General features: G+C 45.9%; 3 protein-coding genes across 6 annotated transcripts; all 3 read left to right on the forward strand.

Annotated features, from left to right (window-relative positions):
- Positions 1-14,240: 14,240 nt before the first annotated feature.
- Positions 14,241-24,577, forward strand: LOC308426695 (asialoglycoprotein receptor 2; the record flags this gene model as incomplete). The annotated part of the gene is made up of 8 exons (XM_080924585.1): positions 14,241-14,364; positions 18,355-18,471; positions 18,728-18,823; positions 19,351-19,422; positions 19,554-19,640; positions 19,728-19,873; positions 24,065-24,171; positions 24,421-24,577. The coding sequence occupies 8 exons, from the start codon at positions 14,241-14,243 to the stop codon at positions 24,575-24,577; spliced, it is 906 nt and encodes a 301-aa protein (XP_080780711.1).
- Positions 24,578-33,200: 8,623 nt separating this feature from the next.
- On the forward strand, positions 33,201-39,057 carry LOC308426694 (C-type lectin domain family 10 member A-like). 3 transcript variants are annotated; one of them, XM_080924582.1, is made up of 11 exons: positions 33,201-33,264; positions 33,847-33,899; positions 35,912-36,056; positions 36,890-37,006; positions 37,422-37,517; positions 37,606-37,677; positions 37,757-37,828; positions 38,027-38,113; positions 38,211-38,362; positions 38,440-38,546; positions 38,690-39,057. In XM_080924582.1, the coding sequence occupies exons 3-11, from the start codon at positions 35,948-35,950 to the stop codon at positions 38,844-38,846; spliced, it is 969 nt and encodes a 322-aa protein (XP_080780708.1). In that variant the 5' UTR covers positions 33,201-33,264; positions 33,847-33,899; positions 35,912-35,947; the 3' UTR covers positions 38,847-39,057. The 3 variants fall into 3 exon arrangements, with proteins under 3 accessions (XP_080780708.1, XP_080780709.1, XP_080780710.1); XM_080924583.1 differs by having other exon boundaries at positions 36,893-37,006; XM_080924584.1 differs by lacking the exon at positions 36,890-37,006.
- Positions 39,058-63,856: 24,799 nt separating this feature from the next.
- On the forward strand, positions 63,857-66,604 carry LOC308425373 (C-type lectin domain family 10 member A-like; the record flags this gene model as incomplete). 2 transcript variants are annotated; one of them, XM_080922645.1, is made up of 9 exons in its annotated part: positions 63,857-63,923; positions 64,478-64,594; positions 65,010-65,105; positions 65,194-65,265; positions 65,345-65,416; positions 65,615-65,701; positions 65,799-65,950; positions 66,025-66,131; positions 66,283-66,604. In XM_080922645.1, the coding sequence occupies 9 exons, from the start codon at positions 63,857-63,859 to the stop codon at positions 66,437-66,439; spliced, it is 927 nt and encodes a 308-aa protein (XP_080778771.1). In that variant the 3' UTR covers positions 66,440-66,604. The 2 variants fall into 2 exon arrangements, with proteins under 2 accessions (XP_080778771.1, XP_080778772.1); XM_080922646.1 differs by having other exon boundaries at positions 64,481-64,594.
- Positions 66,605-70,932: the final 4,328 nt, after the last annotated feature.

The raw sequence follows: 70,932 nt of genomic DNA on the forward strand, positions 1-70,932 counted from the left end.
AGAGAGAGAATTAGTCTCTCTTAGGGAGGAGCCTCTTACTGTTTGTCCAGTTCAGAGTGATCAACCTTGATCCATATATACACCACCATCACAAATGAATTCAGCAGGTTGTATCCATATACATTTGTGAATACACATTTATAACACTAATAAAGAAAAGCAGGTTATCAACTTCAGAGTTGGGGAGGCACATGGAACGGTTAGAGGAAGGTGTTGGAGGCAGGAACGAAAGTAATATGATTTTATTTCAATTAAAAAAATATATTTAGCTCTGTTTGGTGGCGTGTGCCTTTAATCTCAGCACTCAGGAGGCAGAGGCAGGTGGATCTCTAGGCTTGGGGCCAACCTGGTCTACAGAGTGAGTTTCAGGACAGCCAAGGTTTCACACAGAATCCCTGTATTGGAAAAAATATATTTAAAACATGGTTATAAACTATGGCTGGAGAGATGGCTCAGTGGTTAAGAGCTCTTCCAGAGGACCCATCAACCACATGGTGGCTCACATTCATCTGTAACTTTATTTCTAGGGATCCAAAACCCTCTTCTAGCTGCCTTGGGTTCTAGGCACACATGTAGTACACAGCTGTACTTGTAAGCAAAACATTGTGCACATAAAATAGGCATGCATATACACAGTAGGCAAGGGCTTTACCATGGAGCTCTATTCCCATCCCTAGAAGATGATTTCTTTGTATAGAGATGTGTACTCCGAGCCCAGAGAGAGAGAGTTCAACAGTAAAGACTGCATACTGCTCTTGCAGAGGACCTGAGTTTTGTTCTGAGCGCCCATACTGGGGAGCTCACAGCTGTAACCCCAGCTCCAAGGGCGTCAATAGTGCCTCTAAGTGCCTGACCTCTAAGTGCACGTGAATTTTACATGCATATACCCACAAACATTCACATAACTAAAAATGAAATAAATCTTTTTAAAAAACCAACAAAAAAAAAAAAAATAAGTGCACCAAAACATTTTCATGTCACCCTGTAAGCTTAGAGGTAGGTTGTTTTCAAACAAGGTCCGGTGGTTAACACCGACTGTTGACGTAGAATCTGAGTCAAACCTTGAGGTGTGTCTGTAAAGGACTTCTTAGACTCAGTTAACTGAGGGGAAGAAACTGCCTTCGGTATGGGTGCCACCACTCCATGGGCTGTTTGCTTCTTGACTGGATGCAGCCAGTTGCTCTAGAGCCTGGCTACTAGCTTCCTTCCATGGACCCCCCCTCAGAAATCAGAACCACCCCCCAAGCTTGTCCCTTTGGGACATGGAGTTGGTAGGACTCTCTACTGTGGCCTTGTAGACTTTCTCCTTCCAATAGCAGCGCAAGTTTGCCAGCCCCATGCCCCGTCCCACATAGACCAGGCTAGACTGAAGCACACCAAGTGGAACTTCTTAGCAGCCCCTGCAAACCCATAAAGGTGGGAGAGTTCCTGTTTCGTGGGAGCTGGAGACCCATCTCTCCTTTTGAGACTTTCCTCATGCTATACTTGGCAGCTCTCAGGATTTAAAGAAAAGGCTCTCTGTCTTTCTCTTCTCTCTCTGTGTCTCTTGTCTCTATTTCTCTGTCTCTTTGTCTCTGTCTCTTGTCTGTCTTTCTTTGTCTCTCCAAGGTCTCATCAAGTTGGCTATGCTGTGTCTCTCCTGATATCTTTCTCCACTTTAAGGCCTGGTCATGTCCTCACCTCTAGTGATCAGGAAGCTTTGTGTGACTTTTTCCACCGAATCTGCCATTCTGATGTGCATTTTATTTATAACAACTCCCCATCACAGTGGACTCTGCTTTCAAACTATGAGCCAAAAAACCCCTCCCTCCTTAAGTTCTTCTGTCATTTTTTCCCCTTTGAGACAGGGTTTCTCTGTGTAGTCCTGGTTGTCCTAGAACTTGCTCTGTAAACCAGGCTAGCTTCAAACTTAGAGATCTACCTCCCTCTGCTGGGATTAAAGCTGTCTATCACCATAACCTGGCATTTTGGTTTCTAGATATAGTTTTAACTCCGTAACTTAAGATGGCTTGAAACTCAGGCTGACCTTGAACTTGAAACAATTTTCTGTCTCAAGCCCACAAGTGCTGTCATCAAGTTCCACCATTACCAGTTGGAAATATTTCTGAATAAAGCAGTTGACATGAGTCAAAGAACAAGTCTAGCCTCTTCCTCCCAGTCATAGACTAGATTGGGGAGAAAAAATCTTCTCTGACTCCTCTGACTCCAAACTAGTGACACACATGAACACAAATACACACACACACACACACACACACACACACACACACTTCCGTGTATGAGCGATAACACATTTGAGTCTATCAGGTCCTTATTTTGGGCACCAGAGGGCCAATGAACAAGTGACATTGTTAAGAAATGTACCTGCCTTGGGCTTAAGTTGCCTTTGAAAGTTCTTCCAATTGTCCTTGAAAATCAAGCTATGGGTTTACAGATCCTCATGATGTGGCTGTCGAGTGCTTATTTCTTAATACCGCTGACATGCGTCTGAAGGAGGGCTACTCTGTCTTTGAGCTGTTGTAGTCACTTGTTTTATTTTTATGAGAGTTGCAGGACTTTTGAACAGTTTATTCTGATGTTCATTGGATGATGGTGGGACTAGTGGATAAATAACAGGCCACTTTGCTGGACAATCAAGCACTGTTTTGCAAACTGCCTTAGTCCTAAAATAAAACATTCTGTTCCCAGTAACAGACCCTGTGTCTGATTGGGAACGCCACTACTTAGAAATTCTTGCTGCTGCCTCTCATAGCCAACTGCTTTGCCAGATCAACTTCTGACAGCTCAGGATTGAGCTGTTCACTGAGCAGCCACAGGCAAGGATGCTGCTGCTGAAGTAGCCTTGCTAGGGTAATGCCCAATAAAGCAACAGATGTCCTTACCCTCTTGCCTAGCAACTCTGCACAAAAGGCCGAGATTATTGCTCTCTCTAGGGGCTTATAGCCCTAAGGCAGACAAGCAAACATCGATACTGGCTTCAAATATGTCTTTACGACAGTGCATGAATGTTTTGTGACTTTTCCTAGTGCTATACATGGAACTGTTTGGAAAGAAAGAAGGTCACTAACTGTAGGAAATTAACCTATCTAAACTGCATTGGAAAAGGAGACCCTGGCTATTGCTTTACCTGTTGAACAGCTAGCTATTATACACTGATGGGGAATGGGAGACTGGCTTTCACAGGGCTGAAGGAAATCATAATGGACAGACCTGCCAAATAAGGTGCTGGCAGAAGCAGCCTGCGGGGGGACTTAGATATTTATGATGATTTGGATGGGAAATGTCCCCATAGACACTTGATTCTCAGCCACTGATGCTGTTTTGAAAGGTAGAGGAACGTTTGGGATCTGGGGACTATTTGGAAGAAGTAGGTCTTCGTTGGGGATGAGTCTTAGGGTAAGTTACAGCGCAGTTTCTTTTCTGATCTAGTTGCTCTCTCAGCTTCCTGGAATGTGCCTTGTGACAATCAGCTGCCTCATATATGATCTGGTATGAAAGTGAAATGTCGCCAGGTGGTGGCATTATCTTGAGAGGTTGTGAGACTTTATGAACATGCAGTCTACGTGGCCAACATAGGACCATCCTCTTCTGGCTTCTGCGTTTGTGTGACCATGGGTGTGTGCATATATACCATCTCATTCTCTGCAACCCACCAAGGCTATGGAGGTCAGGGACTATAGCTCAGTGGGTGAGCGTTAACTAGCATGCACAAGGCCTACCTCGGTCAGTGGTTCTCAATCTTCCTAATGCTGTGACCCTTTAATACAGTTCCTCATGTTTGGATACCTCCAGCCACAAAATTATTTTCATTGCTTAGCTATAACTGTAATTTTGCTACTGTTGTGAATCACGGTGTAAAATGTCTGTGTTTTCTGACCTCCACAGAAGGGTCATTCAAACCCCAAAGGGGTCGAGACCCACAGGTTGAGAACAACCGCCACTCAATCTTTCATACAGGAGAAACAAAATAACAAAGCCTCTGGATAAACTTTGTCAAGAGCTCTTTGAAGTGAGATACAGTGTTACTTTCGATGCCTTTCTCAATTCCAGTGGCAAGCTGGAATAGTTTGTTACTTTGAAATGACCGTTGGGAGACTGTATGTAGCCTCCACAGTAAGTGTCCCTCACAACCTTGACCTTTGACTTGATGGTGGTCAAAGTCACCATGGTGGGGGATCGCTGGGCGTGTCAGAGATTATCTAAATTAAGTTAACTGAGGTAGGAAGACCTATGTGAAATGTGGGTGGAACCATCTCACCGGTCTCTGGTGAGTTCATGAATTCATTCACTGTTCTGTGCTTTCTGGTTTGGGTGTCATGTGAACAGCTGGCTTCACGTTCACACTGCTGACTTTCCCATTGCAACGGGCGGTAATCTCAAGCTCTGACCCCTCAGCTGCTTTGGTTGGATATTTCATCACGGTACCAAGGATACCGGCTGATGCAGTGCCCCTCCTATTGCCGTTGAAAGCTGAGCCAGAGCTTGGCAGCACAGACAGCAACTCAGCCCCACACTAACCGCTTTGCTCTCTCCAGGTCTGCTCTACATCTCTCATCCTGGAGACACGGTGTTGATAAAAACCGGGAAAACTCAATGGTCGGACAAACAGCTGGCTGAACATCGGAAAGGCCCACACCGTTAGAAGATCTTAGCCATCTCTTCTGAATACAAGGGTCATAATTTTCTATTGCCGTGATAAGATACCAAGGCAATATTAGCTGAGAGTTGACATCTTGAGACAACAACCATGGCTGATCCCAGGTCCTCTGAAAGAGCAGCAAGTGAGCTTTACAGATGGCTGAGCCATCTCTCCAGCCCGGTAGTTCACATTTTATTGGCTGGGATTTGTCAAGCCTTGTTCAGGGCACGGCTGTGGTAATAGGCTAATGTGCCTCTGTCCAGTCTGATTTTCACTCTCAGGTTGTTGCAGGCACACTCCTGATGAGAAACAGAAAGTTAAGTATTGTTCTGGGATCATCTAGTCCTCCTCTGAGGTGTTATCTATGACGTTTCAGTTATGAACTGTGATTAGAGCCAACTTCAAAGAAGTTTAGATTTAGTGCCAGCACCCCTGATGATGATGATGCTGATGATGACGATGAAGATAATGAAGACGATGACAGCAATGTTTAATTGTATTAAACAGTATGCATGAAATATTCAAGCAGGTCTTCACAATCAATAACCACACACCTATGATGGCCCTCCCTTCAGAAGGGCACAGAGAAGCCACATTTCATCATGTCAAAACCTTTCATTCCCTCTCCCCGCCTCTGTCCTCCCATAGCATAAAATGGCATGAGACCAATTTGCCTGCATCCCATGGACCCAAGATGGACAGTGGGGCTGTAATAGAGGAGAAGAATCCTTACACACACACACACACACACACACACACATGCACATGCACAAGCATACAAACATGCACACACATGCACATACACCCCTTGCACACACACAGACACACACACAGAGACACACACACCTTGCTCAAGAGTACCTGAGTATGTAGGTAAGCCTGTGTGCCTCTGTGGAGGCTAAAGCAGGGTGTTTGGCCAGGCTTGCCATAAAGCTCTTGGCAACCACCTGCTGGGGTTGCAGCTACCTGTCTTCTTACTTGGGTAATAGGGATTTGAACTCTGGTCATTAGGCTTGCAGGGTAAGCAACATGTTAATCTAAATCCACGAGAGGCTTCCTCCATGCCTCCTCCTCAGCCCAGTTCATATGCACTGATGCTCAAAAAGCCATGTTTTTCTTTTCCTTTCTGCCTTTTCTTCTTCTTGAATTATGTTCCTGTTATGTGGTCCACTCTGGCCTGAACTGAACTCTTGGTTCTTCTGCTTGGGTTTACTGGTGGGTGGGAATGACAGATGTATGCCACCAAATCCTGGCACGATGAAATGTTTGTCTGAAAACAAAACGCAGTTGCTGGCCTCAGAAGGTCAAGGACCTAGGTGTGGGTTTGAGAGAGAGAGAGAGACAGACAGACAGACAGACAGAGACAGAGACAGACAGAGAGACAGAGACAGAGACCAACCACAACCTTTTTTTGAGGTGTGGTCCTGCTCCTGAATCACTTCAGCACTGTCCACGTTTCTTCTGGGTCTCTCCCTGGCCTGGAACTTGGCAACTAGGCAAGGTTAAGTAGCCTAGTGTTACACAGAGAAACCCTGTCTCAAAAAGCCAAAAGGAAGAGGAGGAGGAGGGAACAAAGGTAGCAGAGAGAACTTGAAAATCCCCTCATGATTTGAGGTCTCTTTGTCTTTAGTGCCCCAGCCCTTGCCCTTGTTGGAACTGGCCTAGGAACTGTTGCATTAGGTTGGAAGTAGGCAGGGACTAGCTATGGTCGATGGAGGTACTGGTGCAGTGGTTCTGGGACGGCCCCAATGGCTTCCCGCTTGCTCATCCTTTCCTGCTGGCTTTTCTGAGTTCCTCATTCCTAGGACTTAGAAGTGGGTGTGGCACTATCTCGAAGAGACCAGAATCCTTTCTAGCCCACATCTCCTTTCACTTCCTGCTCTTGAGGTTCCTCAAATTCCTCCAAATCCCCCAAGAGAAGCTTACATTTCTGCTCTCATCTCCCAGGATGCGCTGCTGGAGGCTCAGCCCTGCCTCGGGGCCTCTTAGGCCTGGTGTGGAGTGGTTCTGATTCCTGCCATTTCCAGAGCAGTAATGTGGATCAAGCAGCTGGGGTGGGGTGGGGTGGGGCTTTCCTCTGCAGCAGCTGGGGAAGGTGGGGAGATAGATGAACGGGTTTTACTGAGTGCATACTACGACCTGGACTTTGAGTTAGACTCAGCCTTAGACTCTTTCCTTACATCAACCCATATTAATTCCCATGAGACAGAAAGAGGCAGGTCTTCGTGAAACAAAGCATTCAGGCATTTGAGTAACTTTTCCCAGGTCCAAAGTTTACTTTTAGTTGTTTAACTCCAAGGCCTCATGGTTTCCAAAGGAGAGTCATTTTTAAAATATAGTTTGCCCCTACTTTCCGTTTAAAAGATACTATCATTATTTATTTTATATGTGTGGATATTTTTACTACATGAATGTCTATGCACCACGTGCATGCCTGGTCCTGTGAAGTCCAGAAGAGGAAGTTGGCTCCCCTGGAACTGGAGTTACAGATGGTTGTGAGCCAGGATATGAATGCTGGGAGTTGCATACATATTCTCCTGAAGAGCTTAACCAGGAGCCATCTCTCTAGCCTCCCTCTTTTTTTCTCTTTTTTTACCTCTTTCTTTCTCCCACCTTTCCTTTTGAGTATGGTTCTGGGCATGGAGATGGAGTAGTGACTCAAGTTCTTCATGAAGCACAAGATCACACAATTTACATCGGCAGAAAAACATAAAGACAATGCAAACAATGGCTTTGTTCTTTCAGGCATCATACTTCACAGGGGTGTGGGCTGGAGAGATGGCTCAGAGGTTAAGAGCACTGACTGTTCTTCCAGAGGACCTGAGTTCAAATCCCAGCAACCACATGGCCGCTCACAACCATCTGTCATGGGATCCGGTGCCCTCTTCTGGAGTGTCTGAAGATTGTGTTAGTGGATTAGGATGTAATCTCTCAGTGGCTGCTCCAGCACCATGCTTGCTGACCTGCTGCCATACTTCCTGTTGCTATGCCCGTGACACAACGGTGATGAACCCTCATTTCTCTGAAACTATTAGCCTCAAATAAACCCTTCCTCTTATACATTGCCTTGGTCATGGTGCTTTGTCACAATAGTAGACATGTATCTAAGACAAACCTCTTGCCTTGGTGTGGGATAGAAAATCTTTTCTCATTTAGCTTTTCAGTCTTTGAAGGATCTAAGGTTACTAGACATGTATTCTGTGTCTGATTGACTTGTTACTCTGGTAATCTGATGGGGGAATGCTACTGTTTGGATGTGGAGTGTTCATATATTTGAACACTTGGTACCCAGCTGGAGGTCTTGTTTAGGAAGGTCATGGAATCTTTTGGACACAGAGGACAAAGGCCTTCAGGGATGGGGCTCATGGGTTTTAATTTTTTCTAGTTCTGACTCAGTTCCTGCTTCCTCTATAGCTGCTGAGATGTGAGAATCTCACACTGTCCATCGTCCACTGCCCCCTGCCCCCTGCCCCCTGCCCCATGTCTACTGCCCACTGCCCACTGTCCCCTGTCTACTGCCCACTGCCCACTGCCCCCTGTCTACTGCCCACTGCCATGCCTTTTCAGCCATGATGTATGCCTGCAGACAGCATAAATCCTTCCCCCCTTAAGTTACTTTTAAAAATATGGTTATAGATAGATAAATAGATAGATAGATAGATAGATAGATAGACAGATAGACAGACAGATAGACAGACAGATAGACAGACAGACAGTACATCTTAAAAGTACATCTTAAAATTATGTATATGTGTGTCAGTATGTGCACAAGTGCTGGTGCTCAGGTAGGCCAACAGTGTCAGACCCTTGTCCACAATGACACACCTCCTTCAACAAGGCCACACCTCCTTCAACAAGGCCACACCTCCTCCAACAAGGCCACACCTCCTTCAACAAGGCCACACCTCCTCCAACAAGACCACACCTCCTAATAGTCCCATTCCATGGACTAAGCATATTCAAACCACAATGGTAGCCTTTTGGGGCTCAGCAGTGGAAAGCATGAGTTCTGAAAGTCCTGGCTGAAAACTTCCCATTGCTATCTGCTTGTAAAATAAAGCTTGCAGATTGTCCACAGCTTGAAAATCCTAGACAGGTTAATGGTTGGCTCCTGCTGTTTTCTGAAAGGCAGAGAGGACTTCGCAGAAGAATGGCCCTTGGCCACTCAGAGGCTAAAAAGGCTCAGTAGATGTGGCTTTAAAAAGAAAAAATTTCTTTGTGTGTGTGTGTGTGTGTGTGTGTGTGTGTGTGTGAGTGTGTGTGTGTGTGTGTGAGTGTGTGTGTGTGTGTTCTTCTGAGCCCCACTATTGTTTCCTGCATGTACCTGGACTGACCACTTACACTCAGGCAACCAACCAAGGGCCTTCTGTCTGAGAACAACTCTCCTTCTCTCCACACCATTGACTGTATGTCCTCATCTAGGGGAGGACCTGTTTTATGCAACTTGATTGATGCATAACTAATTTCATTATTTTTTTAATGTGGACATCTGGTTTTACCAGCATGAAGAGAAACAAAATTTAAGATTGTTATTAACCAATTTCTTTCCCTTATATTCCTTTTATATTACCATAATGATTATTATTATTTATTTAAAAATTTGGAAAGGTCTTACTATTTTACTACGTGGTCCTGACTGACTTGGAACTCTCACTGTGTAGACTAGGGTGGCTTTGAACCCACGGGCAATTGTCATTCTCCTGCCTCTTCCTTCCTAGTGTGTGCCCCCAGGCCAGGATTTGATTTTATATGTGAGGATACTTTAATTAATTATCACATGAATAATCTAGCAGAAATTTAATATAAATTTAAATTTATATTAAACAAATATAAATTTAAATAAATTTGCCAGTTTAAATAAATCTGGCAAGCTTTTTGAGTAAGCATGTGATGGAAATTTTAAGGGTAAGAAATAAGGGCTGGAGAGGGGGCTCAGCAGTTGAGAGCACACACTGCTCTTACAGAGGACATGAGTTCACTTCCTAGCACTGGTGCAGCTCACAACCACCATAACTCCAGCTCCAGGAGGATCAGATGCACTGTTCTGGCCTCCAAAGGTACCCATACTCCTGTACATAAGTTCGCATGCAGATACTCATCTATAAAACTAAAACCTCAAAACAAAACAAAAACAAACCTTTTCGATGTTTTACCAGAGTGGCAGGTAATAAATAGTGTGTCTTAGAATTGATGGCATCTTAAGTTTGACAAAATGTAGCAGTTCACATTTCTTTTCTTTTTAAAGATATATGTGTTTATGTGCTTTATGTATGTGAGTGCATGTACTCCTGCAGGCCAGAAGAGGGCATCAGATCCCACCACAGATGGTTGTGAGCCACCATGTGGTTGCTGAAAATTGAACTCCAGACCTCTAGAAGAGCAGACAGTGCTCTTAACCACTGAGCCATCTCTCCAGCCCCAGCAGTTCACATTACTTTTTTTTTCTTTCTTTATCACCACCTTTTATTGTGATAAAATACACATAACATTAATGCTGACAGTAGTGTGCACACCTTTAACCGCAGCACTGGAGGCAGAGGCCACCTGGTCTATGTAGTAAGTTCTAGGCCAGCCAAGGCTGTGTAGAGAACATTTCTATCAAATTTTGTCTATCTATCTATCTGTCTATCTATCTATCTATTTATCTATCTATAATCATATTTATATATAAATAAAACATTAAATTTGCCACTACCTTTGTTTTCAAGACAGGGTTTTGCTATGTAGCTCTGGTTACATTAGCTCTCACAGTGACCCTACTGTGTCAGTCTCCTGATGTTGGGTTCAGTGGTGTGGGATGCTTGGATCTGCGTCATTTTTAAAGTGTGCTGAGCTTATTGATATCAGCCACCAACCATCAATCCGTAGAATGTTTTCATGCAACAAAAGTGAAGCTCTAAACCCACTAAGCAACTTTCTATTCTTGCTCTCTAAGCCCAGATAATTGCTGGTCTACACTTGATCTTAGCCAAAGGGCCGAGAAGGGATAATAATTCTGTTCTGTCTGTTGGGCTGCTTTAAGCCCCTCATACACATGAAGTCAGCTCAGCATGCTCATCCAGACAAAGGAAGCTCTGTCCTTATACAGTGCGGGGACCGAGGTGGATTTTGTCAGAGAAAGTGGCTGACTCTTTAAACTGTAGATCTAACTGGGAGAAGAAAGCAAAAGTTTGCATTTTCCTTTTTTTGCCTTTAGAAACCCTGTCTTGAAAAATAAAAATAAAAAAATAAAATATTGAGGGTGGGGGAGAAGATCACTAATTTGTAGGTTCCACATTATAGCAAGATATGATCAGCCCCCATAGCCCATGAGGGTCTCTGAGTGCAGCTATCTAGTGGGTTACAATTCCTTCAGTAAAAGCCACCTGCTGCTGCTCTCCCAGCTTTCTGTCTCAAGGACATGAGCTGTAAAACGTAGTCTGCAGTGGCTTTTTGGTACAGAATCCAGGTCATCTGGTGTCCCCACGGAGCAGCAGGATGTACACCAACTGTCACCAAACACATAGCTGACTTCTGTTCATTCACCAAAAGAAGAAGTATAAGTTTCATTTAATTTGCAAAAACTAGCATTTTTTTTATAATTTAAAAAATTTCTTGTATATGAGTTCACTGTAGTTGTCTTCAGACACACTAGAAGAGGGCACCAGATCTCATTATAGATGGTTGTGAGCCACCATGTGGTTGCTGGGAATTGAACTCAGGACCTCTGGAAGCACATTCAGTTTTCTTAACTGCTAAGCCATCTCTCCAGCCCCTACAGTGTGGTTTTTAAAGACGGTTTATGTGTAGGTGTTTGCCTGCGTGTATGTCTGTGCACCATGTATGTGCAGTCCCCTGGGAGGCCAGAAAAGCTTGTCAGAGGCCCTGGACTTTGGAGCTACAGACAGTTGTGAATCACCATGTGACTGCTGGGGAACTGAACCCGGGTTCTCTAGGAAGACAAGCTAGTCCTGGGGAACCACTGAGCCATTTATCTAGCCTTCTAAGGCATTAGAGGAGCAGGTCTAGGAGATGAAAGATGATTGTTATCATAAAGATATTCTGGCAGAAGAAATAGGAAAACATCCCCCATAGTGATTAGGATGCTCTGGGATCTGGATGTGTGACTCAGAGTGTATTCTGCCTATTGCGTAAATCTTTCCTGTCCGTAAAAGCCACGTGATGGAGCTGCATTCTCTAAGATGGCTTTTATAGGCCATTGTCTTCCCATCGTCCTGGATACCAGCCTTTGACTAAAATGACTTGCTTCCTCCAACTCTCAAGTCCAGGGTACCAGCTTTCGGATTGAAGTCAGAACTGGGTCCGGTATCACAGTATTTGATGAAAATCAACTGGCTTATTTTGGTTCTGGTTTTAGAGGTTTGATCGATGATAAATTTGCTCTACTGATTTGGACCCATGGTGAGGCAGTACATCCCGACAGAGGATGTGCATCTGGCAAGGCTACTTAGCTCCTGACTGAAGTGAGAGGGGAAAGAGCTGGAATTTCACAGTCTGCTGGTGAAGGCATTCCTTCCCAAAGTGAAACATGCTCTCCCATGCCCCAGCAGGCCCCGTTCTTATGATTTTCTCTTATTCTTATAGTGGTGTAATCTGGAGACCAAGCCTTTGACACGTAACTTTTGGGGGAACATTTCGAATCCAAACTATATATTAAGGTGACTGTACCAAGTCACCTTAATCTCTTTTCTTCCAGAGGCAAATGTACTGAGCTCTTAGGGTGCTGTGTTGGGAGGACTAAATGAGAAAACCTCATTCGTTTTTAAAATATTTATTTATTTATTATATATAAATGCACTGTAGCTGTCTTCAGACACACCAGAAGAGGGCATCAGATCTCATTACAGATGGTTGTGAGCCACCATGTGGTTGCTGGGATTTGAACTTAGGACCTCTGGAAGAGCAGTCAGTACTTTTGATCACTGAGCCATAACTCTAGCTCGAGAAAACTTTATTAATATAGATTGTGTGTGTGCATGCATGCCTGTGTGTGAACGCATGGACACATGTGTGTGTGGGGTATACGCACCTGTGCCAGTACGTGTGGAGGCAGGAGGTTGATTTTTAGTATTTTTCTCTATTACTCTTTACCTTACTTTATTTTATTTTATTTTATTTTATTTTATTTTATTTTATTTTATTTGAGGCAGAGTCTCTCTGAACCCAGGGTGTGTTGTTTGGCTACACTGGTCCCACGGATCTGCCCTTCTCTGTCCCTTCCCTGGCATGCTGGCAACATAAATGTGTGCTGCTGTGCCTGGCTTCTTATACGGGAGCTGGGGTTATGAACTCACGCCCTCATGCTTGTGAGCGAGCCCTTTACGCACCGAGTCACCTGCCCAGCCTTTGTAGATCCCGTGTAGCACTCGAAGGCATGAGGAGAGACGTTTGTGTCCCTGGACTTAGTGTGGTCTGGGGTCACGACTTCCATGTTTTGAAAACTTCCCCACCGTAGAGTGGGAGTAGAGACCGGAAGCTGAGAAATGTGGAGATAGGGACAGGTTTGGAGCGCTTGGTCCTAAGCGGGATCTCTCCTTCCTTCCTTTGTTGGTTTTGAGAGAGAACATACAGCTGTGAGGGGGGTGAGGAGAATCTGGGGGCGGTATAAAGGTGTGTGATTGAGTCAGGCTGGAGCTGGGGAACGCGGTGCTGAGCGCATTCAGAGCTGTGGCTGTGTGCCAGGGTCACAGGCTCAGATTGGGCAAGAACAGGGAACTGAACTGTAGGTCACTCCTCTCCTGGTCAGAGATATTTGGAGAAATCAACAGTTCTGGAAAATAAAGAGGCAGGAAGTGAAACAGGGCAGGGATAGAGAAGAAACAGCAGACTGTATCCTGGCCCCTCCCCACCTGCATCCCGGCTCCCCTTCTGACATTGTGGGCAAGATGATGATGAAGATGATGATGGTGTGTGTGTGTGTGTGTGTGTGTGTGTGTGTGTACATACAAGGAGACCTTACGTACAAAGAGACTTCCTGCCTCCCTTCTCTGGTAGTGAGAACAGAAACATGTCCCCCACCCCCACTCCTCACTGCCCGAATTCCAACTGTGTTTCTATTTCTATTTACTGTCCAAAGTCCCGGAGGCAGGAAGGGACAGGTTAGATGGACTTAGATATTCCGACACAGGGACCCGGCTCTTGCCTAGATCAGCCCCTCCCTGTCACCTAGCACCACTGGCCCCGTTCTCCCAGGTTTAACCCTTCTTTCTCCTTGGGCTCAGGCTGCCTCCGGAAGCCAGGGTCAGCTCTTCCTATACCTCAAACAGGTAACTGAGGCAGTGGGAGGCAGATGGGACTGGGGATGCCTAGAGCTAAAAGCGAACATGGTTTAGGGGCTCTGACTGAGGGAATGAGAGCATGTCTGGTCCGTGAGAGTATGGGAGGAAGGCTGTGGCTTCAGCAACAGAAAAGCTCCCTCCTGGGAAGGAAGGAACCGGAAGCATTTCTTGTCTTTTCCCAAACTACTCTCCGGCTTCTCAGGTTTGAGCTACCCAGGTCCTCTCAGTACCACAGGAATTCGAGTCTTAGCACAAACCCAAGTTCCCGCTCTAAGAAAATCTCATTTCAGTCCCAGATCTGTCTCCAGCCCTTAAGGCCCATCATGGAGAAGGACTTCCAAGACATCCAGCAGCTGGACTCTGAGGAAAATGACCATCAGCTCAGTGGCAACGAGGAACAGGGCCCTCATGTGCAGAATCTTAGGACAGAAAATCTACATTGGAAAGGCAAGTGTTTCTGGGGCCTCTCTGGGATCCTTGTCTCAGCCAACTCCTTTCTCTCTCTGTGTGAGGTCTCTCTCACCCTCACTCAGTGAGCAGGGTGCTCCTGAGTCTGTCCTACTTGGGGTTATTACTGCTGTGATAAAGCACCATGACCAAAGTGGCGTGGAGAGGAAAGGGCTCGTTTGGCTAATACTTCATCCTCGCAGTTCATCATTGAAGGAAGCCAGGACAGGAACCCACACAGGGCAGGAAGCTGGAGGCAGGGGCTGATACAGGCAGAGGCCATGGAGAAGAACTGCTTACTGGCTTGCTCCTCATGGCTGGCTCAGCCTGCTTTATTATAGAACCCAGAACCACTAGCCCAGAGATGGCCCCACCCACAGTGGGCGGGGCCCTTTCCCATCAATCATCTAGTAAGAAAATGCCCGACAAGTTTGTGTTCAGCCACATGTTATGAAGGCATTTTCTCAGTTGAGGCTTCCTCCTCTGATGACTCTAGCTTGTGTCAAGTTGACATAACACTTGTCAATGCAGCAACCTTGTACACGGGAGCTGCTGGTACCTCTGAGGGAAGGGTCTCAAGAAAAGGGTATGCTTAGAAGTGAGGGAACACATGAGAGCTAGGGATGAGTCTCCCCCAGACTGCATGTGTGTATGTGCATGTGTGTATGTGTGTGTGTGCATGTGTGTATGTGCATGTGTGTATGTGTGTGTGTGCATGTGTGTATGTGCATATGTGTATGTGCATGTGTGTATGTGTGTGTGCTTGTGTATGTGCATGTGTATAAGTGCATGTGTTTATGTGCATGTGTGTATGTGTGTGTGCATGTGTGTATGTGCATGTGTGTATGTGTGTGTATGTGCATTTACATGTGTGCTTGTGCATCTATGTGCCTAGGAGGAATGCAGAACCCAGGTCTGGGATACGGTGTGCACAGAGAGACCCTGGGTGATTCCCATTTTTTTCCTGCCTCAATCTTCTTCTTGCACATTTTGAACACAGTCCCCAGATGATTGTGAAAAGGTTTTAGGGTAAGAGAGATCTTGCCCTGGAGCTTGTTAGCCAGTGTTCCAGACACTGTAGTTTCATCTCAGAAGAAGCTTGGGACTGCTTTTGTTGTTATTTTAAGACAAGGCCCCTCTCACTTTGTAGCCCAGGCATCTTGAAACTTACCGTATAGCCTGAGCTAGCCCTGAATTCTCAAGAAACCTTCCTATTTTAGCCTCAGGAGTGCTGTGGGCGCAGGTTGCTCTACCCTGCCCAGGCAACTTGAGACTTCCACCTCTGTGTCACACCTCTTGTGTGTACACACGTGTGGTGCAGTCACAGCACCCATGCCAGCACCGTCTGTACTAGCGTCTGTGACCTTCGGAGTCCTGGTTAAAAGATTCTGGGATCTCATTTTGAGGAGACTCATTTATTGCTTATTTATTTTTGATACTGAGATTTGAACCCAGGGCCTTGTGCATACAGGCAAGAGTTGAATCACTGGAACCCCTGTCTGTTTTGTCAGTCTATCCATCTCCTTAGTTTGTATTAAAATTTTCTATTCTATTGTTTTGTGACCTACAAGTGAACGCTGAGCACTGTAAGTTCTGTCTTGCTGAGTTCTGGGTGCTGGGTGCTGGGTACTTCTGTATTCTGATGTGTATTTAGTTTTCTGGGATGCAGAAAAGTGGCTTAGGACCTATCTGACTCCTTGCACCCTAACTGTCTTGGTTTCAGGCTTTCCGGCTGCCTCCTCAACTTGAGGAGTCTGCTAGACTCTGTCCCAAGTTCTCCTCTCTGCCCAGTGGTCTGAAGAGTTTCTCTAGATAGTGAGTAGTGAGCTGGACAATTTGAGGACTCATCCATTTTCCTGGCTTTCAGGGATTAATGCTCTTTATGGCCTGATGTTCAGTGTCTTGAAAACTGTTGTTTAATAATACATATATGTGTGTGTGCATGTATGTATATATGTGTGCGTATATGCATGTATATATGTATACACAAATGTGTATATGTGTTTGCTTGTATGTATGTGTGTATACGTTTATGTATACATGTGTGTATGTGTGTATATATATGTATGCATGTGTGTATGTATACATGTATGAGTGTGTATATATGTATGAATATGTATGTGTATACATGTTTTTCTGAAATAAGGTTAAACACGACAGCTTCTGTTTCGACTTGAGTAAAGCATTTCAAACCTGCTTACATAGTACTTTCTGTTTTAATCAATTCCAAGAACAACTGAGTCAGGAGGCTACTTTTTTGTCATTGTTATCTTATACATGAAAAAAATGGAAGTCGCTAAAAGACTGAATGATACTGGCCTAACTGGTGGCTCAGCTGACAGGGTCAGGATGTCATAGGTGACAGGTGAGTTGGGGACCAGGACGAGGGGTTTTTGCATGCACAGTACCAGCAGAAGCTGTCAGGGGTTTAGCTGGGGATTTCCAGCTGGGGAGATGGGTCAGAAAGTGTTTCTAGTTGGAGTATATCCTATGCCTTCCTGTGATGCTAAAACAGAATGCGTCTTACTTGTAACCTTATAACAAACAGGAATGCATTGGCTCATATTTCTTGAGTCTGGGAAGCCCAGGACTGAGGGCTGTGTCTGGCAGGGCCTTTTCATGCATCAGTCTGAAGCAGGAGAGCCCAGGGAGGGTAAAGGGGACAGCCAAGAGGAAGCTTTTAATAAGACTGCTATTTTGTGATGATGTCAATAATCCATTCAGGAGGGCAGAGTCCTCAAGAACTAACCACTTTCCATTCAGGTTCTCCCTCCCAATGTTGCTGCCCTGGGATCATACGGAAGGGCACAGTCCCATCACAGCGGAGGGGAAGGCAGGTTTCAGGAGGGTATCAGGGGAGGTTCGAGGCAGGGAAGGCTGTGCTTGGGGGCTTGGGGATGAGGGGAACTCAGAAGCATGCTCTCTCTACGTTAAGTTGGGGTCCTAAGTATGGCCGCCATGGAGGAAGGTGACAGTGGCAGGAAATGACCTCAGGAAGATTTGACTTCCATGATGCGGGGTTGCTCAAGCATGGTGGTACTGAGACAAGGAAGGCTAGGGTCACAGGCTGAGGCAGAGGAGTCTGCATGCAGGTGGATGGGCTGGGAGATGAGTTACTCCGCCTGGTCCAGGAGCGGCAAGCCAGCTCATGCAGGTGAAGATGTTGATGTGTGGGAAGCAAATAGCAGTGTGAGTATGGGCATGTGAGCAATTGTGTTAGAGTGGTAAGAGGAAACACGGGTGTGGGGCAGGTGGGTCAGCAGGCAGGAGAGGTGACTATGGGAAGATGGGGGAGGCCATGGGGACAGCATGCCAGTGACATTGGTTTCTGGGGATGGGAACAAGGGTGGTGGGAGTTGGGGGGAGGCTTTTCATTTGGGGGGAGATGAGTAAAGAAGATGGGCCTGCACGGTGGCTCTTGGTTGCATGCTTTATGGTGGGGTTAGCTGCACTGGAGAAACCCACCGGAGTTGTGAAGGGATGGGTTGGTTCAGGATTGGGCTCGTGGGAGGGATATAAGGGTATTGACTAAAGGGGGTACATGACCTAGCCTGTCAACACTTCATTCTGAAGGCACAGGGGCTGTGGAAGGACAGAGGTGATCTGTGGGTCTCTGACTCAACGGGCAGGAAGAAAAACCATGTAGACCACTTTTTGTAGGGTGTTTAGAAAAGGCCAGTTCTGTATCCTGGTCGTCTCTGTGTTTCCGTATTCCCAGGTGTAAGATCTCACCTGTGTGCACAGTTGGCACATCTCATGTCACGTGCATGTGAGTGCTTGCCCATGAACATGTTGGTGCATGGTGTGTAATTGTATGTATGTATGTAAGAGTGTGTGTATGTATGTAGGATCAAAGTCCATTTAATTTCCTCATCGCACACCTGATTTTCTCCTTTACCCAGTCCATGCCTCCTCAGACTTCTGTACCCCTGTCCCTTGTGTGTCTTGTACTCCTCTGGAATTGCTTTCTAACCCCACTCTCTCTCACAGGGCAGCCTTCTCTCAGGCCCTTTCCACAGCGTCTCTGCTCCACGTTCTACCTCAATCTCCTCGCCCTGGCCTTCAACATCCTCCTGTTGGTGGTCATCTGTGTGATTTCATCCCAAAGTGAGGTCATGGCCTGGCAGGGATGGAGGCGAGGATAGAGAAGTGCTCTGGGGAGTGTCGGGGCAGAGGGCAGGAGAGAAGGGGAGGTGGAGGCATCCTGGAGTCGGTTCTGGGTGCCGATGGAGATCAGTGGTGGGGTAGTGAGGTAGGTGACGGTAGACGGGATGGGTGACACAGGGTCAGTCACGTGGACAGTGATGTGGACACACTGTGACATAGTTCTACATCCATCTGGTCCCAAATGTCTCCTGGCAAGGTATTCAGCTGCAAGAGGAGTTTCGGACCCTGAAAGAAAGCTTCAGCAACTTCTCCACCTCCATCCTGATGGAGTTCAGGGCTCTGGATTCCCACGGTGAGTTGGACGGGGATAGCTGACACTTACTTATTTGTGCAGATTTGATCAGCATGGAGCTGGGTCTGCAGCAGGAGGGTGCTCACAGGCTGTGGGGATAAAAACCTGGGCAGAGGAACACCTCAGCCAGAGGAGCCAACACAAGCTCTGACCTAAGGAGCTTGGGCAATGAGTCTGGCAGGAGGTGACACATGGTGGCAATTAGTCCCATTTTAGGACTGTGTATACTTTTAGTGTGACGGGAGGTGGTGATGGATGGGCAGTGGTGAGGGGTCAGAAATATGGAGGGGCCAGGCCACACTGCATGCCGTGTGGACTGAGCGGGGCTTGGCTTGAGAACATGGAGATCCAGAGAAGGAATTTAAACAGCACAGTGGCCTCACTTGGGTGCGGCGGGAGTCTGGGTAGTGGATAAGTCACATATGGGACAACGTAGCAGACTCTTACAGATACCCAGGAGTGTATAGCCAGAGAAGCATTCGGGAGTCAGACTGATGCGGAAACCATTTAGCATCCCTCTTTTCCAGGAGGCAGCAGAAATGACAAACTGAATTCCTGGGTAGCCAGACTGGAGGAAAATCAGCAGAAACTAAAAGCAGGTCAGAGATTCCTCCCTCCTGCACCCTTTCTGGGTCACTCTGATGTGCGCTGTGCCATGCGCATGCGCATTGCCCCAGACATTAGCGGGAGCTCTGTGCCTGCAGCATCTCTGTCTATGTTTGTCCCGTAGACCATTCCACTTTGCTCTTTCACCTGAAGCACTTCCCAATGGATCTTCGGACCCTAACCTGTCAGCTGGTGTTCTTCCAGAGCAACGGTAGGGTAGGGACAGGGAAGTCGAGGGTTCTAGCATGGCTGTCTCCTCCGGTTGGATCTTACTTCCCTCTGTCCTTCTCTCCCCCAGGCACGGAGTGCTGTCCTGTTAACTGGGTGGACTTTGGGGGAAGCTGCTACTGGTTTTCTCGGGAAGGGCTCAGCTGGACCGAGGCTGACCAGTACTGCCGGCAGGAGAATGCCCATCTGCTGGTCATCAACTCCAGGGAGGAGCAGGTGAGGAAGCCTGAAATTAGGCTTGATCAAGTATCCTGATCAAGTCTTTGTACTTACCCATTATTATTTACTTTAAATTTTGTTTCTTCTTCTCCTCCTCCTCCTCCTTCTTCATCTTTATTTTTAAAACCAATGAGTCCGATTAGTGGAACCAGTACATACATGGGTATAGAGCCATCCATTGGGGCATTGGCATCAAACTGGGTGGGGGAGGGGTTCTGGACATGGCAGAGCTGTTGCACACACGAACACACAGTGGTTGTGGTTGCATGCACAAGACCTGCTTAAGATCGAGCCAACCAAAATCCCAGTATGGATGAAAGCCTTGTATGAAGGACTATCGGCCGTTGGCTGCTGAGTGAGGAAGGGGCAGTTTTCTCCCTGGATGTATTTTTTATTTGTAACCTAAAGAAGAATACAGAAGAAGAGTGTGGTAGGGGGTCCTGATGGTTCATGGTGGAACAGAAACTGGTTCTAAGAGGTGGGAGCCAGGAGAGGCATGAAGCCACGTGACCAAGTGATGTCGAGCCAGCCGGGAGCCACGTGACCAAGTGATGTCGAGCCAGCCGGGAGCCACGTGACCAAGTGATGTCGAGCCAGATAGAATGCTAGCCAAGGTGACGTCAAGGCTAGGGCTTGGGAGTCACTCCAGTGCAGGAACTGAGAGTCCCTTCTTGCCGCATTGGCTGTAGGCTGTGGCAAAAGGAACAGAATGCGAAGACTTAAAGTGCTCCCCCACCGTGGGTCCTTGGGTCCTCATATGTGTTTTGCGTCTTCCTTCACCGCTAACTGTCCCCAGATCGTAATCTGAAGACTCACGGTATTCATGGTGGGAAACTAATCTGTGGATGGAAGAGTTTCTCATTCACGGCAGCCCTCACCACAATCTGGACGTGTTCATGAGTTCATGTCTTTAGTTCTTAAAACCCCGTTGGGTGGGCACCAGGGAAGAACCAGTAAGTCATGATGGAGTCAGGACTGAGACCCACTTGGCTGCTTCGGTCAGTGTTTTTACTACTGCTGTTTACAATGCTAGCGCAGTTAAACCACTGGATGCAGACGTCAGAATATATTTAGTGTTTGCTGTTTGTCAGGCTGTGCAAATAATTTTCATGATAGTTTTAAACTTTGCTTAACTGATCAGATTGAAGTTGCCAGTATTTAGTTTTGACGTGTAGAAACATCAACTTTAGGTAATTCAACCTAAGATTTGGCTTACAAGTTCATGACTCCAGTTTCTCGGTGGACTGGGCTGTCATCATTCTGAAGGGCCCACTTTCCGACGTGACCTCATCTCTGGCTGGCAGACAGGGTGTGGTCCTTGGGTTTATTTCGTCTCTCTCTTCGTCATTCAGTTCCAACCATTTTTGGGTCTCTGTGTTTTATATTAGTGATTCTCTGCCTTGGGTAACAGATGTCAACAACCCCTGCCTCTTACTTTTGAGCGTTCTGATAGAATCTCCGGCTCACTTTAAGATTGCACTACCAGGAAACCAAGGCTAAGGGGTTTCTCTCATTGAGTGTTAGACACTGTGGTTTTGACCAAGAAAAAAACTAACAAGAGCGAAATTTCTCAGCATTTAGGAGGATCATGAGGAAGCTATTTCTCACCATCCTCTCCCTCTGGCTCTGCCCTACCACAAATGCTCCCCCTACCATTCCCTGACTTCTGTTCTTTTCCTACTTTGGAACTGAGGTCTTGTTTTGGTGTCCAGCCTGGCCTCAAACCCCTGGGCTCAGCCGATCCTCTTTCCTCAACCTCCTGAATACCTGAGATTATTTTAGTAAGTAGATGTAGCTCTCGTATTTAGTTTTCAAGATTTCTAATTACATGTGTTTATTTAGGAGTGTGTGTTGTGTGTGTGGGAGTGCAGGGCTGTGTGTGCATGCACTTACCATATTCACAGAAGCTGGAGAGGGTGTTGGGTGTTCCTCTTCCAGCATGCTCTGCTTCTTCCCGGAAGGCAGGGTCTTTTTCTGACCCTGGAGGCCACATTTTTGCTAGACTGAAAGCCTGGAAGTCTCAGACGTCATCTTATTTCTGGCCACTCTTGGAATTGGGGTTACAGGTATCTGTTGTGGAATGCCTGGCTTGTTATGTCCCGACACTTGTGAAGCAAATGTTCCTGACTACTAAGCCCTTCTCTCTAGCCCCATCCCCCATCTCTTACATTTGCTTGTGAGATGAGCTTTTTGTGGTTTTCTTCCATGGTGCTGTGGACTATGGGTAGTTTGTTTTTAATTACTGTAGTGATGACATGTATAACTCTAAATGGTGGGCTGAGGTTTATTGGCTTAAAAAACTAAGAGTGCGTGAAGCCAGAGAGATGGGTCAATGAACTAAGAGCCACTGCTGCTCTTTCAGAGGACTGAGATTCAGTTCCCAGTACCCATGTGATGGCTCCCAACATCTGTAACTATAGTTCCAGGAGGTTTGATACCATCTTCCAACCTCCTTGGGCAACAGGCACACACACAGTGTACAGATATATGTGCAGGAAATAACCCACACCCATAAAATAAAATTAATAAAAATTCTAAAATTAAAGAAAAAAAAACCCTAAGAGTTTATATAACTCTCCATATGAAAGATGGGAAGAACATCTTCCTCCCCAGACGAGATCTCACATGGCTCAGGTTAGCCTCGAACCTGCTATGTAGCCAGAGGAGACCTTGAACTCCTGATGGTCCGGCCTTCACCTCCTGGTTCATGCTGTGCTTTGGGGATTGGAGCCAGCTGGGCTGCCACATCCTCTCTGGCACATGTCTTCTTAGAGTGTGTTGTCCTCAAATACAACAATCAAAGGTCTCTGGAACACGTGGCTTGTATGCTCAGCTGTCAGTACTGAGCAGCCACAGCTGCTTGTGATATCCACACCCAGCTTCCACCCTTGGGGGAGGGGCACGAGTTTCATGATGGTTTAGTTGTTGTCACTCTTTCGAGTAGGCACAGTTCCTTCTTGAATCCACTCAGGGAAGGGCAGATGAATAATCTGGATTATTTTCTTTGGTCCTCCAGCACTGTTTGGTGACTCTCCCTCTGGGCCTTGAGCTCAGGGACTGAGATTTTGATTGTGTGCATTGGTCTTAGTTCTTCAGTTTCTTCAGTGATGGGATTAGTGACTACAGAGAGCCCCAGGTAGCGACAACTTGAACATCCTATGTCCAGGTCCCTTCGCTCCATCCCTGTTGATCCTTTAGAATCTGTGGAGCAGCCTCACTGGCCCTCACAGCTGCTTCTTCACACGCAGCACATTGTCCTACATGGAGAATTCTAGATTTTATAGGTGCTGCTGTTCACAGACTTTGCTCTTGGATAAGAAACCATGGTCTCTGGAGAGTGAGAGAGGAATTCCAAAGATTTTCTTCACACGATATCAAAGGAGACTGTTAGAGTGTGTGCTTCCTTTATAAAACCCAGTGACCATACATTCCCTTGCAGCCATACAAAAATAACGGGGCTAAATTCCCAGGAACAACCACATATGTAAGAGCAAGCCCCGTGGGATGGTTTTAGTCCTAGGGAGCAATCTGTAAGCACAGGGATGTTTGATAGAAGTCTCTGTCAGTTTCCTTGTACCCAAGCATCTTTCTGTTCCCAGTGGAGACTGTCAGACCCCATGTAGCCAGGTGCTGGGTGGTGGGCCCAAGTATGGAAACTCTGAAGCCTGGTAAACCTCAGGAAATGACATCAAAATCACAGCAAGAGAATGGGGGGCCAACAGGGAGACAACTGAAACCAAGGTGCTTCATGGGTTCTGGGCTCTTCGGGACAGCAATGGTAGGATCTCAAAGATGCTGTGTTCAGAAGATGGGGAGAAGATGGAGTTGCCATAGCAACAGTGCTAGGAATGGAGTGAAAAGTGGGCCCAGGCTGATTGTTATAAGCTAGATACTGGTCGGCTTTCTCGGTCCTAATAACTACCTCGGAAAGAGAGTTCCTATGGCACCAAAATTGGAGAGCTACTAAAGCTCAAGAGAGATAATCACTACAAAGCACTTTGTACAACGTCTAGCCTAATAAAAGTCCACTTAACCCCAACCACTCATGTAGAGGAAAAAGCAAGGACATTGCTGTTGTTAGCTGGGGGGTTCAGCATGGAGCAGGCTGGGCTGGGCTAGGGTAGAGTGCTGTCCCTCGGATGCTCACATGGATAAGGGATGAAGCAATTTGCTCTCTTGTTTTTCCAGGAATTTGTTTCAAAGCACAGGAGCTCTTTTCATATTTGGATAGGTCTTACCGACAAGGATGGCTCCTGGAAATGGGTGGATGGAACGGAGTATAGAAGCAACTACAAGTAAGTGCCCCCCTAACCCCGCATCTCCCTGTGAGTTCGTTCCAGGGACAGCTGCCTGGCCTTTCACCTCAATGCACTCCTATAGGGCCAGTTTCCCCAACCTCTCCCTCCTGACCCACTCCCCATCTCAAAGCCCGTACAGCTTCAACCCTTGAACCCTTCCAGGGCTGTGATTTTTTTGAGGTGGGGGACAGGGTTGTGGGGAGGTTGGGCCTTGAGAAAACGCCTTTCTTTGGCTTACCTTCTTAGGAATTGGGCATTCACTCAGCCAGATAACTGGCAGGGCCATGAAGAGGGTGGAAGTGAAGACTGTGCTGAGATCCTCTCAGATGGCCACTGGAATGACAACTTCTGCCAGCAGGTGAACCGTTGGGCTTGTGAAAAGAGACGGAACATCACCCACTAGGAGTCTGCTCTACCATGTCTCCACCCCCTCCATCACCCACTAGGAGTCTGCTCTACCATGTCTCCACCCCCCCTCCATCATCCACTAGGAGTCTGCTCTACCATGTCTTTACCCCCTCCATCACCCACTAGGAGTCTGCTCTACCATGTCTCCACCCCCTCTATCACCCACTAGGAGTCTGCTCTACCATGTCTCCACCCCCTCCATCACCCACTAGGAGTCTGCTCTACCATGTCTCCACCCCCTCCATCACCCACTAGGAGTCTGCTCTACCATGTCTCCACCCCCTCCATCACCCACTAGGAGTCTGCTCTACCATGTCTCCACCCCCCCTCCATCACCCACTAGGAATCTGCTCTACCATGTCTCCACCCCCCCTCCATCATCCACTAGGAGTCTGCTCTACCATGTCTCCATCCCCCTCCCATCACCCACTAGGAATCTGCTCTACCATGTCTCCACCCCCTCTCCATCATCCACTAGGAGTCTGCTCTACCATGTCTCCACCCCCTCCATCATCCACTAGGAGTCTGCTCTACCATGTCTCCACCCCCCACATCACCCACTAGGAGTATGCTCTACCATATCTCCGCCCCACTTCCAACCCCACATTACCCAAACATCTTCTCTGGGATTATTTATAGCAAGGAAGAGAGACAGAGTCCCAAGCATGAGAGGAAGTTATGGGAAATGGGAAGGGTTTTATGGTTTCTTACCTTGGGAAGACTGAGATTCCACCCTTCTCCACAATTCATTGCAGTTGTTATAAATTTCAGCCTTCTGGATGGTATAAGAAAAGAAAAGAAACAATACTCAAAACTCATGTAGCCTGGTTATTTGGAGCTGGTGCAAAAAAGAGGGAGGTGGGAAAGTTTGGAGGAGGCAAGGTATGAGTCCTTGAGGAACATTCTTTAACATACTGATGGGAGGAAGCAGGAACCTCAGTAGCTAGCACCTAGATGGACTGGGGCTGCTGGGTACAACCTCAGAGGATCCTGGGAAAAGTGTGCTTTCTAAATTCAAGGTTTCTAGGTGTCCCCAACCTGAGTTTTCAGGGAATGCCCTCACTCTAATCCAAGCCCCTGGAGAAAGAAGGCGCGCACTCACACACACACACACACACACACACACACACACCAAGCTTCCCGTCCTCCCTCCACATTGCCTAGAGTTAACCATTTCTACTGTGTTCTGTCAGGGTGTTTCCTGTACACCCACACACATGCAAAGCTACATAGAATCGAATGTGCTGTGCTTTATTTAATTATTTACTATGATGGGCAAAGAGTTGGCATTTTTGTTCCTCTCCATCCATACTGCTGGAAGCTTTGGATGAGCTTCCAATGCTTGATTACAAACTTCCAGTGACTGTCCACTCAGATTAACACCGTTGGCATTAAATTTGAGTGAGATGCTGGGAACCAAGAAACTTCCCTTAAGACAGCCATTCCTGGCCACAGGCATGCACAGTCCTATTCTCGTGGTCTTGTCGTTTGCAGCCCCTGTGGCCTCTAGCCCAGTTCTCACAGCTGCCCGAGCAGTAAGCGTTTCTACCAGCCTCTAAGCCCTGACCCCAGGTTCGCTCATCACGGTCTGCAGCCTAAGCTCCTCCCAGCCCGTGTTCTCCAAATGCTTTCAAATTCCCCGGGGCAACCTGGCTCCAGAGTTTAAGAGGCACATGGTAGGCAGCCGTGGCAGTGGCTGCTGCCCTTCTGCCAATTTTCTTGGTCAGATAGCTCTCTGTTTTTAGAAAATATCCAAGAGAAAACCCAAGGGAAGAAGGGAATTATTTCAGACCAGGGAGCTTGGCTCCAGTGATTCTAGACCCACAATAAGGTGGGACCATGGTATCAGGGGAACATGGCAGAGAGGCAGATACTGAGGTAAAATACAGACAGAGAATACACCCAATAACCTAGTCCCTCTAGCTAGGCCCCACCTCCCTGGCAGTTTCTCCAGAACTCCCAAAACAGTGCCACTTGTTGGGGTCCAAGTGTTCAACATATGAGTCTGAGGAGGGGTTATAAGATGTGGCTTGGGAAAATGTGAACAAATGTCTATCAGTCTTAGACAGGGCACTGATGTCAGACCAAAAGGATCCACCCCAAGTCTAACTTAGGGAGTCATTGAGTTTGCTGGGGTTCATTGCAGGGACATGCTTGACTTAAAGGCAACAGTGTCACCAGAAAGCTCTACCTCAGCATGAACAACAGCCCACAGAGCTGGTGTCCCTGGAGTTCCCCATACACCGCCCAGATCACAAGTATGCAATGCCGGAGGACAAGGGAAAAGGAATCAGATCCTCTAGAACTAGAGTTACAGAAGGTTGTCAGCCACCATATGCGTGCTGGGAATCAAGCCTGAGTCTTCTTGAAAGTTCAATATTCTCAAACAAAGAATGAGTAAAGTTACACCCACTCTAAGAAGTCGAAGTTCTAGATGGGCTGTTGCCTAAACCTTTAATCCCAGCACCCATCTGAGTAGCAGAGACAGATGGATCTCTGTGAGTTAGAGGCCAGCCTGGGCTACATCGTGAGTTTCAGGACAGCGAAGGCTACAAGGAGAGACCCAAACAAATAAACAAACCAAAACAAGAAGTAGATAGTTCAATTTTAGAAATTCGCATACACTTGTAAGAAGTTAGTGACCCATGCGATCTTTGTTCTATTTTCTAGAGACAGCAACACTGACACAGCCCAGAATCTGTTGCCACAAGGGTCTTCCCTGTTGGCTTTTCCTGCCCACACCTGATATCCCTGGCTCCACATCCCTACCTTGTTCCTCACACTTGATGATTAGTTACAAGTCTGTTGTTCATTTCTGTAATTTTTTGACTTCAGGCAGGCTACAGACCATATGTAAATATACAAGACCCCTCTGGACCGACTTAGTATCCCCCAGTGTAACTCCTTGACTTGTCTGAGTTACCGTGTTTGCCTGCAGCCATTTTCATTGCTGAGTCTTTTTCAGCATACTAGTGTATTTAACTCTTCTCTTACGGAAAGACATGGGGGTTGTTTTTGCATTTTGGCTGCTGCAAATAATTCTGCTACTCACACTTAAGAGAAATTCAGAGCTAGAGCAATGACTCACTGGTTAAGATCACGCTGTTCCAGCAGAGGATCTGTATTTGATTCCCAGCACCCACATCACTCACGACCCTGGAACTCCAGTTCCAGAGGATGTGATGCCATCTGCTGGCCTCAACAGGCATTGCATGCACATGATGTGTAGACCCACCTTGTGGGATGGTTCACAGTGTGAGCAGAAAATGTGGACCACAGCATACTCCTCCTGGATGTTTACAGCCTGAGATAACTCCCTGTGGTATCTGCATGCCGAGGGGAGCTAAACATGTTGCCTTGTTCAGCTGTAGGCAATAAACGTGCCTCCTCAATTCAGATGTATAAGGAAAATGCCAACTTCCTGGTTTGCTGGTGTGTCTCCATTAGAGTGCACAGCCCATGCAGTCTCAGCTTTTCTGTACATGTGTCTGTCCTTTCTTCAAACCCTCCGTTGCCCAGGTGAAGTCATAATGTCACAGGCATTATGAATGCAGTTACTCAGTCACGTAGTCACAACACATTTATATACAGGAGAAAACGGCACGTTGTCCCTGAGGGTTGGCATGGCACGTACATTCCCACCCACACCCACCACATACACTGTGTCTTGGCTGCACTTTTGCTATGATTGTCTATTTTTCTTTAAATTTAACTGCTCTGAAACGTGCACTGGTATATTGCTGTGGTTTTTAATTAGCTCTAACAGCTAATGATGCACAGCTTTTAATTTGCTTAGTTTTTACATCTACTTGATTTATTCATGTGTGTGTGTGTATGTGTGTGTCTGTGTGTGTGTGTGTGTGATTGTACCTGGCCATGGCTTGGCAGCTAGCATCCTTACTGGTCACCTCACTGGTCCACATTCTTCTGTTTTTATTAGCAAACCCTTATTAGAAAAATGCCCCTTAAGCCTGATTTTTGGTTCCTTTTTCCTTTTCTTGTTGAGTTTTCAGAATTTTTAAAAGTAGGTGTGTGTGTGTGTGCATTTGTGTACGTGAGTGTGTGTATGTGTCAGTATGTATATGCATATGAGTGTGTGTGTATGTGTGTGTGTGTGTGTGTGTGTGTGTGTGTGTGAGAGAGAGAGAGAGAGAGAGAGAGAGAGAGAGAGAGAAGAGAGAGAGAGAGAGAGAGAATGTGTTGGGATATGTTTGTGGTGTATTGCATGTGAATGTGTCCAGGTCACACTTATGGAGGCCAGAAGAAGAAACTGAGTATTGGCACCTTGACACAGGATCTGCCACTAAACCTCACACTTGCCATTTTGTTTAGGCTGGGTGGCAAGGAGCTTTGGAGATCTATTTGCCTGACTTTGCTGCCCACCCCCTCAGTTCTGGAGGTGGCCGCACACAGCCATAGCTGTAATGTGGAGCTGGGGATTCAAACCTAGACTCTCACGCTTGCACAGTAAGCACTCTCACCGACTGAGCCAGCTCCAGCCCCAGGACTCCTTTATCAGTTCTAGACACGGCTTCCTTGTTGGGTTTGCTGCCCGCAGATATCTTCTCCAGTCCTGTGGCTGGTTTTGTCAGTCTCCTGACAGAAGCCATTTCCCCAAAAGAATACAGCATAGCTAGTGAAATCGTGGGCTCACTTACGGAACCGAGAACAGTGACACGGTCGCAAAGAACAGGAGGCTAAACGCTTTTCCTGTTTTTCATAGGAATTCAGTTAGATCTCCTCAAAGGGCCCACGTGTCCCAAAGTCAGGGGAGGCGGAAGCATGGGGGAATGTCATAGAAAGTGGCCAAAGCAAGTGCTTCCTGATGGAGACAATTTCTAGAGAATTCTTACATGTTGTGGGGGAGTCACCCATTTTTTCCCTATGGGAAAGGGAAATGCCTTTTCATCCTTTCCCTAGTTATATGGTGGAGTCCCGAGGGAACATCTGTGCAGAGAGAACTGTCTGCATGGAGTAAGTCAGGCCTCTCCCCAGAAGGTCACATGGGAGCCAAGTTGACAATACTGTTGACATGCAACAGGCTGCTGGTGCTTCCGTGGAACAAAAAAAATATGTCGGCTTTTTTGTTTTTGTTTTGTTTTGAGGCAGGGCCTCACTATCTGGCCTAGGATGGCTTTGAACTTGCAACAGTTTTCATGCCTCAGCCTCTACGGTGCCAGCAGCCCTGCCTCTTAAATGGGTTTTGGGTGAGGCTGTGGTTATGCCTTTGGGGTTTTTGTGGTATCCATAAGGAAAGAGACTCAATTCTGTTTCTTGACAGAAAAATCTAAAAGCTATTGCCTGGCCCACTTGTTATTGGTTGATTAGGCTGCTCTTGGCTGCCTTACAGGGCAAGGATATCAGAGAACAAGAACTTGGGAGCCTGGAAGCCGGATCCCCAGTGACTGACATCTAGGTAGACTGTCAGAGTGGACTGCAGTCAGAGCAGGACTAAGGTGAACCACCTTTGAGTGGCACTGCTGAAGGGCAGAGGAGCGCAAAGGCACTCTGAGACACTCCTGCGAAGCCTTATAAAGTTCTGGTTCTGGGTGCTTGCGGTGAAGTGCACTGGCCCATGCCCTCGGATTCCTGCCCCCTCTGTTCTTGAGACTCAGTGAGAAGAAAAGGAAAAGATGGAGGGGGAGAGGAATCATTATCTGATCCTCGAAACTTGCTCTTAACAGATTTTGGGATGATCTTTAAGAGTGACTATTTACAATGTATGCTGTGGACTGGGAGTTAGGGATGGGGAGAGTCAGAGTAAAGGAAGAGAGGAAGGGCAAGAAAGGTCAATAGAAGTAGACCGTAAGATAAGGATTCTGGAGAAAGTGATTCATTAGGAAGCATTTGTATGCAGTTTCAAACCAAGTGTCATGTGGCGGTGAGATTGGGATCCTGTAGCTTTGTCTCAGCTCCACCAGGACACAGGGATAAGAACACAGACCGCACCCTAGAGCTCTTCCAATTAGGAAGAGGGTACCATACCCATCAGCCTTTGGCTAGCAGCTGTGGTTGGCAAGAGCATAAATCCTAAGCTGAGTTCTGTTCTCTGGGCACTTCACACATGTGTTTCACATGTGTGTTGGGCATGCACACATGCAGGCAAAACATTAATACACATGAAATAAAAAATAAATAAGTCTTAGAAAGAGAGAGGGGGAAGGGAATGACATTTGAAATGCAAAGGCAGAGAATATCCAATAAAATAATTTTTTAAAAAAAAGGAAGAGAGAGAAAGGGAGGTAGGAAGGAAGAAAAAGAGCTGGAAGAATGGGAGCCAGTGACCGTGTGAGGCAGTAACATTTCTCTTCCATGGATTCCTGCTCATGTCTCTCTCAGTGATGGGCTGTGACCATAAGCTAAACAAACCCTCACCTCCCAAGTTGCTTTTGGCCAGAGAGGTTTTGCCACAGCAACAGGAAGCAAACCAGGACATATTGCATTGGAGAGAAACAGTGGGGTGTGTTTATTCCATTTCGCCTGGAACTTGAAGCCCTCCATGAATGTTTGAAGACTTAAAATAAGACTTGTTGTGTGTTCAAAGTAGAAGTCTGGGTTAACCATACTTGAGCAGACAAAGTGGCTAAGGCAGGACTGTGAGCTAGAGGCCAGCCTGATCTATAAGCGAGACCCCAGAGAAACAAGGAATCTGCAAATGAATTTAAAATGAATTCATAATTGACACCTGTCTTAGTCACTGCTGTGGTTTGAATAGATAAGGCCCTGGGCGTCCATCTGAACCGAGGTGAAAGACATCCTCTGTGAAAACTTGTGGGGTCCTCTTGCCACCACCAACTGACTGTGTTCACAAATGGACATAATTCCTTGAATGTGAGCTGCAGATTTGGTGTAACCATCCTTTTCCTAGAATGGAACCATTATGATCACGGGCAGCCTTTCTAGTTCGAACTAGTAGAGAACAGGCTGGTTGACACCATGTTGGGTCCCCCTCCAGTTCCTGGTCATGTAGCAAAAGGAAAGAGGAAAGGGCTGGGATCTCACACAGCTCCATGACAAGGCCTCCCACTCAGCCGCCTCTACAGATTTCATTACCTCCCAATAGCAGCCATTTAGATCCAAACTATAGCTCTAACTAAAATACAGACTAGTCAGAATTTCGCAGAATAAATAAAACAACCCGGAGAGGGAAAACCACAAACATAAACAGGGAAATCATGAATAACTAAGTGGCAGGATGGAGGAAAAGAGATGCAGATGAACCCAGAGGGTTTTGTTGGTTTGTTTTTACTCAAGCAGTCGTTAATGAAAGGAGTGCGTTAGATGTCTCCACTCCTGCATCTTCTCCATCAATTGTTTCTTCCTTGTATTTGTCTTTCTGCTTCCCTACTTCCTTAGACTTGGATCTTCTTGCAGCCCTTGTCCTGCTTCAGCCTGGTGATACCCACCGTGCTGGGGTGGATGCTCACATGAACAGTTGTGCCATTAGCCTTCTCTCGCTGGACTTGTTAAGTGTAGATGACGTATTTCTTCCTGTACATTTGGACCGCGTTGCTTAGACTGAACATTATACTTATGCCCTATCTCTTTGGAAAGAAGGGAAGACATGATCTTCTGAATGGGAGAAGGTGCATGGATATGCCATTTGTGGGTCTTGCTTTGGAAGGGATGGAACTTTATTTTGGTGGCTGTGATCCAGCAATGGCGCCACGGCCAAGCATATTTCATGACTAGATGTGCAATATGGTCCTGACACATATCAATTCAGTAAAAACAAGTAAGTCTCAAAACAATAGCGCAGTTGAAATGGAAAACAATAACAATGACAAAAGAAAAAAACAAACAAACAGAAACACCTGAAAGTCTTTGCTTTTCAACATTCAGGTTCCATAAAGGGGCCATGTGCTGACAAGGGACATTGTGTGGGCTGAGCAGGCACGAACAGCAAGGCTGGGTGTTGCGTATTGTGGTGTTTGACTTACAGCTACTTCCTCCCGTCATCCACACTGCCTCTCGATGCTCTAGTGGGAACTGATCACCTATTCCACTACCCTCCTGCACAGAATTGATGCCTAATAAGACAAAATGCTCTTCCTCCTTAAGCCTTCTCTCCATGGCTGGTGAGGCCGTGGTTTCTATTCTTCTCTATCCTTCTGGATGAAGTGAGGCGTGTGGAGACGGAGCTTAGTGGCTAGGGTCCTCAGACTCAGGTGTTAGGAAGTCACGCTGGGTTTTGAATAGGAATAGTGAACGAACTCTTGTGTGGTGGCGTTCAATGACAGAGACACCGAAATTCTTGGAAAGTCATGGGCAGGAAGCAAATGGAGAGAAGAGGCATAGAAGAAGAAAACAGGCTGTCTCTCTGTGTTAATCCCCCTTCCCAACAAGTGAAAAATGAGGAAGTCATTGGAGGCTGAAAAAAGAGGAATGTGGGACGGTGGGCACGCCCTGGGGGATGGAAATGAATCCTGTCCTTCGCCCTCATGCTGACAACCCTCATTCACGCTCAAGTTTCAGTTCACCCCGTGTTGACTGTCAAAAGCGGAGAGATTTGGATGACCAAGACACGAAGGACTGGATGAGTACTGACACGTATGTGGCTTCTGCTTGGTCCCTCCCACACACCAAACCTCCGGAATATAGTTCTGCACCCTGGCTGAGTTCCTGCCTCTGCTCGCGGCTGCACAGGGAAGCCAAGAGTTACAGTCTTCACACTTCACACAGGTAACGGGGCCAGGGTTGCCAGGGAGACCAGTGGGATAGGGAGTGTGTAAGGGGATGCAAAGAGGGAAGGATTCTAGGCCTTGGGTAGAAGGAAGTATGCAGATATAGAAAGGGGCTTGTGTAAGTGTGCAAGATTTGGGTGCACACCGTCACTGGGCTTTAGTTTGGGTTTTGGTATCCACAATCCCAAATCAGACTAAGATTCATACTCAACATGTCTTTGGCCCAGTTCCCACCTGATTTTCTTCCTAAATGTATCCTTATTCCTAACCTTAGATGTTTGGAGATGTTCTAGACACAAACCATAGTTCTTAACTAAAATATACATGTGTGTGTAGGTATATGTACATGCATGTGTGTATATGAATTTGGAGGACAGAAAACAACCATGGTTGTGATTCCTCACGAGTTGTTTACTTATTTCACACACATGCATGTATGTGTGTGCAAGCGTGTGTGTGTGTGTGTGTACTGTATGCATGGTGTGCACCATGTGTGTGGGTGCACACCTGCATGCATATGTGTCGGGCAGAAGTTGGCACCAAGTATTTTTCTTTATCTCTCTCAACCTTACTTTTTAAGACACGTTCTCTCACAGAAGCTGAATCTCGTCATTTAAGTGAGTCCATCTGCTGGTGAGTTCTCATGATCTCTCTCTGCTCCATCCCCACAAACACCCCGGTCACAGGAGTGTGTCCCCAAACCCAGCCTTTACTTGGGTGCTAGGGACCCTAACCCGGTCCTCATGCTTGTTCAATGAGCTCTTTGTCTTCTAAGCCATCTCCCCGGCCCAGTTTTTGTTTGTTTGTTTGCTTTGCTTTGTCTTTTGAGTCAGGGTCTCTCATTGACCTGGAACTTGCTAATTAGGCTATGCTGGCCAGGCAGCAAGCTTCAGGGATCCAGATGTCTCTGCCTCCCCAGAGGTTTCTAGCATGACAGACACCATGCCTAGCTTTCTTTCTTTCTTTCTTTCTTTCTTTCTTTCTTTCTTTCTTTCTTTCTTTCCTTTCTTCCTTCCTTCCTTCCTTCCTTCTTCCCTCCCTCCCTCCCTCTCTCTCTCTTTCTTTTTCAAAACTTTATTTATTATTTAAATTATATGTACAGGTGTCTGTGTTTGGGTGTGTGCATTTGAGTGCAGGTGCCCTCAGAGGCCAGAGGAGTCAGATCTCTGCTGGAGTCCCAGGCTGCTGTGAGCTGCCCAATATGGGAGCTGGGAGCCAACTCAGGTTGCCTTCGAGAGCACCACATGCTCTTAACCACTGAGCCATCCCTCCAGCCCTATGCACAGCTGTTCTACATGGGTTCTGGGAATGGAACGTCAGTCCTCATGTCCACCTTGCAGATTGAGTGCTTCCCCCAGCGCTCTACTGCAGCCCTGGCCTCAGCTCCTACTTCCCGTTCCAATCCCAGATCCAAAATTAATCTTCATACAAGTCCTGCCCCAAAGTGCCCACACGTAGGTCTTAACTTCCAGTTTTATTGCAAGCTCAGGACCAGTTCCTTCTGTGGTATTGACTGGGCAACGATGCCAGTCTCAGAACGAGACTCGAGTTCAGCCTCATCTTAAACCCAACAGTAGCACCTTTTTTCTCTTTTAGGTCTTAACATTTAATTTTTATTTGCAAATACTCCAAAGAACAGTGTGGCTTTGTTCATTTAGAGTATTTAAAAAGACTTCTAAGTTAGTTATATTTTATATCTTTAACCCTAAACCATCATGAAAATTTAGCTATTTATTCTTCACACACACAAAAATATTAGAAGTATTTATAGGTGGCCATGAAAATATTACGAAAGTTTCTGAAGATGATGTATTCCAGATGGTCAAATTGGCTCTTGAAATATTGATAGATATTATTGAGAAAACAAAAGCAGGTTGTTGGGGCAGCAAAATGGCTTTTGGGTAAAGGTGCTTACTGCCTAGCCTAATGAGTTCTGCTTCTGGAAGCCACATTGTGGAAGGAGAGAACCAACTCAAATTTATTAGCCTCTGGCTTCTGTGTGTATATCACACTACACAAGTGCACAGATACACATGCCATAGATACAAACAAATGATTAAAAACCCGATTTCCTATCATTTTGAAACAATGGGTTAGACAAAAAACAGTTTCCCTTGTACTATAGTATCTTAAAACCCCCAGAATGGAAATGTGTCATGGGGCCTTTCAAGAGAGAGAGGTAGACACAGCAATATCAGGCTCCTCAAAGTAAACTGAAGAACGCCCTTCTTCACATGGCCTCTGGAAGTAGTGTTTGAGGGCATTTGTGTCTTCACACTGTGGTCAGGCAGGTCAGGCAAAGCATCCTGTGGTCCTAAGGAGACAGGATGCTATTGTCTTTCAAATACCTTCTCACTTTGGCTAATGCTGCATCATGAGACACAAAGTAGCACAGAGTTGAAAGTCCTTAGCTCCAATTTTACCTCCATCTTCAGCCCTAGGCTCCACTCCTCCTCAAAGGCTGATCCAGTTCTGACTTCATGTCTAGCCTCAGCGGCAAACTCACGCCCATATCCATCCTCACGACAACCTAGGCTCCTTCTCGACAGGAATATGGCAGCCGCAGTCCTGCCCTCAGCTCTAACATGCTTCTTGCCCTCTACTCAGACCGATACCCTAACTGAACCCTAGTCCCTCTGTTTCAGTTCTAACTGTCCCAGAAGCCTTGTGTTTGCCGAAACATGACAATGGCGTATGAAAACTTCCAGAACGTGGAGAGTGAGGAGAAAAACCAGGAGACGAGAAAAGGTAGCAAGAACAGAGGAATGGAGTCTCCAAAGTTTGCACTAAGTACGTCCATCATGGCTTGCAGTGCCGAGGCTCACCGTGCGCAGACCGGCTCACCGTGCGCCGACCGAGGCTCACCGTGCGCCGAGGCGCTCAGACACTCTGAGGGTTTATTACATTGCACGTACAAGGTCCTCAGAGAGACAGGGACAGGAAGACCAGAGTGACCTGGCTTCCTGTGCTCTGTGGGAGGGAATGGGAGGTGTGTAGTGTGTAGTTGGGTTTAGAGTAGCATACACAATCATGCAGAGGCTAAGGGTCTGATGGTGGCCTGGCTGTCCCCAGCTACCTCTGTGTCCTTTGTAGTAATCCTCCAGCTCTGACGTAGACCCTTACAGAGCGCTACTGCTGCTGTCTGTGTGTGTGTAAAGTCCACATTCCCATGTGCACATGAGCCCTGACGGGAGGAGAGGCTTCCGTGGATGAGCACTTGTGTGGTCCATGAGATGTGAGAGGCTGGAGCACCTCCAAGCCGATCTTTCTCAGACCCTCTCTCTTACAGCATCACCAGAGGCAAACGAGTACCTTTAGAAGGGTTCCTGGGGCCCACACCTCCTGAATCATTCACAACTCTGGCACAGTGGTTCTTAACCTTCCCAATGCTATGACCCATAAATACAGTTCTTTATGTGACGGTAACCCCTTAGTCATGATATTATTTTCACTGCTACTTCACAACTGTGGTTTTTGCTACTGTTGTAAAACTTAATGTATAAAACCGACATACATGATATGTAAACCCTGGGGAAGACTCATCCCACCTCCAATGGGATCAAAACCCATAGGCTAAGAGCCACTGCTCTACAACATTTAATCTGACACCCCTTCTCTTTCAGCAGCCCCTCCCCCCCAGTTCTTCCTGTGGAACATCCTCTCTTGGACCCGCCTCCTGCTGTTCTCTCTGGGCCTCAGCCTCCTGCTGCTGGTGGTTGTCTCTGTGATTGGATACCAAAGTGGGTTGTGGGAAGAGAGGAATCACAGGGTGTGTGGTGGGCGGGGCGGAGGGAGAGAACCTTAGCAGGGCAGTGATTGGTGCAGGTGGACAGCAGCGGGGGCCACGGTGAGCACAGGGGACAATGACTTGGGTTGGGTAATAGATGCAAGCACTGGTGGGGACACTGGTGGAGACATGGAGGATCCATGGTCAGACGGCTGCTGGCCATGTCACCTGTTACTGTGCTTGGGTCATCCAGTCGCATCGCCTCACCCCCTCAGCCTCGGTTTATGCATGCACAACGTTGGGTAACAACAGTGCCTGCCCACCGGGTCTCTGTGAGGCAGAGTGCCACTCTGTGTGCAGAGCCCTGCCTCGTGGACCTCAGTGGACCTGAGAAATCTTGGTTCTGATCATCCTGTCGTCCTCATCAGATTCCCAGTTCAGGGGGGACCTAAACGCCCTGAGAGCCACTTCAGACAACATCACCTCCAACACAAAGGCTGACTTTCAGACCCTGGCCTCCAGGAGTGAGTGGGCTGGGCCCTCACAGGGTTCTGGGCTGGAGTGGGAATGGGTAGGAAGGACAGTCCTGAGCTCCAGTTCCTTGTTCTGCAGGTGACAGCTTGCAAAAAGAGATCGATTCTCTGAAAGTGGAGGTGGATGATCACCGGCAGGAGCTGCAGGCAGGTGAGAGGCCCTGGTCTCTAGAATGTGCAGAAAGGCGTGGGTGACAACGGGTTCCTGGTGCTGAACTGTCCTTTTCCAGGCCGAGGCTTGAGCCAGAAGGTGGCTTCTCTGGAGAGCGCAGTGGAGAAGAAGGAGCAGGTTCTCAAAACAGGTGAGGCTGAGGTTCCCCAGTGCCCTGGCAGGCGGTGTGAGCATGCGCAGTGCGAGACTGGGCACTGAGAGGAGGTGTGAGCATGCGCAGTATGTGGAGCAGGTCCCAGACTGTCCTTGTGCAGGACATCTGAACACCAGCAACTCCCAGGCAGATGCCACATCTGGAGCACTGTTGTCACTCCCTCTGTGTGTCCAGATCTGTCTGAAATAACCGATCGTGTGCAACAGCTGGGGAAGGACTTGAAGACCCTGACATGCCAGCTGGCCAGCCTCAAGAACAATGGTGAGAAGGGCGATGGGTGTGGTTTGCTCTAGTTACTGGTGGACGGGGACACAATAGGCGTTGCCTCTGCTCGCCGTCCTTGCCTTGCTTCTCTTAGGCTCGGAAGTGGCCTGCTGCCCGCTTCACTGGATGGAGCACGAAGGCAGCTGCTACTGGTTCTCGCAGTCTGAGAAGTCATGGCCTGAAGCTGACAAGCACTGTGAGCTGGAGTCCTCTCACCTGGTGGTGGTCAACTCCCAGGAGGAGCAGGTGAGGCCTCGGTGGGCTCTTCTGCACGTTGTCTGTTAGACGGAGAAGTCATCTCTTCCTCATTTTCTTCCCATCAGAATTTTATTGAGAAACACAAGGGCCCTTTGCCCGCCTGGATGGGCCTAACGGACCAAAATGGACCCTGGCGATGGGTGGACGGGACAGACTTTGACACAGGATTCAAGTACGTGTGTTACCTACAGCTTGCTCCCCTCTCCCTTGGACTGTTTTACCTTTTCTGCATTCTTTGTGGTCCTGGGGATTAGGGAAGCTTCTGGTAACACGGCTAATGGAGAAATTCTGGAGCTCACAGCTCTTTGTTTTCAGGAATTGGAGGCCACTGCAGCCGGATAACTGGCAGGGACACGGGCTTGGAGGAGGTGAGGACTGTGCCCACTTCACCTACGATGGTCGCTGGAACGACGATGTCTGCCAGAGGCTTTACCGTTGGATCTGTGAGACAGAGCTGGGCAAAGGCAGATGACTCCACTCCCCAAAACTTAAAGCCTCACTTCCATAAGCCTCAGATACCTGGTGTTGGTAATCACTTGGTTCTGGCATCTCCACCATCTGGGGGTGTTTGTCCTAGTACTTTAACGGGTAGATAAAGGAAGGTATCTGAGGACTGTGGTGCAGTGTTTGAAAGGGGGGGTAGTTAGAATCCTGATGCTGTGTACAGTGTACAGCCTGTTATTGTCCGGTTATTTTTTTTTTTTTTACAGTAAAAATAGAGAAAAAGAGAGAAATGTACATTTCATGAGTTGTCTAGTCACTGGTGGTCAGGGACTCGTGGTGAGAACTGAATGAGTTTGGGCCAGATGATTCCGTTAGAAGCCCCACTGTGTTATTTATGGGGACATAAACTTGGCTTGGTCATTCTGTCATCTGAGTCTCTGATGTTACATAGGATTACTACTGGTGACTCTCTGTGGCACTGCCCACTGGGAACTGAACGACGTTGGCATTAAGGACTTCACAAGCACTGGGTTGGTCTTACTGGACTGCTATAGTCGTCACAAGAAACAAAAAGCATTCACAGACAGGTGAAGGGACAATAGACTTACAGCTCAGAACTCAATGACAACCAGGACCTCAGAAAAGAGGCACTGGCGTTAAGACTAAGGATCACAGCAAAGACAAGCCAGCTGGGGCCCACAATGCTTGGAGAACAAGTAGCAGACATAGACAAAGGATTTGCCCATAAGACCTCGGCTAGTTGTGAGAGAGGATGATGCTCTGAGCATGGTCAAAGGGTTAGAAATAAGCACAGAAATTTATCCTGAAAGATGCGGGGCAACAGATAATCCTCTTACCGTTTTCCTAAATAATTTTGGACGTAACAGAAAATCAAAATGAAAAATGTTACATGATTTAGACCTGAAATATGTGAGGGGCTGGAGGGATATCTCAGCAGCTAGGAGCACCGGCTGAGTTTGAAGGACCCAGGTTTGGTCCCCAGCACCGGCAAGTTGGCTCACAACCATCTGTAACGCCAGTTCCAGTGTATCTGATGCCTGCTTCTGACCTCCAAGGGCACCAGCACACATGCAGCCCACATCCACGCAGGAAAAATACTCATAAAATAAGCAAAGCTAAACATTCTTTTGGAAAGAAATAAAGTATGTGAGCATCTGAGGCGGCCCAGAGGAGAAAGCATGTGTTGCCATAACACATTGGTTAAAGATTAAGAGCGGCTTAGCTGGAATCAGCTGTGATCACACACAAGAAGCCTGACAAGGCTTTGGGGGCACATGCTTGGAATGTGGGCAGGTGGAACCGTGGCAATGTTGAATAGTTGAGGCCAGCCTAGTCTGAAAGTGAGATCCTGTCTCAAATCACCGGCTTCTCCCTTCCCTCAAAAAGCCTGAGAAAACTTTGGGGTACACGCTTCAGTAGAGCATTTACTTAGTATGTGGAAGGCCCTGGGCTCAAACTCTAGTTTTGAAAAACATTGGTGAGCTTAAAAAAAAAAAAAGAAAGAAAGAAAAAAGAAAAAAAAAAGGACTAGTGATCTGGCCGAAGGAAGAGTGGAGCCACAGAAAATAGTTTATGAATAAAATCATCATATAAATACAAATTAAGGGTAACATACTTAGGACAGCAGAGTTAGGGGCTGGAGGGGGGGAGGGCTCAGTGGTTAAGAGCACTGATTGCTCTTTCAGAGGGCCTGGGTTCAGTTCCCAGCAACCACGTGGCAGCTCACAACCACCCATAACTCCAGTTCTAGGGGATAAGTGCTTTCTTCTGATTCCCATGGGCATGAGGCATATGTGTGACACACACTCTCTCTCACATACACATACATATACATATATAGTGATATATTTGTGTGTGTATGTGTGTGTGCGCTCATATACGGTAAATTCCTTGGTAGCAGATATTGTAGAATTCTACAGAAACACACGGATCATGTGAAATTAAAAAAGGATCAAGCTAGGGCTGGAGAGATGGCTTAGTGGTTAAGAGTACTGACTGCTTTTCCAGAGGTCCTGAGTTCAATTCCCAGTTACCACATGGTGGCTCACAACCATCTGTAATAGGATTGGTTATTATGTAGAGGGAATTAGACCCCATTACAGATGGTTGTGAGCCACCATGTGGTTGCTGAGATTTGAACTCAGGACATCTGGGAGAGCTGTTAGTGCTCTTGACCACTGAGCCATCTCTCCAGCCCAGCCTTTCTTCACTCTTATTCAACACTTCAAGTCTTAGCCACAGTAATACAAGGAAAGAAAGAAATAAAGAGGTAGCAAATGGGAGAAAAAATGAGCTTAGATTCTCCTTAACTGCAGAGGACACGATCATATACACAAAGACACTGGGCTCTGTCATGTTCGGTGGTAATGCTTCAGGCCTGGAGGCTCTCTGGCCTGCCTAAGGACACAAGGCCTTGTGGTCCACTTTCAGCACCACAGAAATAAATAAACAACTCAATGAACACTCATCATAAAACTGTTAACAGTTTAATTAGCAGTTCAGTTCTCTTCTCCATATACTAAGAGTGAACATATGGCGAAAGAAATCAAGAAAACAATCCCATTCACAATATCTACCAAAAAAAAAAAAAAAAAAACCTCCTAAAGAATCAATATAACTGAGGAGGTAAATGACCCATATCGTGAGAGCTCTAAACACTGAGTTAAAAATCGAAGAATACACTAGGACATAGAGAGACACCCCGTGCTCATAGAACAACAGTATTAATACGAAAAAGAGCATGTTACCGAAAGCGAGCTACCTATTCAGTGTAACCCCTCTCAAAATTCCAGTGACATGAGGCTGGCAAGGTGGTGCCTCAGTGGGTAAAAGGTGGTTGCTGCAAAGGCTGATGACCTGAGTTCAATCCCCAGGATACATATGATGGAAGAAGAGGACTGACCTCCTCAAATTGTCCTCTGACTTCCACACATGTGCTATGGCATGCAACCCTCCTCCTAACAAATAAAACTGATAAAACTGTCATAGCCAGCCTTCACAGAAATAGAGCAAACTCTCCTAAGACTCATACGGAAACAGCAAAGGCTCTGTGATGAGCTAGGCATGATGACACACACCTTTAATCCCAGCACTTGTAAGGCAGAGGCAAGCAGATCTCTGTGAGTTGAAGGCCATCAACATAGTAAGTTCCAGAGCTACATAGATAGCCACTGTCCCCAAACCATCAACAATAAACAAACAAACAAACAAATTCAGGTCGAGCAAAGCATGGGCAAGCAAGCCAGCAAGCAGCATTTCTTCATGGCCTCTGCTTCAGTTCCTGCTCCCATGTTCCTGTCTTTAGTTCCTGCCCTGATTTCCCTCAGTGGCTGGAGCATGCAAGTTAAATAAACACTTTCCTCCTTAGGTTGTTTTTGGTCATGGTCTTTATCACAACAGCAGAAAGCAAACTAGGATAGATAGTGTGATCAAAGCGCATGTTACATGTTATACATGTTACAGAACATGAGCAGAGTAAGAACATGTAACATGAAATTGTTACAGAGTAAACTTAAAAGTTTTTTTTTAAAAATATAAGCTGGCAGCAGTCCCTTTCCCTTAAACTTCATGTGGGTAACTTGCTAGAAAGTGGCAATCACTCTAAGGAGCGATATTTTTTCCTAAATTATTTTTTTCTGAAAATTTCCTCCCAGATCCACCTGCCCAGAGGCGTGCCTCTTAGTTGTTTCCAGATACCATCAAGTTGACAAGATCAACTATTACAGCACCCAAGGAAATTTACCTTCTTTAACATATAGTGTTGAGAAAACTGGATATCTATAGAAGACAAAAAATGAGGTCCCCATCTTTCTTTCTGTACAAAAATCTACTCAAAGTAGATCAAAGGCTTTAATGTAAAACGTGAACCTTTGAACGTACGAGAGAAGAACACAGCAAGGTATGAGGGAACTTCCTAAAAAGGATGCTAACAGCCCAGGAAAGAATAGGAAGAGCTAATAAAATGAGATCCATGAAATTCAAAGGATTTAGTGTAGCAAAGGAAACTATTATTAAATTGAAAAGTTGGCTCTGGAATGTGGGAGAAGAGTTGTCAGCGATTCATCTTCCTGGAGATTAATATCCAGCATATAGAGAGAACTCAAAAGTACACATTGAAGGAAAACAGCCCAACCAATACACAGCTGGGTGAATCAGTTTTCCAAATAAGAAGTACAGACGGCCAATAAATGTATGGAGAATGTTTTAGCATCCTCTAAGGCAAAACTGCTCTGAGATTCCCTCTCGGTCCAGTCAGAATGGCAAATGCTAGTGAGGATGTAATGCAACATCTTATTCATGATTGGTGAGTGTGGTGGTTTGAATTTGCTTGGCCCAGGAAGTGGCACTATTAGGAGATGTGGCCTTTAGGAGTGGATGTGGTCTTGTTGAAGGAAATATGTCACTGTGGGGCTGGGCTTTGAGACCCTCCTCCTAGCCATGCGGGAGACAGTCTTCTGTTGGCTTTCAGAATAAGATGTGGAATTCTCAGCTCCTCTAGCCTTATGCCTGCCTGGGTGTTGCCATGCTTTCTGCCATGATGATAATGGACTGAACCTAAGAACCTGTAAGCCAGCCCCAATTAAATGTTTTTATAGGAGTTGCTGTGGTCACGGTGCCTCTTTACAGCAATGGAAACCCTAAGACAGTGGGAATGTGATATAGATAATGTGACCACTGAAACCATTGGGGAAGTTTCTAAACAATCACACTGAGAGGTCCCATGTGATCCAGACTACTGGGTACGTACTTGAAAGCATTCTAAGTTGGCATGTAACAGAGACCCTTGTGCAACAGCATTTGTGGTGGTACAACAGCCAAAGTATAGCGTCCATCAAAAATGAGTACATAAGAAATATGTTAGAGGCTCACTTGTTCTCCAGCATGTAGTGCTAATGGGCGCTGGCTGAACCTAAGATATGGAGTCTCCTGGAAACGTTTCCAGCCACTACAGGCAAGCTCTTAATTCGGATAATAGGACCACAGCCCTGTCTTCCCCCCTTTTGTTTCTGTCTATGAAACCAGGACTTACATCATCATATACATCTAACATGATGCACCAACTCACTATAGGCTTCAGAGTAAAGGGGGAAAGCAACCATGACTGAAAGCTTCACAATGGTGAGACAAACAAGCTGTTCCCCTTCTTAAGTGTTACAGTAGTACAATGCCAAGCTTACTTTTTATTTACTTACTTCTTAACGATTTATTTTATTTTATGTCTGTGGGTGTTTTTCCTGCATAGATGTCTGTGCACTACATTCATTCAATGCCCACAGAAGCCAGAAGAGGATGCCAGAGTCCCAGAGTTAGAGATAGTTGTGAGCTGCCATGTGGTTGCTGTGACTAGAACCTGTCACCTCTGGAAGAGCAGTCAATGTGCTTAACCACTGAGCCATCTCTCCAGCCCTAACTTTCTTCTTTGTGCTATAAACAGTGGTATGTTTGTCTAAAAATTTCTGTATCACAAGCTTTGATGTGCCATTCTTTTATTTATCTTATTTCAGAATAATCTCTTAATGTCTCTCGAGACTCTCTGGTCTGCACGTTCTTTAAGGACACATAATTTAATTTAGTCTTGATTTCCAGCTTAATTCCATTAATGTCTGAAGACACTCTGTTTTAGTCAGGTTCTCCAGAACCAACAAAATGATATCTCCATATTAAGCCAGGATTTATTAGAATGGCTTACAGGCTGTGGTCCCTGCAGTCTTCTGTCTCCTGACAGAAAGGTCAAGAACCCAACCGTTGTTCACACAAGGCCCATGTTCTCCGAAGTCCCGATCTAGGAGCCCTGGAGGATTCTTAGAGAACAGCTGGTCTTCTCTCTCTCTCTTGGTTGGAACCCCAAATAAGTAGGTTCTAATACCAGCAGAGGAATGCCTTAGCATCCATCCTCCGGTGCATGAACTTACCAGTGAGGTAAGCAGGCAAGAAGCAGACACTCCCTTCCTCCATGTCCTTTAATGTGGGCTGCCCAAGATGGTGTGGCCCAGATTTAGGCTGGACCTTCCCAACTCAATGACCCAATCCTTACAGGCTTGGGTGTTAATTGCTGCCAGATGTAGTCAAGTTGACCCCAAGCTCAGCCATCACACCTACAGCTATAGTTTCCTTCGCCTTGTGGAGGTCTGGTTTTTGGTCCATGACAGCGTATAGATGTGGTGAAGTTGCATGTGGACTTGAAAACACTGTGCATTCTGCTTCACAGTCAGTCAGCCCTGGCTTGTTGAAGACATTTTTCAATTCCTTTATTTGTTTGCAGACATACTGTCCATACAGTCTATGTATTACCCCAGAAGACTGTTGATATTTCCACCAGAGTAGTGGCTTTGTCTCCTTTCTGTCCTGACAGTTTGTGAAAAGGCTGCCATTAGGAACTAGTCTACATTAAGAACTCTTTTTTGTCTTGTTAAATTAATTATTTTAAAATTAATAATCATTGTTATTAGTGTGTGGAGGCATACGTAGAGGTCAGAGGATAACTTTCAGGAGCTGTGTCTGTTCTCTTTCCACTATGGCTCTGGCCATCGAGTTCAGGTTGCCAGGCTTGCTCAAAAGGTTTTCTTTATGTTTTTTGTTTTTTAAACCTGCCAAGCCATCTCTCTGGCCCTAAGTTGTCATTTTGATTATTATATATTGTTCGTTGTTTGCTTCATAACTAAACCTACTCTGAACCGTACCGTGATATTATTCTAGCCACTCTGGCTTCTTTTGACTGGTGTTTGCTGAGCCAGTTTCCTGACACATTTACTTTCTACTTATATTTGAAGTCTTCCAGACAGCACGTAACAATTTTAAAAACTTCCTAATAATCTCTGAATTTTAATTTTTGCTGAATGGGCAACAACATATATTGCAAGTTCAGATCTAAGCAGGCTTTCCTTTCTCTTTCTTTCTTTCTTTCTTTTCTTTCTTTCTTTGTCTCTCTTTCTTTATTTGCTTTCTCTCTTTCTTTTTCTTTTGTTTTAGTAAGTGAAGCTTTTTTTAAAAAATGTATTTTATTGGATATATTTTATTTACATTTTAAATTTTATCCCCTTTCCCGGTTTCCCCTCCATAAACCCCATCCCTTCCCTCCTCCCCCTGCTTCTATGAGGGTGCTCCCTCACACACACACACACACACACACACACACACACACACACACACACACACACACACACCCTCTCCTGCCTCTCTGCCCTGACGTTCCCCTACACTGAGGCATCAAACCTTGATAGGACCAAGGGCGTCTCTTCCCATTGATGCCCAACAAAACCATCCTCTGCTACACATGCAGCTGGAGCCATGCGTCCGTCTGTATGTGCTCTTTAGATAGTGGTTTAGTCCCTGGGAGCTCTGGTTGGTTGGTATTATTGTTCTTATGGGGTTGCAAACCCCTTTAGCTCCTTCAGTCGTTTCTCTAACTCCTCCATTGGGGACCCCATTCTCAGTTCAGTAGTTGGCTGTGAGCATCCATCTCTGTATTTGTCATGATCTGGCAGAGCCTCTCAGGAGGAAGCTATGTCAGGCTCTTGTCAGCATGCACTTCTTGGTATCTGCAATATTGCCTGGGTTTGGTGGCTGTATATGGGCTGGATCCCCAGGTAGGGCAGTCTCTGCTTCAAACTTTGTTTCTGTATGTCCTCCTGTGAATATTTTTGTTTCCCCTTCTAAGAAGGACAGAAGCACCTGCACTTTGACCTTCCTTCTTCTTGAGTTTCACGTGATCTGTGATTTGTATCTTGGGTAATCCGAGCTTTTGGGCTAATATCTACTTAACAGTGAGTGCATACCATGTGTTTTCTTTTGTGATTGTGTTACCTCACTCAGGATGATATTTTCTAGTTCCATCTATTTGTCTAAGAATTTCATGAAGTCATTGTTTTTAATAGTTGAGTAAGTACTCAGTTATGTAAATGTACCATATTTTCTGTATCCAATCTTCTGTTGAAGGACATCTGGACTCTTTCCAGCTTCTGACTATTATAAATAAATTATAAATAAATATTATAAATAAAGCTGCTATGAACATAATGGAGAATGTGTTCTTGTTTTATGTTGGAACATATTTTGGGTATGTACCCCGGCATGGTATAGCTGGGTCCTCAGGTAGTACTACTTTTTAAGAAAATATTTATTTATTGCATGTATGTGAGTACACTGTCACTGTCTTCAGACAGTACCGGATCCCATTACAGATGGTTGTGAGCCACCATGTGGTTGCTGGGAATTGAACTCAGGATCTTTGGTAGAGCAGTTGGTACTCTTAACTGCCGAGCCAGGCTTTCTAGGCAGGCTTTCTATGGGGAAGGTTAGCCTTTGGATTGAGGAGGCAGATGATTTTACCTCGGTGTGATCTAGGATAGTTCTTGGTATGAGAAGTTTATTGTGATATTTCAGGTCTCATGGGTAACACACCTTTGTCTCGTGTCTGGTTGTTTTGGGTGTTCATATATATTGTATGTCTACATGGACCATGCTGACCTAATAAGAAATGAGCACTCATTTATCAAGGAAAGTGGCCCAAGTGTTAAAGGAATTATCAAGATGGAAAGCAATCATTTATTACTAGCTGGTAGCATTATCTGTATTTTTTTAAAAAATAGATCACCATAATTTTTTATAATTAATTTTTGGCAAGTGCATATATAAATACAGTATTTATATCATTTCTCCCCTCTCCCCTCCCCCTCCAATTCTTCCCACATTCCCCCAACTCACTCTCAAATTCATAACCTCTTCTTGAATTATTGTTTCATATATATGTATTAAAATATATGTATATATACACATATGCATACATGTATGTATGTATGTATGTATGTATGTATAAAGACATCCAGATAGGTCTACTTACTGCTGCTCATGTGTGTATTCGCGATGACTGCTTGGGATTAGATAACCTATCAAGGGGCTTGTCTCTCTAGAAGCCAGATTCTCCCTCTCTGAGTAGTCACAGTGGTTGTGGTTTTCCATCTAGGAGTAGCCTTTTGAGATTTCCACCATCCTCTTAGCATGCCAGTTGGGGTTCTGAAAGTCCTGCTTAGGTGAGCATATTGTTGAGATTTCATGGGTGTAGCTTCCCTGCGTCACACATAGATGGCGCTATCTTGAAGCAGACGTCCTGGTCCTCTGGCTCACACAACCTTTTTGGCCCCTTCTGTGCTGTTCTCTGAGCCTTAGGTGTGGTGTTATGTTGTAGATGTATAAACTAAGATTGGACACCCCATGGTCAATTTCTCTGCATTTTTGTGACAGGGCAAGACGGTGCAGAGGTTCTCCATCTTGTATTCTTGCTGAAGCCATGTCAGTTTAACCAGAATCTGATGTCCCTGATGGGGAAAGCAGTGGGAAATTACCCAGCTCTGCTCTAGAATGCCAGGTCAAGATGCCCTAGTGTACCTACCTTAGGTTCTGTTATACTGCCTGCTTGGGCAAGCCTTCTCCTCCAGCTAACTGCTTATCTCAGCTTCCATCAAAATGCTTGCTCCCCGAAACACCAAGACCCCCTGCCTCAGCTTCTGCTGCAACTGCCTAGTGAGATGTTGGGACATGGCTTCTGCCTTCGAAAACTCTGTGCTCTGTACACTCAAGGATACACTTGGGACCCCAGATACCCAAGTCTAGTTCCAGCTGGTTGGAATAAAGATTCCCAATTGACTATAATCTGTGAGTAGTCATCTCTGGTGGACTCCCCATAACATTTAAAAAAGTTGTGAATTTCTGTAACTATCTTTGTCTACTGAAATAAATAAATAAGAAAATAGAAAAAGAAAGGAAGCTTTGTGGTAAGGAGTGAGAGATACACTTATCTATTGGCATAAGGATAGGTATTTAAAATGCAGTTAGGGGCTGGAGAGATCGCTCAGTGGTTAAGAACACTGGTTGCTCTTCCTGAGGTCCTGAGTTCAATTCCCAGCAACCACATGGTGGCTCACAACCACCTGTAATGGGGTCTGATGTCTTCTTCTGGTGTGTCTGAAAACAGTGACAGTGTACTCACATACATAAAATAAATAAATCTTTAAAATGCAGTTAGGATTTACACTGATTGAGGGAAGTGGCAATAGTATGTTTTCCTCTAGGATCCAGGACCTCATTGCTCAGAAGCAGTGAGCTAGATCTCCAATACCAGGTTTGATTTGCCTCCTACTGAGTGGGCCTTAGGTTGGTTACAGCCAAGATATTGAACTCTTGGGAATATTTTGCCAACCTTGTAATTGTTGTTATCCATAGGTTTTGCACCTGGGTATTACTGTTGTCTGCTTCTCTCCCTTGGCAGCTTGCATAGCACCTTCAGATACTATGGGGGCTAGCACTCGGGGAGGAGGCTTCAAGGTCTCTTCCTCCTGTGTCTGATGTGTGTGGTGTCTTCAGTAATAGAATCTTTCCTTCAAGTTTTGGGAGGCAACCAAAGGCAATAGCAACAGCCTGAATTATTTGGGAGCTTCTTGGATTCTTCACTGATAACTCAAAGGGAGATTTCTCATGCCGGGCACTGGGGTTTTTGTTAGATACTCTAGGAGGTATCATTTTACCAAGTAATGTAACTTCACTCAAAACACATACATGTGTGTGCATATGCACATGCACATATATTTACAGGGTGTTAAACTTTGTCTATATATTTAAGTAAACATAAAAATTATTTGTGTTTATGGTTTTTTAAAAAAATTATGTTTTTTAAAAGATTTATTTATGTTATGTATATGAGCACACTGTAGCTGTCAGACACACCAGAAGAAGAAGACATCAGATCTCATTACAGATGGTTGTGAGCCACCATGTGGTTGCTGGGAATTGAACTCAGGACCTCTGGAAGAGCAGTCAGTGCTCTTAACCACTGAGCCACCTCTCCAGCCCAAATGTGTGTTTGTTTGTTTGTTTGTTTTATGAGTGCTTTGTCTTTATACACACCAGGAGGGAATCAAATCCCATTGCAGTGTGTTTACTGGGAATTGAACCCTGGACCTCTGGAAGAGTAGCCAGTGCTCTTAACCGCTGAGCCATCTCTCCAGGCCCTCATTTATTTATTTATTTATTTTTTTATGTATATGAGAACACTGTAGCTAGCTGTCTTCAGACACGCCAGAAAAGACATAAGACCCCCATTACAGATGGTTGTGAACCACCATGTAGTTGCTGGGAATTTGAAAGGATAAAAAAGTATAGCCTAACCCCTCCAAGGACTCCACGCTAAAGGAGCCTTAACCCCTGCGCCTAAGAACCCCTAAATAACTCAAATTCCAGACCCTGCTCTCTGCCAGTAAGTAGATATAAGGTCACACTTTGCAGTTCTGGAGCCTGCTTTCTGTATGAAACTGGGTGAAAGGGCGTAGGACAGGCCCTTGGATACGAGAGCCGGGCCTAGTAAGTTAACAGGAGATAAGCTGACTTATCGCTTATCTGGCTTTTGCAAACTGCTTGCACCATAGAAAACCCCCCGCCCTAGTGACTTATCCAGAGTGCCATTGTCACCCCCACCTAGGAGACCAAGCAAATACAGACCTCCAAGATTAGGGAACTGATTGGTCCATGGAACTAAGGCTTAGATAGTTTAATGTGATTGGTCCATGAAGCGCGGGCTTAGATGATTTAAAATGATTGGTTTGTGATTCGCGGGCTTTGCCATGATTGGTTTGTGATTCGCGGGCTTTGCCATGATTGGTTTGTGATTCGCGGACTTTGCCATGATTGGTTTGTGATTTGCGGGCCTTGTGAACACTATAAAAGCTGTCCCGATCCTGCGCTTGGGGTCCGCAGTCCTCTACCCCTGTGTGGTGTACGACTGTGGGCCCTGGAGCGCTTGGAATAAAAATCCTCTTGCAGTTTGCATCAGGACCGCTTCTCGTGAGTGATTTGGGGTGTTGCCTTTCCTAGAACAGAGCGTGAGGGTCCTCACTTTAAGGATCTAAAAAAATTGAACGCAGGACCTCTGGAAAGGCAGTCAGTGCTCTTAACCACTGAACCATCTTTCCAGTTCTCTCTATGGTTTTAAAAACAGTTTTGTCTCTCCCCCTTCCCTTCCTCTCTATTGCCCTCCCTCACTCCTTTTCAGTCAACTCTCAACCCTGGCTTTCTCCATTTCCCCTTCACAGCACCTGTGTCCTACTCTCCTCTCTTTAATCTGTTCCTGACTTCTGTGGTTAGTCCAGGCTATAGACTCACATGTGCAGACTTGTAACTGGGATCCATAAATCAGAAAAAAATGTGACATTTGCCTTTTTGGGTCTGGGTTTCTCATTCAATACAATATTTTCTCAGTTCATTGACTTATCCAAAGTTTGTAATTTCATTTTTCTTTACAGCTTAATAGTATTACATAGTATATATGTCCCACAATGTCTGTCCATCCTTCGGCTGAAGGGCATTTAGGCTGTTTCTGTTTCCCGGCCATTGCAAATTCAACAGCAGTGGACGTATAACAGAACAAGCATCCATGAAGTAGGATGTGTGTGCCTTTGGGCATGTACCAGGGAGTGTTTCAGCTTTGCAGAAATTCTCTACAGAGATTTCCAGAGTGGCTGCAAAAGCTTGCAATTTCACCAGCAGTGAGGTTGCGTTTAACATTATAGAGCGGTTGCTGAAGCAGGAGTCCCTTAAACTGTGAGGCCAGGGCCTATGAGATAATTTAGTGGACAGAGGCACTTGTAGCTAAGCCTGATGACCTGGGTCCAGTCTCTGGGATTCACCAGGTGCAAGGAGAGAACCAACGCCTGCAAGTTGTCAGCTGATTTCTACACTGCAGACCTGTGGCACACATGAGCGTGCACACAAGTGCACATCCCTCCCACTCCTAAGTAAAAGGACATGAAGACAGAGAGATCCCTCCGTGGGCCCTGGCAGTGGAGATTTGGGGAGCGGATCCTGAATGGTTTCTGAATTATGTTGTTTCCCTTTTCTTCCTGGTTGGTAAGCCTTCTGGCTTCCCAAATTTCCTGTTGTTATAGCTCCCTTCCCATAAGATGGTATGTCTACAATAAGACAGGTAAAGCCCCCTAGGAAATTCCATCAAAAAACAGCTAGACAAGTGAGCATGCACAGAACATTAAGACTGTAACATCAGCCCAGATGTACACAGACGATACATGTGACTAAGGCAGTTTTGACAGAGGCAGTGACTTAAATTTGTTGGTAAATGAGAATTGCTAATATTTATCATTTCCTGGGTTGTTGTTGTATCTTTTTCATAAAAGCATGAGCTAAACAGATATGTTCTAAGCCGCTTGGTGCACTTGAGTCTGTCGAAGGTGTCAAAACTTTAATTAGTATGTGTAATTATAAATGTACAGCGGCACAGGAAGGAAGCTAAAGCTGTAGTTTGGTGAAGAAATCAGGAGAAGCATATAGCATTTTCATTGAAAAGGGGAAGGATTTTTATGAAGAATTTCAAATTTTAAAGGAAGGAAACAGACCAGGAAGGAAGGAGAAGGTGGGAAGAGACATGGTAACAAGGTTCTGGGTATGGTGGTTTCATTTTCAAAGTCAGAAAGAGAATGCTTAAGAATCAGAAAGGGCTAGGCATGGTGGTTCATGTCTTTAAATCCAGCACTTTCGAGGCACAGACAAGTTGATCTCTGTGAGTTCAAGGCCAGCCTTGTGGACATATGGAGTTCCAGGCCAGTGAGACCCTGTTTCAAAACAGCAACAATCAGAAAGGGTTTGGGAATGTAAGGGTTTTGTTCCTATACTGGAAAAAGATAGAAATCAGATGGTTCAAATGAAGATGTAGACAAATAATGAAGGGTGCATTCAGCAGAAAGAAAATGGTATATAATTAAGTTAGAAAAACTAAAGAGATTACAAATTAAAAAAAAAAAAACTTGTGGGGCTGGAGAGATGGCTCAGTGGTTAAGAACACGAGCTGCTCTTCCAGAGGACCAGGGTTCAATTCCCAGCAACCACACAGCAGCTCACAAACTGTAACTCCAAGATTCAACACCTCCACACAGACATGCATGCAGGCAAAACACCATTGCACATAAAATAAAGAAGTTCTTTTAAAAAATAGGTGTATGTGCCTATGTATCTGCATGTACACTGCATGCATGTGGGTGGGTAGCTGTAGAAGCCAGAAGAGGGCATCAGATCTCCTGAAACCATGGTTGCCACAGGTGGTTGTGAGTCATCTGATGTAAGTAAGCAGTAGGAGTCAAACCTAGTGGAAGGGACTCTAGCCAGCCCGAGCATGGCAAACATGGCTCTGGCTGGCTTTGTCCTTCTCCCCCATGCCCTTTGCCCTGCTAAAAACCAGCTGTTAAGTTACATTCTTGAGCCCACTAAAGTCTGTTTCTTTATTTGGCCACTTTCTCCTCCTGAGGCCAAGTACCAAGGTCCAGCTATCAAAGTATTGAAATCCTGATATCACAAGCCCCCTTTGGCTCACCTAATTAACATGCCCAATTAAAATTAAACACCTCATCTAACACAGGTTTTCACCTTGTGCTTATATAAACTGCCATTTGCCTATGGGCCATGTCTGTCTCCTCTCTATTCAGAGACAGTTCTTTGTGTCCATTCTCCTGCCCCCAGACATGTACCCTTTCCCCTTCTCCCTCATCCTCTATCTCCTGTCTTTGTCTCTAATTCCCTGCCCTTTGTTTCTCTGGGGCAACCAAATATCCTTGGTCTTGGGGGATTAATACCCTGTTTCTATTCCCAGTTTCTCTTCAAGACCAACAAGTGTTCTTAACTGCTGAGCCATCTCTCCAATCGCTGAGAGATTTTAGTACATTGAAGGACAGCTGGTCTCAGCATAATATCTCATTCCAAAGTGAGAACAGCTTAACTGTCATTAAAAAAAAAAAGATTTATTATTTATGTGTATATGTCCCTCCTCCTCTGTGATTGTGTGTGTGTGTGTGTGTGTACACGTGTGTGCATACACATATGCATGCATCTATTCCATAGAAGCAAGAAAAGGGCTTAGGTACCCTGGAACTAGAATTACAGGAGCTGTGGTCCACCCAGTGTAGATGCTGGGAAGCCATTTTTGGTCCTATGAAAAAGCAGCCAGTGCTCTTAATCAGCAAGGCTTTTCTCCAGACCGAGTTGTGAAACTGTTAGCCACAACTCTTCCAAGTCTTTTGTCAACAGTTTTGATATTTCTCAGAATTTCTCAAGTTCACAGGAAAAAAAAAGTCACTAGGTTATCTTAAATATAGCTTTCTGATAAAACAAGACTGCTCTGTAGTTAAATTATATTTCTCCTAAACTTGGCAATTGGTGAAGAACCATAGGAAGACCTGGGTAGACAGCCAACATATGTCTGCCACACTCCAGGGCCTGCTGGAAACTGGGGGGGTGGGGTGGGGGGTGGGCACTGGGATTCCTCCAAAAGAGGTTACAACTTTTAAGTGATTTAACTTCAAACCCTTTCTTCCTCTCTTGCTTTCCCATTGGCTGTTAGCAAACCTAGGCCCTTCAGGCCCCGAGCAGAAGGCTGTGGGAGGGCACAAAAGAAATCCAGGCTCCTGAATGGGCCTAAGGTATCTTGACTTTGATCACGTTAGTGAGTTCCACTCCCCTATCCAGAGTCTGCCCATGTAGCATCCCCATGTAGCACAGGTCGCATATCAATCAAGCCTGCTTCCTCACGGCACATGCCTCTCTCCTGTAAGGGTAGAGGTATCTTTTGACTAATGGACCTGAAACTCACTCAGCTCCCTTCCCCATGCCTTTCGCTTTAGCCATTTTCCCTGAAAGCGACAGTCTCTCTCCGTGTCTCTCTCCGTGTCTCTCTCCGTGTCTCTCTCTGTGTCTCTCTGGAACCACCTCTCTTTTCCTCCTTAAGGTCTAACGTTAGTCTCAAAGATTCCCTGGGATCTGGAAAGGGAAATCTAAAACACCAGAAGGCTCGCCGTTTAAAGACCAAAGCTCAGATGTTTTTCTTAAATAAGCAGAACTGTCCTCAGTCGACCCGTCTCCGTGTGCTGTGAGCCCAGAACTCACTGAGGCCCGTCAGAGTAAATCACCTGTTAGCCTCAGTGTGGGAGGATGCAGGGACAGAGGACTTGCCAGACTCAGATGCTCAATGCTCAGGCTGTGTAGACCTGCCCAAGAAAGCCACCTCCTTGTCTATGGGGCAGAAGAATTACTCTTCATGTTTCACACGACAGGGAGTAGAGGATCTTAGAGCACACATCCTAAATGTGTCAAACAGCAGAGGCAAAGAGCAATGATTCTCCAGCGAGTGTCTCCTGAACTGACTTATGAGGATGCTGTGAACAGGGGGACCTTGTATCTAAGCCTGCCACCTGACTGGTGTGGCACCTGCACACATGACTTCTACTGTGGCTTTCAGTTCTTCTCCTCATAGCCAAAGCTAATTTCGGGGCTAAAGGTAACTAACTACCTGATGCTGTAAAAAGTCCTCAAGAGAGTTTTAAATATTACGTGACAGAGGTTGTCACTCAGCCAGTCAACACAGCAGGTCTAAGTATAGAAACCCGAGGATCCTCCGTGCCTGGGTGAAAAAACACTTCCTGAGGAGGAAACACAGACCATGAAGCCCACCCAGACCAGGTTCTCAGCTGTGTTTTTGATATGAGACAGGACTAGCTCTTCAGCCTGCTGCTCCTAGGAACCCAGAAGACAGTAGGCCTTCACATGACACAGCTTATGAAACTCAGCTGTGGACATTTGGAGATGGGAACTCTAAGCCTCCTTCTCTGTTTAGACTCACGGTGATAGGACCCTTGATGGCTCTTCTTACAGGGCTAGCGCTGATGACTAAGACTGGGCACTAACACGAAATTTTACTGGCTCTGCCATATCAAAATAATAGGTTTAAAAAATTGACCTAATTTAATAAATTATGCCCAATTATGAATCAAATAGCCCTTATAAATATAATACGTTAAAATTGCCAATAGTTGCTTGTTCTGTAGCTGGTTTGATTGGATTCCATGGCTGGCCACTTTCCCCACTGGCCCCATGGGTCCACTTGTCCTTCTCTTCCTAGAGCTAATGATTGGGCCTGCTTAATGAACTGATTGTTACCCTGTACCTGACCCTTCATAAAAATTAAAGATTTAAAAGGAACTAAAAGAAATGAGGAAGTAGCTAAGGAAACACATTTGTCCTGATTCCATTTGGAGTTTGCAGTTCTCAGCTCTCTCTTGCTCACAACTGCCTTGGCAACACATTTGATATTTACATGCCTACATGGATTACCTGAAATAATTAATGTGACCTAAGATAACTGAAAAGTGTATAAGTCAAAGGGCATAAACATTTCAAGGTTACTCTGACCCTCATATAGTTTTGGTGTGAGAATTTTGTATGTGTGTTTTTTTTTCCCTTTAAAATAGCTGTATCCCTGGGTTTCAGCACCAAGAGACTCGAAGGCATAACCCCCTCTGGTCTCCAGCTAATGAAGGCCTCATACACTCAGTTGGCTTCATTATTATGGTAGTCTATATTTTCATAGGTGACTAGAGAAGCTGAAATGTATTATGGGGGATCTGGAAGGCCACACACTTTCTCAGTTGTCTACATGCCCAAGCACTTGACAGCCTCTCCCTGCCGCCTGAGATCGACCCTCTGCACAGAATGCTGCTGCAGGGGTTCCACATGCTAGTGTGCCCACCGCATGTGCCACACACTCACAGCTGCTTCACAAAGATTGGGATACTTTGTTCCATCATTAGCTGTCTACTGAGCTAAGGGACCAGAGACATCAGTTTAGGATCAAGTCTATCCATATATGCCTCTTGCAGTCTTTGTTCTGCAAGAGTTAACTCTTGTTAACTAACAGCTGTTAGACATCACCACCTGTTTAAATTGGAGTCTCCTTGTAATGTTTGAAACAAATTACTTAACTCATATATACTTAATACAATTGTAGGTCTCAGCCAGTTAATATCTCCCATTAGTTTTTGAAAATCATTAAGAGTTGGTCCCTACGGATCTGTAACTTTTGTGGTCGATTTTTTTTTTTTTTTTTTTGGTGGATAGATTTTATAACCCAAGTAACTAAGTGAATCTCCTCTTTGTATTTTTTTCTGGAGCGTTCTGTAACCCCCAGCATGGCAGAATTCTTTGTGTTATCTTAAACATAGTCTCTAAAACATCTTTGTCAGAATCAGCCAACAGAATATCATTTATATAGTGATAAATGACAGAGTGAGGAAATTGCTTAAGAGTCATTCCCAATGGCTGTTGCACAAAATACTGGCATAAAGTTGGACACTTTAACATTCCCTGCAGAAGTACATTCCAGTGGTATCTCTTTAATGGGTGACTGTTAATCAAAGGAGGTACTAAGAAAACAACCTTTTTCTTTCTCTTGCAAGGGTATTGAGACAAAACAATCTTTCAGATTAATTGTTATTATAGGCCATGATTTCAGTAACAAAGAGGGTAAAAGAAGTCCAGGCTGTAAAGGACCCATTGGCTGAATTACCTTATTAACTGCTCTTAAATCCATTATCATCCCCCATTTACCTGATTTCTTTTTACAACAAACACAGTAGAATTCCATGAGCTGGTAGACTCTTTTGTAAGTTGAGCCTCCAGCTGCTCTTGTACCAGTTATTTAAGTGCTTGCAATATTTCTTTTGTTATGGGTCACTGCTCTTGCCAAAGAAGCTGGCTTGATAACCATTTTAGGGGCTAGACTATTGGTATGTCAGCAGTGGCCCCTTTTATAAATTTGGAAACTCAGTTCCTGTGATGTCTTGTTTTTGACCATGAACATGGTTTTCAGTTGTTTTTTTTATCACCTGTGTCAATCCCTTCCCCAGGAGTTTCTATTATATCTCCTCTAACTTCCCTATTTGCTTCCCCTGGAATTGCAGGAATATTAATTTGAAAACCCCACTGTTGTCTAAGATCCCTTCCCCATGAGTTTATGGGTACATCAGCCACATAAGGCCTCAATTTCCCTGTTTGCCCTCTGCCCCTGCACAAGTAATTCACTGGATGCTTTGTCTCATTCATGATAATTTACTAATTCCTATAAATTGTGTGTAAACCTTCTGAAGTGGCCAATCTGAATTTTAGGACTTTTGGTAAAGTATATCAACATCAGCTTCTGTATCCACCAAACCTTTGGTGTCAACATCATTCATTGGTACCATTAATTCAGGTCTCTGATCATTGACCAGTGTTTGCCAGAACACACATTTTCCAGTTCTCCCATAAGCCCCTGTCCTTTCTATTGGAGCAGCCTTGCCCTTGATGTAAGAAAACAGCAGCAGAGCAATTCTACCCCCGCATCGATCTACATCTCCTATTTACATGTGCCATGATTGTTATTTCTTCCTTGCTATCCGATATCCCCGTCTACTCTACCTAGATGCACAATAAATCTTTGAGGAGTTAATCTACTTCTTTCCAAGATTATTCCACTGTCCCTGAAGGTAGGGGACCATATACAACAGAGGTTAACTTGTAACATTCAACTTTGGGAGATAATGTAAGAGGGGTATTTGTGGCCAGATCCAAAGCTGTACTTCCTTCTACCATGCATAAGATCAGAAATGCCTACCTTTGATTTTCTTGCCTGCTTGGTACCTCCTGACCGACCAAAGGAAAATGGTTCATATTGTTTGTTGCAGAGCCTTGAGCTGACAGGTTCCTTGGTTTATTTCTGAATGGCAAGAGGTTACCTCTTGTCTTTCTTGGACTGGAAGTCCATTGCCCTTTCCACAGTGGCTACAATACCCTGGAAGCCTTTGTGGCTCACAGCCACCAGGACCTGCTTGTTCTCGGCGACCATTACCATAGTCTCTAGAGTCAAAGTACTCGAGATTTGGAGTACATTGGAGTCAATGTATTTGGAGCTCTGGATCTTTTCACAATTAAAACATCGAGCAGTCTATTCCTGATATTTTTACCTATGATTTGCCCTATGATATTGGCATTATACTCCTGAGAACCAATACCAGCTGTCTCCTTACCCATTCATCTATCTGGGCTCCACCTGCTTTCAGTGGTTTGGTTGCTTTCTGATACTCAGTATTTGCATTTTCAAATGCCAATATTTCTATCAGTGACTGTCTGTTTTCAGGGTCTGTTATAGCTCTATGCACATCTAAACTCAACCTTTGTAAGAACTCTGTGGAGGATTCTCCAGAACCCCATGTTATTGTAGTAAAAGGAGGTAGATTTTCCCCCAGGTCCCTCAACCTAATCCCAAGCTCTTAAAGCAACAACACAACATTGTTTAATTACACCGTTCTCGAGATTAGATTTGTTCTTGTAAGTCAGCACAAGCCCCTTCACCCAGCAGCTGGTTTTAGTAACATTTCTTCCCCTTACTAAATGATGCTGTGCTAGTTTTGTAGCTTTGTGCTTCCACCATACAACCATTGTAATTGTCTAAATCACCCATGCTCGATAAGAAGTCGGGCCTGGTTATTTGGCCTGTCTTTGACAAAGGAAGAGTGTAGGCCGTAAGACACTATAGCTTCTTTCAAATTCTTTAAATCTCACATTTGTATCTGTCTTCAGGTCAACTCATGATAAGCCTGTCTGCCGTTGTCAGCAGGCATATGTTGTGCAAAGGCCGGGAAGGCTGAAGGTGCCTTTTCTGCTGGTGCACTTGGCTGCACATTAACCTATTGTACATGTGCCATTCCTGCTCTTTCAGGCTCCTAGAAGCAGGGAGGGGCAGTTGTTTACCTTCCAGTCTGGCTTGCTTCCTGCTTTTCTCAGGCAGTACATAACCTGGGTCTCATTCACTGAGCCTGAACGTTCTCCTCCCGTTGGCCCTTTTTTTTTCTAAGCACTTCTGCTTCTGTCCGAAAACTCTCTAGATGCATAGCCAACTCTGCAATCTTCTCTAACAAAAGAGAGTTGTCCCATTAAACCTTTTCAAAATAGTATATGTGAAAACTATAAAGCAAAACTGAGAAGCCCTATCTGGGAGCAAGGCGGGATACCTCCCAGCGGCAGTAGCTGCCATTTTGCCGATCTTCTTAAGCAGCATTGCTAATGCCTATGCCACATTGTAACTAAGTTTTTCCATTTTCTCTAGATACATAGGCATAAACACATCCCCATCTTAAAACTATTGCAGGCTTCCATTCCAACACAGATCCTTATTGTATATTGGCTGGCCCAGTTCCTCAGTGTTTTCAATAACCCAGCGCCTCTCAGCTGCTGTTGTTTCCTTTCCATCAACACTGAGAAAATTGGGAGTTAACAAAGCGTTATTTAGTCTGTCCCTGGTTCTGAAAACCTGCTGCCTCCCACCCCCTTCAGCCCCATGCTGGACAATTGGTGTGGAAATGTCGAATGAGCCCTTCGAGCTCTCCGAATGGACAGCTAAAACTGTATCCAGTCCCCCTCAGCTCTGCTCCCTCCCTCCTTCCAGGAGTGCACCATAAAAACAGCTCCCGACCTAGCCTCAGCCTCAGCCTCAGCGCTGTCCTCTAGAAACTGAGCTGCTGATCACCATTTTTTTTTTTTTTTTTCTCTCTTTCACTAAAGCAAATGCCTGGCCAAGGGGAGCTCATGAGGACAAAAAATGTTATTTTTGCTCATGTGTCATTGCTCACACTTCCAGATGATTCTGTCCCTGACTGACTGGTCTCATTGCTTTGGGTCCAGGGTGAGACATATCATTATGGTATGGCAGACCAAACTCCTCACCTAAAGCACGGTGCCTGCTCACCTGTAATCCCAGCACTAGGGAGGCAGAGAGGTGGATCTCTGAGTTTAAGATCAGACTGGTCTATAGAGCAATTCTACACAAAGAAATCAAACCAAACCAAAACCCCAAACCCTCATTTAAGGACTAGGAAGGGAAAGGGGTTGAGTTCCCATAATTCCCCTTAGAGGGCATGACCCTGTTCCCTACTCCACCCCTCCTCTCATCTTCCATGTCCAGAAGACATCTTGCCAGGCTTCACCTCTTATACATCCTACTGTCTGTCTCCCTGTGTTATCAAGCTGGGGACCTAGGCTCTAATCCAGGGCCCAGGGAGGACATTGCAAATCCCAAGTGCACTGTGAATCTTTGATTGACAGCATGCTAATCAGATCACTAAGAAAAGCAGGAGCAGATCCAAACTGGAAACAAGCTACATGTTTAACATCAAGAAAATGTTCAATAGGTAAATGGCTGTTCACGGATGCAATAAGACATGGGCAACTGAAGCTCACTTGGCATGGAGGGAAATCTCTGCACTGCTTTTAACTTAACAAACAAGATCCAGAACACAGCCTCACTGGCCCTTCATTTAAAAGGAATGAATGCGCAGGTCCAAGACAGCCTCTGCAGGGAACTGGCAGGGTTTGCAGAATGAATTGGGAACAGGTTCTGAAGACCAAACATGTTCAGAGAGCCAGACCAGGATGGCAGGCAGCATTGGGGTTGGCTTCTGTCTGTCTTCCTCATAAGCCTCTTGGCTTAGGATACACCCATCACAAAACGCTCTAATCCATGGTCTGTTACCCAAATACCACTCTCAGACGTTACTTGTAGGGAACTGAGTTGTTAACATAAGAGAAGGGTTGTGTGTTAGGGACTGGCTTTTATTGTAGCAATCTTTTAAGTGATTTCCTCCCCAGTACACTATGGTGTTGAGGGCTATGATGATTTAACTTCTTAAGTGACAGTGACAGGTGTGGACCTCGCTGATACCCAGGCTACCTTGAGGGGAGGCCTACCAGCCAAGCAGAAGCCATGAGGTGACCAGAGTTGCTTGTCTATGCCACAGTTTTTTTCCTCTTTTCTTTTTACCATCTTAAGCCCCAATGAATTCTAGCAGCCATTTTCACCCTGGTCAGAGGGAGAACACTTCCATAGCTGGCTCAGCAGGCAGCATGTGATTGGTGCAAACACAGACCACTGTTTGCAATAAGGAATAGGTTATGGTTGGCAAAAATGCCTTTACTATGTCCCCATTCTGGCTAAAGAAACAGGCTATTTGGCTCAGTCTTCTAGTTATCGAGGAGAAACCCTAATGGGAAGCCCCCGATGTTGCAAACTTAGGCCCAGTTAAAGGTTTCACCCAATGTCCTTTGTTTTGATTGCTCTTGGTTTTCATCAACAGTAAAGTAGGCTTCGTTGGCAACATGAGGAGGGGGCAGTGCCAGGGCAGGGGCAAGAGGACAGTTGAGTGATTCCAAAGGGTGGCCAGGCGAGAATAGCAGGAGGTGGAGGTGGGACAGGTTTAAAAGAAGAACAATGCATTGCAGGAAAGGCTGTGAAATACCAAGATAAGAAGCTGCATGCAAGCCATGGTCACGGTGTTACATGGAGCTGCTAAGCCCTAAGGGCCAAGGGTCTCCACACTTTGACAGTGACAGTAGCTGGCACTCACCCCTGAATTTGCTTCTAGGAGCTCAGGATTACACAGCCGATGGGTGCCAGGTCACTAGCATTCGAATCCCAGAGCAACAGGCCTCTCCAACCGAAGCACCGCAGGGTATAGGTCAGCCTCCTGGGTCCCAGAAACATCTACCTGTTCTTCAGGAAGCAAGGCTCTTGACTTGCCAGCTCATGCTCTCTCTCTGAAATAGAGCAAAGGAGACCTCAGTAGCTAATGGGTAGTCAGATGCTGTGGAGTCGTGATAGGGAGGTGCTGGAGGGTTAAGGATGGAGACACGGCCGAGTCTTGAAAATATGTAGGCAGGGAATAAATGAAGGTGCAAGGCATAAGGCAAAACAGCAGATGGTTCTTTCTGGTCAACCCCTCACCCCAACACTCTAAAAATGAGGAAGTCATGAGAGCTCCCAGAAAGAGGAATGGGAGAAGACACACCCTTGAGGACAAGTGCAACGTTAGTCCCAAACCCAACTCTGTCCCCACAACCTCTTACGTGTACCAATTACCATCCACTCAGTAGTATTTACTGTAAGGCTTGAAATCGGATGTCCCAAAATACAGACCACTGGGCACAAACCCCAGCAAGGCTCTGTCATGTGTACTAGTGGCTTCCGCCTGGTCCCTCCCACACCAGCCTCTAGGATATAGTTCCCCACATTGACTGAGTTACCCGCCTCTGCTCACTGCTGCTCAGGGAAGCCAAGACTTCACACAGGTAACTGGGTCAGGTTTCCCAGGGAGACCACTGGGACAGGGAATGTGTTAGAAGCTGCACACAGAGAGAGGACTTTGGGTTTTGACGGCCTTAAGTGGAAAGAGACACAAGAGGAGAGTATGGGACTGAATTTCCCTTGGCTCAATTCTAGACTGGATTATGGATGCCTCAATCCCAAGGAAGGCGAAGAACCAGATGTAGCCTCGGCTCTGGCTTTGTTGCTGCCGATCATTCTCCCCAACCCCAGCCCTGCTCGAATCTCAGTTTCAGCCCCAAATCCAGTTTGGACATTCGAATCAGCCCTGACGGAAAATTAATTGAACCCCATTCTGATTCCAGATTCACTGCAAGCTCAGGTCCAGTTCCTCCTCTGGCTCCAGTCTGAGTGTAGGTGACAGTCCCAGGAAAGGACACAGCCTTAAAACCTGGCTCATAATACACCTAGAAATAGCAATAAGTTCAGCTTTTGGTTTTACCTCCAAATTGTAAACTCAACTGAACTATGCACTGTGCCCAATCCTGACCCCATTTTTAATTCAATTGCATGCTAGCCCCCTTTAAAATTTTTATTTGCTTTCTTTTTTCTTCTTTGCTTTCTTTCTTTCTTTCTTCCTTCCTTTCTTTCTTTCTTTCATTCTGTCTTTCTTTCTTTCTTCCTGGAGCTGAAGACTGAATCCAAGTCCTCATGCTTTCTAGGCAAGTGCTCTACCACTGAGCTCAATCTATACCTCTTTCATTTTTCAATTTTAGTAATTTATTTAATGTGTGTGAGAGTTTTGTGTGCTTGTGTGTGCCTGTTGCCCACAGAGGTAAGAAGAGGGTATTGAAGCTCCTGGAAATAGAGTTGTGGAGGCTTGTGGACCACCAGGTAGACACTGGAACTGGACCTCTGAAAGAGCAACAAATGTTCCTAACCACGGAGCCATCTCCCCAGCCCTGTCCAGGCCTTCTCATTCCTGCTCTAACATATGACATCTCTGGATTCTGGTCTCTTGGTTTCAGTTTGGACAGCCCCAGAGGCCTCGTGTTTGTCCAAGAATGACAATGACATATGAAAACTTCCAGAACATGGGGAGTGAAGAGAAAAACCAAGAGCTTGGTAAAGGTGAGAGAAGGGCAGACACTCCTCTCCCAGGATCCTCATTTGTCCCCAGTCTATGTTTGTGTCCACCCTGGGCACAGCGGTGACCTTGAGTCGGGTGGATGATGGGCCCAAGGGCCCATTGTGAAGAGGAGGCAAGGTCATCAGGAAGTCGGCGCTAAGGAAGACCTCAGGAACTTGTGTGTCTTCCTGTGCTCTGTATGGGGACAAGAAGTGTGGATGCAGGGAGCTGCACTTAGAAGGGAGCTCACTTATTTGATCCTGCAGACATGTGTGAACCTTTAGGGACCTGCCTGTCCCAATATCTTCTCCCAATATCTCCCCCCACTAGCTCTGATTACAAGGTCTTATGATGTGCTCGTTTCTAATTGGGGGTTAAGCAGATCTTCAGAGCTATGAGAGGACGAACACGCTGCAAATTTTCAATGCTTCAGAGGTGTCCAAAGGCTGAGCACCTGGGGCTCCGTAGCTTTCCAACTATGTCCTGTACTATGCAGTCACAAGTCTTCCTAAGCCCCATTCTTTCCCTTCCTCTGTAACACCCTCTTCTCTTTCAGCAGCCCCAGCCCCCCAGTTCTTCCTGTGGAACATCCTCTCTTGGACCCGCCTCCTGCTGTTCTCCCTGGGCCTCAGCCTCCTGCTGCTGGTGGTTGTCTCTGTGATTGGATACCAAAGTGGGTTGTGGGAAGAGAGGAATCACAGGGTGTGTGGTGGGCGGGGCGGAGGGAGAGAACCTTAGCAGGGCAGTGATTGGTGCAGGTGGACAGCAGCGGGGGCCACGGTGAGCACAGGGGACAATGACTTGAGTTGGGTAATAGATGCAAGCACTGGTGGGGACACTGGTGGAGACATGGAGGATCCATGGTCAGACGGCTGCTGGCCATGTCACCTGTTACTGTGCTTGGGTCATCCAGTCGCATCGCCTCACCCCCTCAGCCTCGGTTTATGCATGCACAACGTTGGGTAACAACAGTGCCTGCCCACCGGGTCTCTGTGAGGCAGAGTGCCACTCTGTGTGCAGAGCCCTGCCTCGTGGACCTCAGTGGACCTGAGAAATCTTGGTTCTGATCATCCTGTCGTCCTCATCAGATTCCCAGTTCAGGGGGGACCTAAACGCCCTGAGAGCCACTTCAGACAACATCACCTCCAACACAAAGGCTGACTTTCAGACCCTGGCCTCCAGGAGTGAGTGGGCTGGGCCCTCACAGGGTTCTGGGCTGGAGTGGGAATGGGTAGGAAGGACAGTCCTGAGCTCCAGTTCCTTGTTCTGCAGGTGACAGCTTGCAAAAAGAGATCGATTCTCTGAAAGTGGAGGTGGATGATCACCGGCAGGAGCTGCAGGCAGGTGAGAGGCCCTGGTCTCTAGAATGTGCAGAAGGGCGTGGGTGACAACGGGTTCCTGGTGCTGAACTGTCCTTTTCCAGGCCGAGGCTTGAGCCAGAAGGTGACTTCTCTGGAGAGCGCAGTGGAGAAGAAGGAGCAGGTTCTCAAAACAGGTGAGGCTGAGGTTCCCCAGTGCCCTGGCAGGCGGTGTGAGCATGCGCAGTGCGAGACTGGGCACTGAGAGGAGGTGTGAGCATGCGCAGTATGTGGAGCAGGTCCCAGACTGTCCTTGTGCAGGACATCTGAACACCAGCAACTCCCAGGCAGATGCCACATCTGGAGCACTGTTGTCACTCCCTCTGTGTGTCCAGATCTGTCTGAAATAACCGATCGTGTGCAACAGCTGGGGAAGGACTTGAAGACCCTGACATGCCAGCTGGCCAGCCTCAAGAACAATGGTGAGAAGGGCGATGGGTGTGGTTTGCTCTAGTTACTGGTGGACGGGGACACAATAGGTGTTGCCTCTGCTCGCCGTCCTTGCCTTGATTCTCTTAGGCTCGGAAGTGGCCTGCTGCCCGCTTCACTGGACGGAGCACGAAGGCAGCTGCTACTGGTTCTCGCAGTCTGAGAAGTCATGGCCTGAAGCTGACAAGCACTGTGAGCTGGAGTCCTCTCACCTGGTGGTGGTCAACTCCCAGGAGGAGCAGGTGAGGCCTCGGTGGGCTCTTTGCGGGACGCTCTGCTCGAAAGGAGAGGTTACCATGTCTTTTTCTTTTTTTAGAATTTTCTACAGAATCGCTTAGCCAGCGTGGTCACTTGGATGGGCCTAACGGACCAAAACGGGCCCTGGCGATGGGTGGACGGGACAGACTTTGAGAAAGGCTTTAAGTGAGTGTATATTGTACATTCTCCCTTGTCTAGTGGCCTTCGTCTGGGGCCACCTCTCCTTCCAAGGCTCTGGCCCTGGGGTAGGAGGTAGAATCTAGTGATGTGTTTTAGAGTCTGGTTTCTGGAAGCCCACATCTGTGTTTGTTCATAGGAACTGGGCTCCAGAGCAGCCGGATAACTGGCATGGACACGGGCTGGGAGGGGGCGAGGACTGTGCCCACTTCACCTACGATGGTCGCTGGAACGATGACGTCTGCCAGAGGACCTACCGCTGGGTCTGCGAGATAAATCTGGCCAAGGACAGCTAGGAACTCTCTCCGAGAGTAATTTCCTTCTTCAGTGGTTTCAGCTGCAGAAGCCTGGGTTTGGAATTCTCCTATCTTCTCTCAATATCATTGGGGACTTTGTGTGTGTGAAAAATTTTAAGTCAAGGAAGAAGGATTGTGTTTGAGATGAGTCGTGTGGCATTTGGAAGAGTGGGGTTATTGAAATCTGTGATATTTTGTATAGAGTGCAGTTTATTGTAGGCAACTCTTGAATGTAATAAAAATTAAGTAATTTTTTTGATTTTTGCTTTGTTTTAGTCTTATCAAAATTGGGCAATAAGAAGGAAAACTATATAGACCACTATCTAATCTTTATTTATCCTCTTTGAGTAAAAGCAAATTCAAAATGCAAGTAAGTAATGAGGTATCCCCAAAAGATTTATAGAAGACAAATTAATCAAAGCTCTGCTTCCATCCCTCAGATCTCCATGTTAGGTAACTGTACCGGGTCTGTCACCACACTGCTAAGAAAACTGTGCAGCTAGATTTCAGTGTCCCGTGCCTGTATTGTCACCCCTTGGAAGGCAGAGGCAGGAGGACCGTCACCAGTGTGAATCCCACAGTAAGTTTCAGGTCAGCTAGGGCTACAGAGTTAGACACCATTTTAAAACTACAACAGAAGGAAGCTTTGTAAATCATCTTGGGGAAAGGAAACGCAGAGAGTTGTCAGTTCCCTGTTCAAATCACTGGAAGACAGTGGAGAACGGACCTTTGAAGAATTGTGTTCTGGGTTGGTGTGACTGCTCAGCAGGCAAAGGGGTCTGCTGCCAAATTTGATGATCTAAGTGTGAACCCTGGCACCCACATGGTGAAAGGAGAGGACCAAGTCATCCATGTTGTCCTCTGATCTACACACACACACACACACACACACACACACACTCACTCACAGTTATAACTGAGGATCTCAAGAGCTTTCTGGACTTCTCTGCGCTTCTAAAGGCTGTATAGGCATAGTTAAGAATCCAGAATTGGAAACTCATTTTTCAGACTTATTTTTTTTTCATGGTATTTTGCTATGTTTTGTGACAGAGTCTCTCTCTATAGCCCTAGATAACCTGGAAGTCACTATATAGATCAAGCTGGCCTTAAATTTATACATGTCTACCTTCCTCTGCCTCTTGAATGCTGGGATTAAAAGTATGCACCTCCATGCCTGGCTAATTCCATGCATTTTTTTGTTGTTGTGCCCAAATCATGTATGTGAATCTGAGCGCCGGTGCCTGTGAGCCCAGAAGAGGGTGGTGGGAGCTGAACTCAGGTCTTCTGAGGAACAAATTCACACCCTTAATTGCTGCTACCGCTCTAGCTCCTATAGACTCCTTTTAATATCATGTAATCCATGTCTGTTCCTGGGGTGATCTAACAGGCTGTTGTATTATTGTGGGGGGGGGCAAGTGCCTGCTGGTATGTCTTTGCATGCAGTTCACATAGAAGCCAGAAGAGGGGGCCAGATCCCCTGGGACTGGAACTATTGGTAACCGCCATGTGGGTGCTGGGCACAGAAACCTGGTCTTCCGCAAGATTAGCCAGTACTCCTAAGAGTCATCTCTCCAGCCCCCACCTTTTTTTTTTTTTTTTCATTTGAAGATATTATCAATGGATTTTCCTCTGATTTCTTTCTCTGCATGCCTGCCATTGGGCACATAGAAAGACTACTTGTTTTTGTGTTGATTTAATGTTCTACTACTTTATTAAAATTGCATCAGATGTAATAATTAAATATAAATATAAATATACACCTGGGGGCTGGAGAGACGACACAGACTTTTAAGAACATTTGCTGCTCTTCCAAAGAACCCAGGTTCAATTCCCAGTATCCACAGGGGAACTCACAGGCATCTGTTACTCCCGTTCCAAGAGATACAGCGCCCTCTTCTGGCCTCCGCGGGCACTGCATGCACATGCTACATAGACACAACAAACAGGCAAAACATTCGTAACATGTAAAATAAAGATTACAAAATTTAAATTTTTAAATAAAGAAAAGAAAACTTGAAGATTCGGAGTTGTTTGGTTACTATGAGTTTGGCGTGCTGGTGGCATTCAGAAGCTTTGGGTGTGATAAGAGACTCGGATGGCCCGGTTAGGAACCTGGCTTTGTCCTGTACAGACGGGGGAGCTTGGGCAGGTAGCAAATCCCATGAGCAAACAGTCCATAGACTCTGAAACTACAGGAGAGAACGCACTGCTTTGATTATTTGGAATTAAAGTTCTTTTTAATTGCCATACATAATATTAGACCTCATTATGGAATCTTCAAACAAGATTTGTTTTTATTTGCCCTTCCCGGCTCTTCTCTCCCTGCCCCCATCCCCCAGCCCTTTGTGCTCTTAAAGCCTGCCCACAGCTGGTTTTCTATTCTTGTGTCACGTGATCCATGGCCCACCCACCTCCCACCCTCTTCCTCCCTTCTTCTCGCCCCCCCTTCTTAGTTCAGGATCTAAGTTCAGGATCTTAGTTCAGTATCCATATCTGTCTATTGTATACACATGTATAGACTTCATGAGCGAGGATCCTCACGTGAAAGAGAATGCCTGACTTTGGTTTTTCTGAGTCTAGGCCACCCCATTTAACATAGCATTTTCCCAATCCGTCCAGTTTTCTGCAAATTTCATGATTTTTTTCCTTTATACGTGGGTACAATTCCATGGTGCATGGATACGTGTTTTCATCATCCTGGCATGAGTTGGCAAACAGCTAGGCTGGTCCCTTTCCTTGCTGTGGCAAATAAGGTGGCAATTAATGTGGATTCTGATCAGGTAACTCTGGGGCAGCGAAAGGATACAGAGTCCTCTGAGTTGTGAACCGTAAGCGAGAGAAATGGATCATGTGGAACGTTAGGGCCTAGGAAAAATAGTAACCCCTACATGGGATGTTAAAGCCTGCCAGGACACTTTCTCATGTGGTTCTGCTGTTGCCAGGAAACTTTCTAATGCCAAGAATGATGACATATTCTGTTCTGTTCTGTGTCCACAATAAGCTTGGACCCAAACCAGCCACCCAACAGCACTTCTGCACCTATGTGTGAACTTTGATGGTATTTGCCTTTATAAGTTCCCCTGGGATGGACCACAACATAAGAGAGACACCTGCACCAGTATAAGAAACTGTTTGGAATAAGACTTCCATTTTGAGTAGTCGTCAGATAAAGTTTAAGTTCCCAGGACCTCCCTGGAAACTGACATCCTGGTTGGCAAGTTAAAGCATGAATGTTAGACAAGTCCCATCCTGCTAGACAAGTTAGGACATGAATGTTACACAAGGCCAGTCCCTTGCCACAGCTGACTACCCCAACTAATGGGAGCCGGATAAGTGTCCAACAAAGACATGTCCCTAAGAAAGTCCTCTATTCCTAAATCCTGATCGATGAAATAACTTGACACAGATATCTGCGGATTTGGGGACTTTAAAACCCTGAAGGATTGTAACTTTTGGTCACCATTCAGTTCCCAAATCTGGACCATGGCCCTGGTCAACCAGTCCTGGAGCATATAGACCCAATAAATTATCCCTATCTAACTGAGATTGGTGTCCGTGTGGTTTGTGGGGTGATTCCTGAACCCCCATAGAAGTTTTATGTATGTATGTATGTATGTATGTATGTATGTATGTTTGTGGCACTTCCATGAGTCGACAGCCTGGCCAGGTGCCTTAATTAGGATTTCTGTTTCTGTGATAAAACACCATGCCCAAAAGCAATTTAGAGAGGGGAGGGTTGATTCGATCTGACAACTGTCGGGTCACAAACTATCACTGGGGGAAGTCAGGGCAGGAACTCAAGGCAGGAACCTGGAGGCAGGAAGCCATGGAGGAGTAAAGCTTACTGGCTTGGTCCTTATGGCTTGTTCATCCTGGTTTCTAATACAACCCAGGATAGCCTGCCCAGGGTTGGCATTGTCCACTGTGAGCTGGATGTCCCCCACATCAATCATTAATCAAGAAAATGCCTGGCAGACAAGCCCATAGGAAAATATTATGGAGGCTTTTTTAAAAATTCAGGTTCCTCTTCTCAAGTAACTATCTGTGCCAAGTTGAAAAAAAACAAAACAGTCTAACCAAGACTTAAAAGTTTCAGTTTGCTCTTTTCCCCTCTACTGCAAGAATAAAGACCATTCTCAGCAGTCAGAAGGTCAACATTCCAGAAAATGTCGACATCACTCTGAAGGAGGACACAATCATTGTGATTTGGGATTTCAATCACATCAAGGTAGAGCCGAATCTTCTTGGAAAGGAAAAGAAAAGGGTCCGGGTTGACAAATTGTGGGGTGACATAAAGAAACTAGCCACTGTCTGAACGGTCTGCAGTCATGTTCAGAACATGATCAAAGGTGTTATGCTGGGCATCCTTTACAAGATGAGGTCTGCCCCTTCCCCATCAACGTGGTTATTCAGGAGGATGGGTCCTTGGATGAAACCCGAAATTTCTTGGGTGAAAAACACATCCGCAGGGTTTGGATGAATACAGGTGTTGT

The sequence above is a fragment of the Micromys minutus genome (assembly GCF_963924665.1).
Source record: "Micromys minutus genome assembly, chromosome: 10".
In the NCBI taxonomy this organism is placed as follows: domain Eukaryota; kingdom Metazoa; phylum Chordata; class Mammalia; order Rodentia; family Muridae; genus Micromys; species Micromys minutus.

Coding starts and splice junctions, on each gene's coding strand:
- LOC308426694 (XM_080924582.1), top strand. CDS start 35,948: ATGACAATGGCGTATGAAAACTTCCAGAACGTGGAGAGTGAGGAGAAA. Junction 37,829..38,026: donor GGAGCAGGTTCTCAAAACAG/GTGAGGCTGAGG, acceptor CTGTGTGTCCAG/ATCTGTCTGAAATAACCGAT. Junction 38,363..38,439: donor TCAACTCCCAGGAGGAGCAG/GTGAGGCCTCGG, acceptor TCTTCCCATCAG/AATTTTATTGAGAAACACAA.